Here is a 62,231-nt window from a genome sequence, read left to right on the forward strand (position 1 = left end):
CTGTTAACCCTGCAAGCGCCTCTCAGCAATTCTAAAATGTGTGCTAAACTTAAATGTAGTGTACTATATATAAATTCTTATACATAATTTTTCTTGTCAAGAATGTAGAAATAAAGCTAACTACATCATTTTGAGAGAAAACGTACTTTTTTTACAGAATTTATTATATGACATTAAAAAATACATAATATAAACGTATATACATAATAATAAAATATAATATACAAAAATCTAAATTGTAGGAATTTAGTTGTTAATACAAAAATATATAGTGTTGAGATTCGGAAAGAAAAGTTGTAATAATTTTTAAATGTACATAGAACAGTGCAAAGTGACAAATATTTACCTGTTTCCAGTTGTTAAGCATCACATTGAAATAAGCATAATAAAAATGGACTCATGAGTTTGAATGTGTTTTTCTCTTTTTATGATGGTTTAACAATTTATAAGTCAGTTTTAAAATTTCAAATTAACAAAATAAAAAAATACAACACTACTTCTACTTTAGACACAGCAAAATCAGTCACGTCAGATTCCGTTAGAATGTCACGAATATCACTTGATCTACAAGGATTACTCATTCTAAAGCATTATAATCAACCATGTACAACAAAAACTCAAAATAACTTCTAAACAAGATCAAAATTATTTGTTTTGATGCAACAATCTACTGTGCATAAATTAACAACAAAATCACATATGAAAAAACTGTACAGATTGCCAACTGGAAACAGGATTTAAAAAAATTAAAGACCACTACACATTAAAAAGAACTCGTAGATTGATGTATAATTTAAGGGTCTGATAACTTTCAGTGTTAATTGCACTTTGGCAGTTACCGAATTAACACCAAATGGTTTGTTGACGTTTCCAGGGTTAACATGTGCAGTCATTGTTGCATCAACCGCAGTCAATGTGTTATAGTTTTAGATTCTCTTTATCATCTGACATGTTTTATTGGCTGATTGTTTGAACTGTTAAGTTTAGTCTAGTTTTTACAAAGAAGAAATGTGTGTTGTAGGCTATCTGAAGACTTACTTTTTAGTGCAATATAATTTATTGTTTGTAATTAAGAATCAGAAAATCTTCTTAACACTTTAAGCCCTGTTAATCTCAGTATAGGCCTATTATACAGTGGTGACTATTTTTAGCTGTTTTTAAACATTTATAACTATTAATTAATAGTAAAAATATGTTACTTACTTTGTTTAATCAGCTGAAATTCTTTATAATGGTAAAAGACACAATCACACTATGGAAAAATGTTATTTTACATCTACATTTAGTATAAAAAAAGTCTAAAACTAGTGTTTTTTTTATGAATTAAACTATTTTCATGATTACTTTAAAGATGGGTACATGTTCTAACTTAGACTATTTTTTGTGTTAAACATTTTTTAAACAAGAATAATTACATAATGGAACTTTACAGGCACTAAGTTACTTGTGTGATGAAAAAACTCATTGGTTTCACAATCACCACTAATAGTGCTGTGAAAAAGTTATACTTTAATAGATTTGAAATATGTCTCACAGCGTATATAACAATGCTAAAACTACAATATCAACTATTAACACGGTTCACAATCCATTACAGCTTCGTCACTCTATCAAAAGACGGTATTCACACTCCCGTATTAAATTAAGTGTTAATTTAATACTCTATTGAATTTCAAGCATCACCCTCAATGTCCTACTTTAAAGAAACCACTTTTGTTTGTTGTAACACAATAGTGTACTATCACATATATATCTGCACACTTTACGTCACAACCTCTGTTTTTTGTATTCACAGGTCTATAATAGGTGGGTCAAAATTTTAAATATTACAATAGTACAGTTAATTGATACCAAGATTCATTGATATTTTGAGTATACTTATTTGACCTATTTAGGTACAAATAAACCAATTAGCTAAAGAATAGAAATAGTCTTATTAGATTAAAAACAACAAATTTAACACCAAACAAATATTTATTTAAGGGGCTCAAGCAGTTACTGTGGTAGATTGTAAGGTTGTTGTAATTGGTTGGTTGTATCTTTTTTGTAATATATGCACAAATAAAATTATGATAGTAACCCAGCATAGAGATATGTTGATAGCTGTTCTTAGACTTTAAATTTACTAACATAATAAGAAGTAATTCATATAAATCCTTTAAAATATTGAACCGTAATAAAGATAATTAATTATCAGTATACACCCTCGGATGTTATGTCATACTGCAATATTTAAAATATTATATTTTCTTATAAACACAACTACTTTTGCTGTTCTTCCTTGATAATAATTTGACAGGTCTTTGGAATTCTGTAAGAATTGCGTATCCAGTTTTGTAGATGATAACAGCAACAGAACTGTTGTACCTAGCATTAATTTACAACCTTTATAATGTTACATTTATTTGGTTAGTTTGATATAAAAAATCTCAGCTTTGCAGTTGGGAATTAATTTCTTCACATGACCTGCTCCACATTGAGTCTTTGGACTTTGTACATCATAGGCAAAAAATGTGTTATAATTCAAAACCATGTAAAAAATTTGCTTCTACATAACAAATACAGCTTTGACTTGTAGTTAAGCATAAACACAATACATCCTGGAAGGAAACATGTATGAAAGAAATGTATTAATTCAGTTGTAATTCTCACAATTAATTAACAATGGTACTTCTCAACAGTTGAAGTGCATGCCATGAAAGTATTGGTTACAACCTAAAAGCACAAAGATTTCAATAATGTACAATAGGTAAGTGGCTCTACTCATGAGTTAAGGATGTTTGGAAATTTATTTATGCAAGATCTGCCCAGGAATGATGGTGCATGTTGTAGGTGTCTTAGCCTGTAAAGACATACTGGGGGCAAAAGTGCAGGTGCTGTAGCCAACACATGTTCAGAGAACCTTAATGAAGCTAAGTCATGTGTCAAATCTGTGTATAACAGTAACGCTCTGTAAAAAAAGTACTACAGGGATCACCCTGTAAATATTCAAAAAAAATTGCAACTTTTTTTTCAAGAATTATTTATTAATCTATATCAATTTTGTGCTCTTCAAAGTAATGCCCATTAGATATTATACTCTTGCGCCAACGTTTATTCCAATCTAAGAAGCACTTCAAAAAGTTGTTTCTTGTGATCTCATTCAGCTTCTCCTTCGATACTGTCTTTATCATGTCAATCGTAGCATAACATCTTTCATGGGCCTCTTCAGTTTCGGAAACAAGAAAAAGTCACATGGGGCTGGATCTGGGAAATACAGTGGCTGCAACATCATTAGTGTGTTTGTTTTGGCTAAAAAATCATGCATAAGTAACAATGTGTGAGCAGAGGTGTTATCGTGGTGTAAAAGCCAATTTTTGTTCTTCCACAAATCTGGGTGTTTCTGGTGGATTGCTTCCTGCAAATTTCACATAACATGCAGATAATATTCCTTATTAACAGTTCTACCCTATGGCAAGAACTCATGACACACCACGCTCCTGCAATCAAAAATAATTGTAAGCAAAAATTTAACATTCATTCGAATTTGGCACGTTTTTTTCAGTTTTGGCTTGTGCAGCAGGTTCCATTGAAATTATTGAGCTTTGGTTTCTACGTCATAACCATAAACCTATGATTCATCACCGGTTATGACCCTCTGGAGTAAATGTCGGTCATCACAGACAGAGTCCAACAGCTCATTATCAATGGTAATATGCTGCTGTTTTTTGGTCGAAATTGAGCAATTTATAGTACGAATTTCACTGCGACCTGTCTCATGTCCAAATCATTAGTAAAATCGAATGGCACATATGTTCAGATCCTCAGAAACTTTTCTAATGGTATTTTGATGATTGGCCAATACTATTTTCTTCACTTCATCAATGTTTTTGTCTGTGATGTGCAGGGCCGCATTTACAAATTCGGCGCCCCTAGGCCTACAGACCAAAGAGCGCCCCCCCCCCCCCAGGGGACTCTGATTACACTGACGTAGAAATCCAGTAAATTTCTTAATTATGTAATTTTTGATGAACGATAATTACAATAGTATATATATATATATATATATATATATATATATATATGCATATATATATATATATAGGAGTGTTTTGAATAAATAAAAGCAATGAACCTATGAATGAGTCAACGTCGCACCCCGGACCTAGTTGACCTTGGCCACCCGCCCCGCCGAGCGCCAACACCACCCGCCGCCGCAACTTTTTTCTTTTGTGTACTTTAAAATTTATGCGCCCCCTAAAATTTTGCGCCCTAGGCCTGGGGCCTAGTGGGCCTATAGGGAAATGCGCGGCACTGGTGATGTGCTCGGCATCCCGCATGCTGTTCGTCATTAACATCTTCTCGGCCCTCAGAGAACGTTTGTACTACCAATAAATGTTGCTTTGGTCCAAGGTAGCTTTCCCAACAGCTACACATTCAGAATTTGTCTGCGAACCTACTTTCGTTTTCAACACAAAATTTGATACAGATTCTTTAATCCATTTTTTTGAATAGGCAAAAATCAAAGACGGGCCTTGACACGTGCAAGCAAATCAGCTGTCAACAATTAACTGAAAATTCAAAATGGTCGAGCTTGTTGGCATACGTCAGAGACATGTATACCAACATAATACCACACAAAAATTTAAAAACGAATATTACATAACCCACAGAAATTAAGGTCGTGAAATTTATTGAACAGCTCTCATAGACCTCTAGAAACAACAAATGTAATCTTTTCTCAAAAGAAGGGAGAAGTCTTCTTGACCTTGGTAGAGGGGTGGCAACTGGATACATTTTTTTTTTTTTTTTAACAAATGAGATTGTAAGGCTCACTGTAGTTACACAGCAGAATTTACAACTTTTGAGTTAAACATCCTTTAGGGCCGCAATAACATCACTTGAAAAAGTTTAAATAGGAACTTGCCCATCTGGTGGCATCTCAAGTTGAAGTGTTTTATGAGACAAAATCAACAATATCAAAAATTTCCAAAGCTTTCTTTCAATTTTGCAAGAAACTATTAATGAATAGGGAATACTTCAAAATCTACAAAAGGATAATATCTCAGATCAAGTTTTGTGATACAAAAGTAAAAGTACCTGAGAAACCTATATTTTGACTGTCATATTAAAAAAGTTAAATTTTAAGTTACTTAAATTAGTTATTTTGCTAATAGTAGTAATTTTAAACATGTATTTACGTTAACAATTTTGATGATGTCTATTGCATTTACTGTTAAACATTTAACAAAAAATAAAAAAATCTAGAATCTTGCATTGGTTGTGTTGAAATTGTCCACTGACTACGCAGCCAAACAGCAATTTGCTTTATTTTTTCTGGGAATAAGGAATGCCCTAAATGGAATTATAACTCCTCAGGTACAAATTGTCTATTTGATAACACTTTTCCTATCAAAATAGTGTTTAGGTAGGAATCTTATAAGTCCTACATAACTTCATTAGATTTTAATTCCCTCCAGTGTGACAGCCTTTTCGGTCTGCCTTACCATATTGGCATAGTTTCATATTCGTTTGAAATTGCAAATGAGTTGAAGAAGGAAGTTAAACTTGTATAGTCAGCTGGAAAAAAGTGAAGTTATGTAACCAGAAGTGTGTAGAAATTGACATTCTGATGTAGAACCAGCCAGAGTCCAACAGTGAACTTCTAAGTTGTCCAAGTAATAATTAACATCATCATCTATCACTGTCAATTTTGGTATCTGATACCTGAAAATTTTTTGTGCTTTGTTCTACTATTTTTTCTAAATTAATGTTTTTTAGTCTAAAAATAGAAGGATCACCTAAACATATTTGAAAGTCTTTAAAAGATCGGATTTTGTCAGCAATACCAACTATTTAGTGTTAATGTAAAGTGCACTGACATTTTTAAAATTATAAATGTGTTAAGTGTTGTGATATATACTAAATTTATGTATGTCCGTTTTTTATATTTGAATCTTTATTGTTAAGTATATGATTTTTTGGACTTTAAAGTTTAATTACTTATTAAGTCTTAAGTTGATGTAAGCTATTTGCAATTTCAACAGGTTTTCACTGTGACTCATTTATCCCTCCACTTGCAAACACCAAATATATGTGTAATTTTAAAAACAGCAACATGGTAAACCGTATAGAATGTTGGTCTAAAGATTGTGTCATATTAGAATTGTTAATCTGTACACAGACAAGTTATATTTACTTTGATACTGAAAATATGTTGGGTTGTATTCAAAAACTAACAACAACCGTATATAACTTACACTTTTCAGTGCTTAGAGCCATGTCAACTTCAGTAGCTAGATGGTATTTTGAACATGGCATGTTGAAGTAATGAGTAATATCTGTAGTAAAGTAGCAAAAGTCACTTGACTGCGTAACAATAGACTCTTGGTCTAGTTGTCAAAATATCTTAATGGGCAGGAATTAATTTGTGTTGTGATCAGTTTTATGTACAAGAAGCTTCTATTATGCATAATCCTATTATTCATTTTTTAAGGACTAAGGAATTTGAAGTAAAGTATATTCATTGATGAATGTAATCAAAAGAAACTAATGTTTTAAAACTTTTGTCGCATTAATTCAACATGAGAACTATTATAGTTTTATGTGTATTTTTATGGTTTATTTTAAAAACCTATGGACTCAAATATTTACCGTACTAGGTTAAAAAGTGAAGTATGAAAAATTGTAGTAGAGGAGCAGTTGAATCCATATAGATAAGAGCCAGCCATCTTGATTTTAACCCCATAAGAACAATGTTAAACTTTAAACACTTTTATGGTGTTAGTTTTCTTCAAAATATTTATTGGTTATTTTCTAAAATTTGTTAATATTAAGAATTTACAAGGAAAACTGAGAAGCGTTTGGATGCCTATTATTCTTATGTTTGCAATAAGACATTTTCCATGAAACTGTGGTGAAAAAATGGTGTTAAAAGTGTTCAAAGTATAATATTATTCTTGTGGGGTAGAACTCAAGGGCATTTCAGTACGTCTGTTCCCCCTGTACGACTGCTTTAGGCTGACATCTCATTTTGGTCCTTACTATTCTTCAACTGAGTGTCTGAAATGTAAATTTTTAAGCATCAGCTTCTTGTAAGTAATCATATAAGAATTATATTACACAACATTGTATATTTTAATACATAACAGTGTTTGAAATCATGATGAACCACTCCAAAAATTATTTTGGATCTGTAGATGGCAGTGGACTAGACACTGATAATTTTAAATTGATAGTAAGGTACCTCCCAATTTATTTCCTTGATGTTTTCCTTGATGTGTTGATATTTCATTAATTTTACAATATCGTGATTCCTCACACTCTGCTTCTAATACCCCCACTTTTATTGCAATATCTCCCTGTAATATTCTGGTCTCCTCCATAGTCTCATATTTCCTCTTGGCATTCCAATATCTCCCCTTGTACCCCAATATCTTCCCCCTGTCCCAGTACCTCCTCTTTATTCAGATGTTTTACAAACTACCCATTGAGACATTTGTAACTCTTTATCTGGAGAGATTTGTACAGGATTACATTAAATATTATTTACTTATTATCTATTTAAATCACTCCAGACCAGAATGATTGTGTAATTATGATAGACACAATAATACATTTGGCCTGGTATTGGAAGATGCAAATGTACACTTTACTATCAATGATGTTGACATGTTATTGTTCATTGTAAAGTGGCTGATATTGATTGTGAAGAACAATTGATCGTATTTTCAGATTTGTGAAACTAATTCTAAATAGAATCTCCTTTTAAATATAATCACGTATTTTAAAATACTTATTAGTATAAAGTGGTCTTTATGTTGGCAACACTGATTTTAATAACATTTCTATGTAGTAAATTTATTTATTTATTTAGTGTTAAAACATATAAAATAAAAAATATTTTTTAAATGTGTTTTTCTTTCCCTTGCTGTTTTAAGTAATTGTGCTTGTAAGTAATTATATTAAGCTCTACAAGAAATGGACACAACCACTAAATAAACGTACCCATTTCATGTCAACTTAAAACCAACCAAGGGAGTATCTCTGTGTTAAATTCATAGAGGTAATTATTATAAACCTGTAATACTGCAGTCCACTCAGTGGACCATCCATGCAAAACGTTTCTCTTGATATTCAATAGACAATACAAGGTTGATAACTGCATGTTACTTTTCAAAGTCTGCAATATTTCTACAGTTATGCTAGGAGAGTATTTTCCACTCCTTGGAATACAGTAGAATCGTTCAAAGAATTCAACAAAAATAGTTAGGATTCAGTGCCAAATAAAAAATTACCAAGCATCAAAATGTGGGGTGAAGCCTTTCACAGTTAAGATATCACAATACCTGTGTAATCAATGTTAATTTCAAACTTGTCCTGATCTTAGTTTTGATCAGACACATATGATATTCGTATTATGGCAATCATTAAAGCAGTGTCTAGAAAATCCTGTGATTATTTTCCGTTCAAAATAACTAAAAAATTATCAACTGCAATATTAAAATAAATGTTTATAGGATATTTGGTAGGTATAATAATTGGTCATAAAGTATATTTCATACCTCTAGGTGGGTTGCACTCCACTTAACGGCTTAACCCATTCTTATGAAATTTTCTGTGTATATTTGGTAGGAATGAGAATAGATTGTAAAGTACTCGTATATTTCATACTACTAGGTGATTAGGTGTTCCTAAAAGCTTGCTTGTAACCATTGCCACTGTGGCGTTATGTTGAAAAACTCCAGCTAAAAAAAAGTGTGTCCAAATGTTCAAGATCCAACCGCTGTCTCGAAACAATTGTTAGATATCAGCAATGGAATAATTGCTTTCCACAAAATACTGACGGCATAAATCGCCCACCAATTTCTGCACAATCGTTCAACTTATTGACCACATATTGCCCAATGTACTCACACAGTATCATACGGTCAGCAGAAAGAACCATTTTTACAGTAAAAAAGGTGGTTGTCAATGATTTAAATTTCATGATACAGCAGTCGTTGCCAGGTGACTTGGTATTATACAAATCAATCAATACAGTTTATGAAGCCAACTCAGCTAAATGATCCAACTGAGTTTTTGAACTCACTGTATTTGCCAGGCCATACCCTCTATGACTGAAAGTTTGATCTCCAGTTATTTTACTTTGGAATTTGAACCCAGCACAGCTGTGAATTAGCTTGCGATTGGTCATTAAAGAATTGAGAAAAAACATTGACGCCACCATTTTGAATGGCCAATTCCAAAGTGAAAACATTTTGCTGCCACGCATTCCAATGATTCCCACAGATGTACCAACTGAATTAAGTGTGCTCAATTTCTTATTAGATCGGCATTCATAATGACAATCTATATGTCGCAAGGCCAAATTATGTCTGGATGTGGCTTAGATTTTGGCACTCCATGTTTTATAAAATGGACAATTAATTATATGTGGCATGTTCTCGTGTGGGCAAACCATCACTTATTTTTGTTGGCTAAAGATGGACCTAAAAATACTGTATGTGCTATTAGGAGGAACATCATGGCCCCTCTACATATCATGACAACATAGCATAGAGAAAAAATATTAAAAGTGCCGTTATTGAAACAAAAGAACAAATAGATTTAATAATAAGTTAGTACATTGGAGTTATATAATTGCCAGTAGCCCTGAATGTGAGACGAATACATAACATTACTAGATTAATCAATAGGTCCTACCCAAAGGGGATGCAAACTTATAATATTTTTATTGCTCTATAAGTATATACTAATGAATTTGTCAACATTTGGTTATTAAAATCTATGTTTTCTTCAAGTTCATTAAAAAAAATCATGCATTAAAATTCAAACTCCATTCTTATTGTTGTGTTTGTGAAGAAATGTTTTTGCTAAACTCACAGTAGAAATTACAGCCCGCTTACAGTAGGAAATTATATTAATCACTCTTTTGTTGAACTCCAGCCAATCATGTTATTATTTTTCCCTCTTGACCCACTGTGGATGTTTTATTTATAGTCCTGTTAGTTTGGTTTAAGAACTGTTGATTAAAAAAGGTTTTCAGTAAGGTCTAAATTTATCAAGATTATTGTTCGAAATAAAATTGTGTTATCAATTCCCACAAAGAAAACTGCTTCAAATCACGAAATTACATTCAGCTTTATGGACTGTGCATTAATCACTGTGTGGTAACATTAACTCCTACAATTCATAGTATTGCCCTCATCACTCAACTGTGCATGTACGTTACTAAACCTGTCAGTTTGACTAAATATGTATTGACTAAAGATGGCTCCCCAGCCAGTGTTTCTTAGATTTGAGCCATGGAAACAGCTTTAGATTCGAACACATTCACTAAAAGCACTATGAATGTCATACCAGTCATTGATTAGCTAAGCTCCAGCATGTCACAGTTCTAAATAATTGTGAGGTAGTATTAAATGTCACATTACTCAGTGATTAATTTAACTCTGGCCATTTATAATATTGCTTGCTCTTCTTCTTTCACCTTTCAATACATGATAATATATTACTGTAGTATGAGACATATCGGTGCAAGCCTGGGTTGTGGTGAGATATATCAATGCAAGCCTGGGTTGTGGCAAAACATATCGATGCAAGCCTGGGTTGTGGCGAGATATATCGATGCAAGCCTGCCTGGGTTGTGCGAAACATATCGATGCAAGACTGGGTTGTGGTGGAATGTTGCCAGCTATAAAGGAAGAATAACTAGTAATGGGATAATCAAATGTTCAGTTGTTATTACTCATCCGTATTCCTGAGTCTTTTACTTCACAATGTAAATTACCGCATTAAATCACAATACAGAGGTGAGTTGTTTGACCTAGGAAGAGGCCTTCGTTTATATATATATATATATATATATATATATATATATATATATATATATATATATATAATCAAGGTGGACAGGAGTTAAAACATTTCTAACCTAGTGAAGTGAGACAGACTTTACCATTTTATATTTGTTTTTATTATGCAGTGACAAAAGTTAGATTTTCTTTTATATCTCATTGGCAAAATAAAATTCTTAGAACTATATTGAAGGACATGTTCCACACTTAGAAATACTATAGATAAGCTTTTGCTGGCATGGTTACATTGCACAGTTGATGATGCCGTTAACATGTAAAAAATGAAAATGTTACCATCCATTACAACAGTTAAAAGCTTACATTTACAAATTCTTGGCCGTTTATTATTGTTTAGGGGTCAAATGTTATTAGTTTTTAACATTATTAAGCTTTAAAACTTCAAAAGCCCGACAGTAGTATACTTTGGCCGTTGCTGGGACAAAGCACCCGAGACCGGTTCTGGGACAAACCGTGTGAGACCGAATCTGGGACAGAATTTTTTAGAGAGCGACTAAGAGTGTGAGTACGGGTAGTCAGAACCGCGCCGCGCGAATCACCACGCATGTCATCGCTGTCCCGCCACCGCGCAGACACCACGCGTTGTTACTGTAAGTATGCAAGCAATCGGCACGCGCCTCGTCAGCACCGCGCCGCGCGACTGCTGAACCGTCACCCCCAAGCAATTGGCACGCGCCTCGTCATCACCGCGCCGCGCGACTGCTGAACCGTCACCACCACCGCGCCGTGTGAGACACCGCGTGTTGTTTCTATAAGTATACAAACAATCGGTACGCGCCTCGTCACTGTCCAGTCACCGCCGCGCCGCGCGAGACACCGCACCTTATAAATTACTAGTTTGGTATAATGTAAGTGTATTGTGGATAGTATCAGGAATTAATGAAGCAGAAAAGTCGGAAAGAAATCCTGCTTCGAGCATTAGAGGTTCATAAACCTGTGGTTAAGCGATTCCCTAAGAGAAAAATTGTAACTTTGGGTATTGATGATTTGTGGGCTGCAGACCTTGTTGTAATGATTAGGTTTTCAAAGGAAAATGATGGATTCAGATACATACTTAATGTAATTGATACGTTTTCAAAATATGCGTGGTCAGAACCATTAAAAACTAAAAGCTCACAAGAGGTTACTAAATCGTTTGGTAAAATATTAAGAAGAGCGAAATTGGTTGGTCACAAACCCCCGAACCTTCTTCACACGGATAAAGGACGAGAATTTGTTAATAAGGAATTTAGAGAGTTTTGACACAAAAATCAAATAAAGTTATACCATACTGAAAATGAGGAAAAAAGTGCCATTATAGAGCGTTTCCATAGAACTCTCAATGAAAAAATGAAAGTGCACTTTGAAATTCAAAACTCTTTTAGATGGGTGTCACATTTACAGAAGCTTCTACGTCAATATAACAGTAAATTTCATAGCACTATAAAGATGAGCCCATCAGAAGTGAATTCAAGCAATGAACAAACTTTAAGAAACATGTACGCAAACACTGGACGATGTCTAGTATTCAGACCCAGACTTTCGGTTGGAGACCGTGTAAGAATTACTATAAAGAAAGATTTATTTGGAAATAAATACCGCAGAAATTGGACAAGAGAAATTTTTCGGATTGTGGCTGTCAACAAAACTTGCCCTGTTACCCACAAAATCGCAGACCAGTCTGGTGAGGAAATAATAGGATCGTTTTATGAAAAAGAGTTACAAAAAACTATGTTCTAGTTTAGAGTCAAATGTATTAATAATGCTCTCATCCTTCCTTCCACTCATCCCACACACCCACCCTCTTCCTACTCATCTTCCTATTCTCATCCATCCATACCTCATCCTTTTCCATCGTCAATCGCCCATACAATAAGAGAGCCAGCTCTATAATAATGGTGTTTTCTCCTGCTAGCAAGCAAACAGCATTACTCAATGCTACGGATGGTCTTCGAAGATCATCAGTCAAGAAATGTCCGAATTGTGGAGAAGAGGTTACTGCATCTAACCTATCCCGCCACCAAAAAACAAAGAAGTGCATCCATACCTCATCCTTTTCCATCGTCAATCGCCCATACAGTAAGAGAGTAGCCAGCTCTATAATAATGGCGTTTTCTCCTGCTAGCAAGCAAACAGCATTTCTCAATGCTACGGACGGTCTTCGAAGATCATCAGTCAAGAAATGTCCGAATTGTGGAGCTGAGGTTACTGCATCTAACCTATCCCGCCACCAAAAAACAAAGAAGTGTATGTCAGCGTCAAATCCACCAGCTTATGCTTCTTCCAACGGATTCAATGAAAAACCTCCTTCGATGAAACAAGTATGTTCAAGGTGTGGTGCTGAAGTCAGGAACTCCTCCATGTCCCGCCATAAAAAAACAAAGAAATGCATGTCCACGTTAGACAGACAAACTCCGGATTTTGATATGTCTATGTTGGAAAACTACGCTGATGCTGTGAGTGACAATCAATTCCAGAACGTGATTGCTGATTTTGATATGTCTATGTTGCCAGAGTCCTATTCAAATCTCAGACCTGAAGAACAAGACGCGATTGCTGATTTTGATATGTCTATGTTGCCAGAGTCCTATTCAAATCTCAGACCTGAAGAACAAGACGCGATTGCTGATTTTGATTTGTCTATGTTAGACACTCCAGATTTCTATTCCAAAATTAGAGCTATAATTGGTCCATCTACAGCTGACGCTCCAAAGTTTGAACCACCAGTAAAAAGGATACACCCCGATTCATCGAAAATTATATCAATACTTGGTCCACCACCATTTGAAGTTCCGGATAAGTCAGACTATTCACTGCATATACCATATAGTCCTGTATACCATTCACCACTACATATCCCAGAGAGTCCAACATACAACGTGCTTAGTCCGACCGATGTACGTGCTCAAATAAAACCCCAGAAGAAACCATGTCCAAAATGCAGTAAGGAAATAACGGTTTCCAACATGGCTCGGCACCAAAAATCTCAGAAATGTGCCAACTACCAGCATGGTATGACATATAACGAACGTCTGAAAAAGATGGAAATCAAACCAGCTCCTAAAAGTAAAATGTGTTGGATTTGTGAAACACCAATAGAGTCATCCAACTGGAACCGTCACAAACAATCGAAACGCCATATCCGTTTGTCAGCACTTCATGAAGGTCCTCGATACAGGAGTGAAATATTACCCATTACGAGACTGACACCACGACTGCCGGCACCCACTCCAGACATTAACATGCTGGTAAAGAAATACCCAAAACGACCAAGGGAAGTCAAACAAGTACCGAAGGTCAATACAAACGATATAGCTCTTGAAGCGATGATCCGAAAACCGACTAGACCACAAAAGATTCCTACAGGTGTGAAAAAGATTATTAGTGAGACACCGACTAGTACAATTAATAGTGAGAATTCGATTAGCCCTACCATGGAAGAGAGACAGCTTCTGTCTGAAACAGAATCACCTTCAATACCTCATCTGGTTCCGGTACGTACTCCAGAGGAGTCACAGACAATACTTGATGAAATATCAGAAGTCCAGTCGGCATTCACGGGAAGATTGAAAACGTATGTGATTATGAACAAACGTGGGATCAAAGATCCAAAAATGTTTCTTGAGATATGCAAACCACTCGTTGTTGAAAAACTTCAGGAAGCTGTAAACGAAAAAAATCTTAAGGTAAACATGGTTTATCATGCTGAATTCAAGAAAATAATAAACGATGTGGAGGTGACTCAAGTCATGAACTTTAAAACAAAAAATGAAATTCTTTACTCGACAACGTCTCTGTCTGACTATTATAACTCAGCAAAACTTAAGATGTTGGTTGAGATGGAGGAGTTTGAGGCAAACGGTTCTCAATGGTCACTAAAAAGTGTGAAAGACTTGGAGATCAGAGTCAACCGATACGTTCCTTTTCACGGATCCAGCTATGTGGTTCTACCAAAACGGATTCAATCCAAAAAGGCTGTTATTAATGTAAAAAACGAAGATCAGAAATGTTTTATGTGGTCTATTCTGGCAGCTTTACATCCAGTTAAGGTTCATCCAGAAAGAATCAGCAATTACGAACCTTTCAAACGAGAGCTGCTTCATGCACTAGCAACTTGCGAATGCCCCATGAAACTTGATGATATAGCAAAGTTTGAAAGACGTAGTGGAATTTCTGTTAATGTCTATGCTTATGATGACAAGTTCGATATATTCCCGCTGAGAATAACTGATAACGAGATGGAAAAACATGTTAATCTACTGTTTATCAGAGAAAAAACAAACACTCACTACTACTGGATCAAAGATATGTCCCGTTTGGTTAGTTCACAGATCTCACGAAATGGACATAAGATGTGGATATGCAATAGGTGTTTACAACACTTTACGAGAGAGGATTTACTCATCAACCATAGAGAAGACTGTAACACACACGATGCTGTGAAATTGGAACTACCAGAGCCAGGAACTGTAATTAGATTTAAAGATTTCAATTGCTCAATGAGAGTGCCCTTTGTGTATTACGCAGACTTTGAATGCTGTCTAGCACCTATTTCAACATGTCAACCGTGTAAAGTGGATTGTAATGGTAATCATCAGTCGTTCACTATTAAATATCAGAAACATAATGCCATTTCCTTCTGTATGTATGGGGTGTCAGAGGACGGCTTTTCCAAACCACCGATTAAATACTTTGGAGACGATGCTGCACATGTATTTGTAAAATCATTGATTGAGGAGTCGATAAGGATTAATGAACTTTACAAGAGTGAAGCAATAGTCCCCATGCAGTTGATGACAAAAGAGCAACAGGAAATGTTTGAATCTACAACTACGTGTCATATCTGTGGAAATTACCTTGGTGATGATCGTGTTAGAGACCATAACCATTTGACGGGTTTGTTTAGAGGAGCAGCTCACAACAAGTGTAACATCAATTTCAAAAAACCTAGGTTCATTCCTGTTTTCATTCATAATTTAGCAGGTTACGACACTCACCTATTCATTAAAGAGTTTGGTAAGTTCGAAAATCGCATATCATTGATACCCAACAACGAGGAGCTGTACATTTCCTTTACGGTCAGTGTGGAAGGTGGAATTGAACTACGATTCATCGATTCATTCAAGTTCATGTCACAAAGTCTCGATAGGTTGGCAAAGAATCTGACCAGATCTCAATTCAAACACATCTCAACATATTACAATGGTAAGGACCTCAATTTATTGCTACGAAAAGGAGTGTACCCTTACGACTACATGGACAGTATAGAAAAATATAGTGAAACATCACTACCTAGTCAAGAAGAATTTTACAATAGACTGAATAAACAACACATAACAAATGAAGATTACAAACATGCGTGCGATGTATGGACCGCCTTTAACATTCAGAACATGAAAGAATATACAATGCTATATAACGAAACCGATGTCTTGCTGCTTGCAGATGTTATGGAGAACTTCAGGGATGTATGTCTCAATACATACAAATTAGATCCTGCATGGTATTTCACAGCACCTGGGTTGGCTTGGAACGCAATGCTAAAAATTACAAAAGTCGAACTGTCCCTATTGACTGACATCGATATGGTACTCATGGTTGAAAAGGGTATTCGTGGTGGTATTTCACAGTGTTCTCATCGATATGCGAAGGCAAACAATCCCTACATGAAAGACTACGACAAATCGAAACCAAACAACTACCTCATGTACTTGGATGCAAACAACCTGTATGGGTGGGCAATGTCTGTAAAACTACCATATGCAAACTTTCAGTGGAGCAGTACAGACATCGATGTAATGAAAGTTAGTGACAATTCACCCACAGGCTACATATTAGAAGTTGATTTGGAATATCCTGAAGAACTACACGACGTACACTCTGATCTACCTCTCGCTCCAGAACGTAGAGTCCCACCAGGATCGAAAATGGCAAAGCTTCTGACAACTCTCTACAGCAAAGAAAAGTATGTCGTACACTACAAAAATTTAAAGCTTTATTTGAGTCTGGGTATGAAACTAAAATATGTTCATAGAGTTCTTAGTTTCAGTCAAAGCAATTGGTTGCAGCCGTACATTAATCTGAATACCATGGAGCGTACAAAGGCGAAAAATGATTTTGAGAAAGACTTTTTCAAACTTATGAACAACTCAGTTTTTGGAAAAACTATGGAAAATATGAGAAATCGTGTGGACATTCGTTTGGGTACTAAGTCCAAATTAGTGGAAAGATGGGTTAGCAAACCGAACTTTAAGAGTCGAACCATTTTTACAGAAAACCTAGTTGCTGTACATTTTAGTAAGAAAAAACTTTTGTTAAATAAACCTATTTACGTAGGTATGAGTATTCTAGACATATCAAAGACACTGATGTATGATTTCCACTACAATGTAATGAAAGAGAAGTATGGATCTAATATAAAAATGGTGTACACCGATACCGATTCCCTGATATATGACATCAAAACTAAAAATTTCTACGAAGACATGAAACATATAATTGGATTATTTGATACAAGTGACTACCCCAACCCCAACCAATATGGGCTCCCCCACGTAAACAAAAAAGTTCTGGGTAAAATGAAAGATGAACTTAATGGTCGAATCGTGCGAGAATTTGTAGGACTACGATCCAAGATGTATGCGAGCAATATAGAAGACAACCATTACATAAAGAGGTCTAAGGGCGTGAAAAAAGCTGTAGTTGAAAATGAAATTACCTTTAGCAACTATAAAGACTGTTTGTTTAGTAACATCGAGCACTACAAAACAATGAATACAATTCGGAGTCAAGCACACAATCTCTACAGCGTAGAACACCATAAAGTGGTACTTTCATCAAAGGACGACAAGCGTTTCGTACTCGAAGACAATATCCGAACCCTAGCATGGGGTCATCATAGAATATGCGAAAACTGTTAAATTTTAAATGTACGTAAGAGAACATACTATGGAAATTCAAGTGTATTGCAGAGAGAATTTTTACCTAGACCGTTACGGTGTCTTATTGTAGGACCGTCTGGGTGTGGTAAAACGAACTTGTTATTGAATTTCATTTACAACAAAGATGGAGTTCCGTTCAAGAATCTATACGTGTTTAGTCGTTCAATAGAACAACCTGCATATGTAGATCTGCGTGAACAATACAGTAGATTAGAAAAAAACCTTAGAAGACACATTGCGTTTTTCTATTCTTCTTGTCAAGATCTCATTTCTATCGATGACTGCAAACCAAACTCACTTGTGGTATTCGATGACTGCCTCCTAGAAGAGCAAACTAAAATCAAAGACTATTTCATTAGAGGACGTCATAAAGGGATTTCTTGTGTCTACCTGAGTCAGAGCTATGGTCGGGTTGATATGCAGGTCATACGAAACAATGTTAATCTGTTGTGTCTGTTTACAATGAACAAGTACTATACAAAGAGAGTGTTCCAGGACTTTGTAGGTTCTGACATGACTTTCAACCAATTTGAGGCTCTCTGTTTTAAGTGTTGGAAAACACCTCATGGATTCCACTACAACACCATTAATACTACATCTATTAATACTATATCTATTAATAATACAGCTAAACCACAAGAAAGGAAATATATGTGCAATTTAAAAAGGAAACTAAGTGTTGAATAATACTTCGTTGTAAAACGTACCAGTATAAACGTAATTTGACGTTTAAGTATAAACGTAATTTGACGTTTAAGTATAAACGTAATTCGACGTTTAAGTATAAACGTAATTTGACGTTCATAAACGTAATTTGACGTTTAAGTATAAACGTAATTTGACGTTTAAGTATTAAGTATAAACGTAATTTGACGTTTAAATATAAACGTAATTTGACGTTTAAGTATAAACGTAATTTGACGTTTAAGTATAAACGTAATTTGACGTTTAAATATAAACGTAATTTGACGTTTAAGTATAAACGTAATTTGACGTTTAAGTATAAACGTAATGTAACGTTCATAAACGTAATTTGACGTTTAAGTATAAACGTAATTTGACGTTCAAGTATAAACGTAATTTGACGTTCAAGTATAAACGTAATTTGACGTTTAAGTATAAACGTAATTTAACGTTCATAAACGTAATTTGACGTTTAAGTATAAACGTAATTTGACGTTTAAGTATAAACGTAATTTGACGTTTAAGTATAAACGTAATTTAACGTTCATAAACGTAATTTGACGTTTAAGTATAAACGTAATTTGACGTTTAAGTATAAACGTAATTTGACGTTTAAGTATAAACGTAATTTGACTTTTAAGTATAAACGTAATTTGACGTTTAAGTATGAACGTAATTTGACGTTTAAGTATATACGTAATTTGACGTTTAAGTATAAACGTAATTTAACGTTCATAAACGTAATTTGACGTTTAAGTATAAACGTAATTTGACGTTCATAAACGTAATTTGACGTTTAAGTATAAACGTAATTTGACGTTTAAGTATAAACGTAATTTGACGTTTAAGTATAAACTAATTTGACGTTTAAGTATAAACGTAATTTAACGTTCATAAACGTAATTTGACGTTTAAGTATAAACGTAATTTGACGTTTAAGTATAAACGTAATTTAACGTTCATAAACGTAATTTGACGTTTAAGTATAAACGTAATTTGACGTTCATAAACGTGACTTGAAAGATTTGAAGAATAACTCTGTGTCTATTACTATAAGTATACAACATGGCGAATAAACTAGACGCAAAAGAAGCAAGGCGACTTGAAAAAATTCAGAGTGTCTTGGCTGCAAAGTTCAAACGTGCTGAACAGGATGAATTAAAAAACTTCTCAAACAAAAATACTATATCATCAAATGCTAATGAGACGTCTGCCAATCGTAACATATCAATAACACATGATCGACCGCTCACTGTTTCTAAAGCTAGAAAGTTGGATGAGTTAAACCGGAAATTACAAAGTGAGTTTGCTCAGACCCATTTCAAAGAGTTAGAAGATGTTCGTGAAAATGAGAAAAAGTACGAACCAATCACCAGAGCCATTAGGGCACAACAACATAGAGAATTGGAAACACAAAAGATACGTAGTCAAAACCGTATGAAACAGTTGGTAAGATTTCAACCTCAAGCATCAGATCGTCGAACGTTTGAGGATGTAGATTACGATGATGAGCCAGAAGTACAACCTCAAGAGCAATCGATGAAACAGTTGATGGATTCTAAAGTAGTAACACTTGGTTCTCTAGGAGCCCGATACCTTCCAAAATCCAACGACAAACAGTTTGGTATTTGGTACGATGAAAATCTAGAGCAGCCGATGATCGGTTCCGAACCGATTACATTTGATTATGATGACATTATATTAGTCAGCTCTCAAAAGAAATACAAAGGGACTGAGGGTCTTTGGAGATTGTTGACGAAAAACAATATAGTAGAGAAGGATCTGTACACCGATGAAGACTGGAACTCTTACAAGGACATATTGGTGAGGACAAACTCGCTTTTCCAAAGAAACAATCCCAAAAGTGGTCGTCCCAAATCAAGTCAAGGACTAAAGTGGAAACATATGATAAAACCTATTTGGGATGAGTTGGTGAATGGAAAAGTGGCAACAATTGGTTCAGGGTTAAAGGTTTACAATGAAAGTCCGGTCGAATATAGGTACATAAAGAACTTCAAAGACCTCATTGACAGGTTACACTACATTCAAGCTCAGGAAGAAGCTGGGAACAACAACTTTCATAATGAAAAACTGTCTGTGGTTGATTTCCTTCACGATGAAATGGAAGACCTAATTGCTACACCTAAAGGGTTGAAGTACCTAGTCAGATGTTTGTCTGATGTTATAGAAGGTAAAGGGCTTTTGAACGACATCATTAACAAGTTACCATTCGAGTTACATGCGCCCAAGAACTGGAATCTTGATACGTACAACTACTGTGGGCCCGGCACCCAGCTTGACAAGAGACTTGCTAGGGGAGATAAGGGAATTAACCCCCTCGATGAAGCTTGTAAGAAGCATGATATATGGTATAGGGATCATAAAAACACAGAAGACAGGTGGGAGGCGGACAAAATATTACAAAAGAAAGCTTGGGAGAGGGTTACCTCAGATGATGCTGACTTGAATGAGCGTTTGGTCGGCCTAGCAACAACAGGAGGAATGTGGTTGAAACGTAAACTCGGTATGGGGTTAGGAACTTCAGGATGTATCTACCCATCAGATATATAAAGCAATGAGAGCAAATGTTTTTTACCCTATATATAAGAGAGGATATATTAGAACAGTGATCAGTGGTAAAACCAGTGATGGAGAAACTGTATATTGAATTTTCGAGCGGTATAGCAAGAAGTGAGTATAGAACTGCAATGCCAGTTTCAGAGCTCAACTTCAATGCACCCAACAACAATACAACATTCAAACTGGATCATGGAGACGCATTTTATGATTCACGCATAATGTACCACATTCAAGGTGTTTTCATGCGACAGTTACTTCCAGACAAACCTACAAATATTGAACGTGGTATTGTAAATCTTGGTGACCTTTCATCTGGTGGTACTCACTGGACGTGTTATGTGAAACGTGGTGAAAAGAAATTCTATTTTGATTCATATGGCGATGTCAATCCTCCAATAGAAGGAGGTATTTGGGGTCAAAAGGGTTGGTTTATAACTCAGAGCGTATTCAGGGGTTTGATGATCCTCCTATCTGTGGACATCTGTGCCTGGAGGTTCTACGACGAGATTCAGCTGGTGATGACTGGGAACATATTCTTCGTAATATAAGAAACAATAAAAATGCATGGAAACCGTGGTTTTATTTTCAACAGATTTGGAGACGAAATTGAAATTGGGTCAATACCAACTCAACCCAATTCAGACCCTTCTCCTGACGAGATAATTGAGCTTGCAAGTGATGTATCAAAAGTCTCACAAGATTTATCCTAAGTCAAGAAATTATTGGAATCGCATTTGGTAAAATCGGAAAAAATAATAAATGCGATCGAGATTTGTCCCCACTAGTACCGTAAATGGTAAAAAGATATGGGGCAGCTTCCTACTGAAAAACCACCAGAGAATTGGTCAAGTGAGCAAAGCAGTGGAGCCATATGATGTGGTTGTCAAAGTTCAATTGAGTGAATTAGAAGGCAAGATATACATCATGCAGAAAAAATTCAACAACGAAATAAAAAATATATGGAAAGAGGTTTTGAAGACTTCCATGATGGTAGTAACTTCATCTAAAACTTGTATAGAATTATAAGTATATAAAAAACTGCAACCATGCCATTACTCAAACTAACTGGAACTGAGTCTGTACTGACTCTCCATCTAGAACACCCCATTCACTTGGATCCAAACGCAGAGTATTATATGGCTCTTGTTGGATTTTACTCTGAGAACAACATATACAACTTGTTGCAACATGCAAAAGTCTATTTTTGGGAAATACATTTCATTCCGAAACCACTGATACTTCAATGTGGTTACTGGACCATTGAAAAACTTGAAAAGAGTTTCAGAGATTACATACAATCGTTGAATCTTAGTATAAATTCTGACGATTTCAAGATCTTTAAAGATGGTGACAAAATATCAATTAATTCTCCAATTAAATTCTACTTGGATAAAACCGTTAGTGATCTCTTAGGTTTTGAAAAATCTGATGCAACAAACTTACAAAAAGAATCGACTTACTTCAACTCAAATGAAAATGTAATTGCATCGAATCCACCGAATCTCAGAGCCGTTGATGTCATCGAGATACACTGCAATATTGTCAACAACAGTCTTGTCAATCATGATGTTCACTCTCACAAACATTTGGAGACAGCAATCCTCTACTCCTTTTCCCCTAATGTACCACACGGCTACAAAATATCTCAATCACCTCAAGAAAAACACTACATACCTCTTCGGAGCGGTTTACGAAAGATTCAACAGATCACAATCACACTTGTAGACCAAAACAACCAACTGCTCCAGAACAACCATGTAAACAACATCGTCTATTTAGATCTAATCAGTAAATCACAAACACATACATACTCACAATTGTGGTAAATAACAACGCGTGGTGTCTGCGCGGTGGCGGGACAGCGATGACATGCGTGGTGATTCGCGCGGCGCGGTTCTGACTACCCGTACTCACACTCTTAGTCGCTCTCTAAAAAATTCTGTCCCAGGTTCGGTCTCACACGGTTTGTCCCAGAACCGGTCTCGAGTGCGTTGTCCCAGGAACGGCCAAAGTATACTACTCCCGACATCTTGAAATATATCGAGGGTCTCATAGAATAGGGGCGTATGAGCCATTTTTTCCGATTTTGAGATTTTTGCATATTTTTACTTCTTACATCAAGGCGCATATTCTGTCAAGTTTTTGTATGTTTATCTTTTGTAGTTTATTTTTTATACCTAAAAAACAAGGGGCGTATTAACCAGATTTGTCATTTGGCATCATGGAAAAGAGGCGTATGTGCTTACACCTTCTGATTTCAGATAGCAGAATCATGGAACAAAGGCGTATGAACCAATTCATGTTACTATTTTCCAAAATAACTAAAAAAAGTTGTCTGCCTTGTAGTTTGAAGCTATCATAATAACTGAGTAAAAAGACAACACTTTTAAAATTACACATAGCATTTTCATTTCCCATTTTTTACTCTGTGAAATAGCTGTAATTGGCAAACAATCAGCTGTTAATCCAGCACAGCTGAGGATTCCAGATTGTGTCATTATAAAAAGGATGTTGTCAGTGACAATTAACATTGTTTAAACTGGTGTAATTTTATTTACTAAACCAATAATAATTAAATATGGAATCTGAAATTGGCTGGGTTCCACTAAACATATATAAAAGTTCCACGAAATATAAATGTTCCACTACTGGTATATTGAAAGATGAGGGAAGGGGGAAATCTTCTCCTCCCACTAAATACTCTGAAGGATCATTGAATCTTATGTTACAACACATAAACTCCTTCCCAAGGGTATCTCCTCACTGGTGTAGAAAAGACACAAAGAAGGAGTACCTCGAAAGTATTTTGAATAAAGAAAGAATGTACGCTCTGTACATAGAATATTGTAAAGATAAAAATGCCAAACCTGTGTGCAAAACAACGTACAAAGAAGCTCTAATTAAACTAAATATAGGTGTTCATGTCCCGAAGAAAGACCAATGCTGGTGTTATGATTTTGAGATATGGTCCCCGTCTGAAAAAGATCCCCGGCAGGCAGAATACGATCTGCACATAAAGAGAAAAAAAGCCGCAAATGAGGAAAAAGACGAAGACGCTAGAGAAGCTGTCTTAAACCCTACACACTTGTCAGCAAATTTTGATTTGGAAGCTGTATTGTACTGTCCCCTCAAATTTGATAAACCAGTTTTTTACAAAAGGAAACTAGCATGTTATAATTTTACAGTGTACACTGTAGGACCTAAGGAAGGGTTTTGTTTTTTGTGGGATGAGACAACAGGTAATAGAGAGTCAATAGAAGTAGCTTCCTGTTTGTTCAAATACATAGCAAGAATGAACCTCCTGTTAAAGAGTTGTTTTTTTCAGACTACTGTCCCGGCCAGAATCGTAATTCGATTGTTGTCGCAATGCTCAGATATGCGTTGAGCATTCATCCTTGCCTTAAAGTTATTAATCTCAAGTTTTTGGAGCCAGGACACACCCACATGGAGTGGGACTCCATGCATGCCACGATTGAAGCAGCAAGCCAGTTGGCAACTGTCTATTGCCCAAGAGAATGGCAGAATGTTATCAGACTTGCAAAAAAAATGGTAAACCTTATGAGGTCAAAGTCATCTTGAGGACTTTTTGGACTTTAAAGGATTGAAGATCCATGATTTTATTAACACAACAGTTGCAACTGATGGTTCAAAATTGAATTGGGGTAGTGTAAAATTTATCCATATAGAGAAAGAAAAACCAGACACGCTTTATTTCGAAAACGAGTTTTGGGAAACTGATTTTAAAGAATTAAATATTACAGAGAAACCTGAAATAACATCAGGAGATGGAAAAAACCTGCGGAAAAAATTAAAAGGAGTGAAAAGAACCAACCATTTAAATTGAGTCCAGCCTACACTAGAAAACTACCACTTACTGATGCAAAAATTAAAGACTTAAATGAGATGTGCAGATCAGGGGTGATTCCTATAACCTACCATACCTTCTATCAAGAATTACTCTCAATTAGTGATAGCCATCCTAACGGCAAAGAAAGAAAATCATCTAAGTCAAGAAAAGAAAATGAATCAAAAAGTGATGAAGAAGATGAACTTTCTTTGGCAGATATCAAGAGAAAATTTGTAAAGAAAAGGAAGGCAAAGAAGCAATAAAAGGCCTGGTTTTCATTCTAACGAATTAATTTCAGATAGTTTTCATTAAATTTCTATTAACTATAGCATTTAAAATGTTTATTACTATAATAAAGGAATTTTGTTGTGGAATTGGAAGTACTTTATTACACCATACGTTTCCATAAAGGCTAATTTATCATTCAAAGGCCCCTAACTTTTCATCATGGAAAAGGGGCGTATGAGCCACACTTTTTTTTAAATCAATAAAAAAATTTTGTTGTCTAGGTAATGTTAGTTTGAAATAAGGTTTGTATTCAGGAATATCTAAACTTAAAAAATAAATTTTTTCAAATTTAAATTCTTATTTTTTGACGTGTTTCTAAGTTACTAAAACGTTTTTTGTCATTGTTGTAAAATTTCAGAAATGGCTCATACGCCCCTATTCCATGAGACCCTCGATATGATAATATATTAATTTTTCTCATGATTAGAGACTGCAATTAAAATAGTATCAAATTTCAGTTTTATATCAGTACTGGTTTCTAATATAAAAACTGAGAAACACATAGACAGACAGATGGTTAATGGAAAGAGATAGACCATTGGCTGCATTTTATTTTTTGCTTCATTTTACCCAAGGAACAATTTTCTAGCTTCCATAGATTTTTGTATATTTAAAAATATTTAATAACCTTTACATTGGACTGCCATATCCAGTAATACTGGCCTAGAGAGCATAAAGGGTTAATTATTACTCAACAGAGATTATATTTCCATAAAAAGTGTTAAGAATAGTCTTTCACACTATTATTTAGACAAAACATGAACTTTCAATTTATTGAAATATAATGCACCTTAGTTAACTTCAAACTTTAATAGCCAACTACTTTCCTTACAAAATCAAACCTGTTTTACAGTTATTACCTGCTGCAGGGCAGGCCTCCCTTATCTTATCAATTTTAAGGTAGTCCAGTATTGTTCAGTTTCTGGTTGGAATTAACAAAGTTAAGACTCATTTTGTGATATTTTACATTGAAATGGAGTGTTTATGTAAACAAGAGCATATTATGATACTGATGATGCGAGGCTACAGAGACTGAATGAGATCTTATAATGAAGCAAGGAATTTATTTAATAACACTTATCCCAATCAAAAATCTGTATCTAAATCAGGAATTCGAAAAACAATCCAACATTTCCAAGAAACAGGTAGTGTTAAAGACCGCCCCAAACCTGGCCAACTAAAATCAGCTACATAAAGCATTATCATTTTACAGGTTCATGAGCTAAGTATTTGATCGTAAAGTAGAATTTTGTGAAATAATGATACAGAACATTGATAATAATACAATTATATTAAACATTGCTTTTTCAGATGAAACAACTTTCATGTTAAACAGTGACGTTAAGACACAATGCTTGTTATTGGGCTGGTGTTAAACCTCATTGGATGAGAGAATAACATACCCAGCACCATGAAAAATTAAACATTTGACTTGGCATTTTAAGGGATCAGTTTTTGGGGCCCTTTTTTAATTGATGGAAACCTTGATGCCGAAGTATAACAGGAAATGTTACAAAATCAGGTTTATTCAGCTAAGCAGCAACCAACAACAGTAATGAAGTTTGGTTCCAGCAGGATGGAGCACTTCCACACTATGGCCTGCATGTTCGCAAGTATTTACAGTAGAACCCCTCATATCCGGCCACCACGGGACCGAGCCCCTGGCCGGATAACGATTCGGCCGGATAAACCAACCTACAGTACACAGCACTTGACGAAACAAAACAATTGTACTGTACTATACTAACCGCACTGGAAATAATCAACGAACTGTTTACAGGTTAAACCTATTAGCTCAACTGAGGACAACACAGGAAAATGTAAACAAATAGATACACCAAAACAACGCAAGAGTCGTGGGAGACTAGTGCGTGCAACTGCGCGTCTGCAAGCCGTGGTAAATAAATTTCGATATTGGCTTCCGAGAAGTGGCCGGATAAACCGAGGTGCGGTAAAACCGAGGCCGGATATGAGGGGTTCTACTGTAAACGATATCTTTCCAAATTGCTGGATAAGCAGAAAAGGAAGTATCGAGTGGTCACGATCACCAAATCTATCTCCACTTGAATACTTTGTATCGGGTCACATTAAAAAAATGTCTATAAAATAAAACCCCTATGCATTAATCACCTTAGGAACAGAATAGTAGCAGAAATTTTTACAAAAACCTGTGTACCATTTCAAGTTTTTATAACAGACTTTTGACATTGTCAAACTGTCCTGGGAGAGCAATTTGAACATCTGATATAAAAATCATAGGTTGTCAAGTTTTAGCCATTATATTGATTAACGTAATTGTAATTAGTAGTACTACTATAACTTTACATTTAACAATTTTAAACTGCCTCACAAACAAAAGGCTCATTTTGGGGAATTGATTCGCTTTTATTTTCTAGAGGGGTGCCCTGAGTTTCATTTTTTTATCTTTGTCCATTGAAAGTTGTGCAGGATCCATCCATGCTTTTAACTTAATTAATTTTAACGAGCTGCAATTTTGTACTGGGTTGAGATAGAAAACTCTAGTTTCCACTGTTCTTCTTTTATCAAGACTTTTCAATAAGGTGTCACTAAAAAATCCTAATTTGGAGAAATGGGCAAAGTTGTAAATAGTGACTAACAAATTCACTTCTACTTCCTGGAAAGGTGTCCAGCGTTCCATCTCCCCGTCAAAAACTAAACTTTTAACTCACACTGTATAATTGCAATGAAAGAAATTTAATTAAAACATAAAATAATTCATCCTTAAATATGACCAATTCAACAATTTGTACATATATTCAAAGTAGTATTCCACACACCAGGCTTCACTGAGGATACATTCAAAGTTTCAAGTTTATTTCATTTTTGAGATGTCCTGTCGGGTGCATGTGCTGAGTGTGTGTCTGCATATATTCACAAGATGTGTGAAGTGGTGTTTTAAACCAATAAATCAGTGATTTAAATGCTTATAAAAGAAGATAGTGAGCGATTTATTTTCCTAGCTAGTGAAATCAATTATTGTAAATTTAAGTGAGTATAGTGATACAATCTAAGTTACTTAAAAAAAGTAATATTGCAACAGTTGAAGAGGAACAGGTGAGTCATAAATACATAGTATAAAAGTGTATCACACTACATAGACATTGAACATCATCATATGGCTCAAACTAAGTGGAGTACTGTTCAAATTTGACCAACACACACCAAATCTTAATCACTAATGACATTCAACTTCTGAGCATCATCATTATGACAAACAAGTGTGGCTAATAAAATTAACACAGAATCCACATATGATCAACCTCAGTTGCCATCATGGTTACTAATAAGATAAATGTAAAAATATTTGCTAATACTCAACCAAATCCCGCAAAATGACATGCAAAATTTCAAGTTTATAGGTAAGTTTTGATTTCAAGATATCGTGCGGACAGACAGAAATTAAATGCATTTTTTTCAGCCTACTTTGCTTACACTCAGCCAATAATATCTTGAAAAACACTGTGGTTAACTGTTCTGCATTGAAAACTGAAATAACAAATTTAGAGTGTAAAAATTTATGGCAGCCACCATTTCCTAAAACTAAAAAACAAAGTTACAAGATTGGGAAAACAAAATAAAAATTAATTTTAATAAATAATCTTCAATAATAATATATTTTCAAATCGCTGTTTACAATAATTAAATTAATAAACTATAATTATATTAGTATACGGTTAAGTAAAATAAGGAAAGGTATAAAAAACAATCAGTCATTCGAAAACGAGAATTATCGGTTTATTTATTTAAAGATCTTCCCCTGGTTGAACTCTCGACCATCTTTGTCTTTTCCTGTCCATGAGAAGTATTGCTGAACAAGTGCCTTAGTCTCCGCAGAGTCAGGGTCAAGTTTCTTCCAGTCGTACGACTCATAGTCAACTTGCCAGTCTGGGCTTAGCTGGGGACAAATTTCATTGCTTACAACTGAGTAATTCTTTTATGACTATACATCAACTTTTTCAACTATATCCGTGTTTGAAACATACACTAACAACACTGCTAAATCAAATTATTAATAATTACATGGTGACATTTTTTATTTGGTAAACACAAAATCCAGAAGACATAGTCTCCTAATCAGATTAATTTCATCGTTTATTTTATCAGAATATTTTATTCACGATATTGGAGCTTGGTTTAAGTAAACATAACATGTGAGAACATTTTTATTAAAATACTTTAATACTCTTGTACAACCACTAATGATACATCAGTAGTTTGTTTTAGGTTATGAAAAATTATCACTTTCATTCAAACAAATTTCGACTGCAACACTGTTAATTAGGTCCAAGACATCCTGGTCTCTCACTTCCTGTAATGATTGACATCCGATAGCCATCTGCCTAATGTTATTTAGAGTTATGAAATTGAATGTTATCATTTATGTTGAATGTTATCATTTATGAAATTGTATTATTTATTATGTATGAAGATAGGTGGAAGAGAGAAATTCTTGGCAACTTTTGGTAAAAATGTTTATATGTTGGATTAATAATATTGCCTCCAGACTATACCACTTGGGTGTATATTTGAATTTGCTGATGCAATTTTGTAAGATGGCAATAAACATATATTTATTTATTTAGTTAGTTTGCCATGGTTAAGTGTCATTGGCTGCTTATCTCCGTTAACTTATCTCAGCTGTAGTTATTTCAGGAAAAAGCTTATGTTACTCACTTTCTTTGATTGGAAAGACCTACCACATCTACAATTGCCAAAATGATCAAAACTCTTATATACAGCTTAGAAGAGAGGAAATTCACTATTGAAATATTGACTTTAGTAAGACCTTGATTGCCTCAATAAAGCAAAGCCAAGAGAATCCATGGAAAAAAAAATAAAAGTAAATTAAGTATCGCCAAATACAAATAAATTTCAACAGGTTAAGAATTAGATTCACAAAAGAATTTAAACGAATTTAAACCAAATAATCATAAAAAATTTAATATAATTCATTGAAATACAACAATATACATATAACAAATACAATATTGACGTGACAGATGTAATCTTATCGTAAAAAGGCAATTATACACATACACATAAAAAAATATTTTATTATTACAAACTTATCATTTGTATTTGTAAATATATAAAAATTAAATATCGAAGCAGTGTAGCAAATGTTCTAGCCAGTATGAATGAGGTTTAAGTAGTACTATTAGCTACAGTTGGGTCTCAGCAAGTCAGATTTGTCCTGCAGTGCCAGCACGAATAATGTAGTTCCTAGGAATTTATTTAAAAGTTCCTCTGTATGTAGTAAGAAATAACTAAAACCCCTTCCCTAGACATGGAAATATGTTGTGAATTTAATTATGTTAATCAGCAGTACAGTGTACTTTTAACAAAGATGTTAAAATGTACTTTGTTGAAGGGAACCTTTGGACCTGACTCATTTTAGTCATACATCAATAACACATCCTCTTTAAGAAACACTGTGCATTCACTGTGTAATAAAAACACTCTGAAGAGGTGTCAGAAAATAATGATTTTTATCATTATAAGCATTAATATATTTGGACCTACTATAAAATATCATTAAGTAGCTGTCAATAAACATCTAGTCATACATCAATGATACATCCTCTTAAAACTCACCGAAAACGCCAGACTTTGACCCCTCCACACCCAAATGCCTGAAATTGTGCTGTCATCATCTTTACCAAATAGGCACACAGAAGCAAAGGCTTGCTTCCTCATTTTGTCTAATCTCTGGAACATACCTGAAACAAAATTTAGTTATCATCTTTTTATGATCAGAGAATGCTCATATTTTGATCTTGAATGCAACAATTATGATAAAATGTTGGCTGATATATACATTGATACAATAGCAACAATGATAAGAATCCGCCAAATACTTTACCTCTTTGAGTTACGAAAAATATAATGAAAATATCTCTCGCCTTTGAAAGAGGATTCTTTTAAACCAGAAAGACATGGAAATACAAGTGAAAGTGTGAAAAACTAGGGAGGAATATTACGAATGGGTAAGAGATGCTATTGGAGGCTGCTAAATTATTGGAGTCAATGTGAAAGACAAAATTTTATCAGCTTCTTATGGAAAAATCAAAATTTGTATAAGGTATTGCTAAAGAAATTATTTAAAAACTGAATAAATAATAATATTTAAATATATCAACTGGATACACAAATTAAACTACTACTGTGGTCTCCAGTGAAAGAATACTCTTTTTTTATTTTGAACATAACAATTATGATAAAATGTAGGCTGATATATACATTGATACATTAGTAACAATGACAAGAATCCACCAAATACTTTACCTCTTTGAGTTACGAAAGATATCATGAAAATATCTCTCGCCTTTGAAAGAGGATTCTTTTAAACCAGAAAGACATGGAAATACCAATAAAGTGTGAAAAGCTAGAGAGGGATATTAGGAATAGATAAGAAATAGTTATTTAATGTCCTTTAACAAAACATTTACGTGCTGTGTAAACCATTACAAATTCTCGGTTATACAGCTTGCCAATCCTAATTGGTAGTTTAGGTAAAAATCCATATTCACCTCTTTAAATCCCATTTCTAATTAACTCAATAAGTTCAACAGCCATTTATGATCATTTTCATCATTGTACAAACATACAAAAGAGGTTAAAATGATAATAAACACTATTACTTCATTACATTGCATTACAATGGCCATTAATATCTTTGAACTAACTATAAAATAACAAATGAAATTCATCATTAAAAATATTAATTTTTAACTAACTTTACAACATCATTAACCCATTGCGGATCAACGACGTGAGGGTGACGCGGAGCGAGGCATGGACCAAAAGCACAATGACGTGACCCTCACGCGGATGACGTGGTACGGATGACTCATTTGTTTTGAACGCTTATCGGTGTTATAAGCCTCGGAGATATTTATAGTCTGTTTTCCTGGACTGGCTTTTTTATCATATCTCTGGTACTCGTCCACAAATACTCCCCTCGTTATCGGTCAATAACGTTATTATTTGCGACAAATAGTTTGTCTGAGGCGTACAGTCGTGGCGTTCGATTTTCCTTTGCCTCGTGTGCGTGTACGTAAATAAAATGGGTGACAATTTACGATCATCTGAATTAGATAGACTATTATTAGAAATTGGAAGTGATAAAATTGATGTCGATAGTGTTATTGAGGATGGAGACGGTTCTATCACGCGTATTTGTCCACGTTTACGCGGATACTAATGTTGACAGTGACGAGCGGGCTATCACACTAAAATCCACTACTAAGACAAAAGTCTCAATACAGTGTAAATATTTTGTAAATATTAGATTAGTTGTTTCTTGAAGTGACAGTTTTATTACAACATTTTTTTATTGTGTAAAACATTTGATCCGTCCTACATCAAGCAGCTACAACACGCAAAAAACGTTAGTAAAAATGTTACGTACCTGTATTTTTACATTTTTTCTAGTATAATATACTTGTCTAATATGATCTGTATAATGTTTATATAACATAAATAACAACATAAACAAACAAAACATGTATAATTAGCGAGCGCGCTAAGCAGGCAGGTAGGCGTGCAAACACTGCGGGTGCTGCGTTGTAATACGGATTAATTCGTACTCTAAGGCACGCGCGCGCGCGCCGTTTTCACGATCGGCAATGGGTTAATTAACTACCAAAAAACATTTTTAGCATCTCTTTGAATTTGTGATTAAAAATTGTAATATATACATAGAGAACAGATCACATTCAGAATTAGCATGGCAATAACTATCACTGTGTAAAAACACTCACAAGAGGTGTCAGAAAGTGACGATTTTCATCATTATGAGCGTTAATACCATTGAGCCTACGATACAATATCGATAAAAGTAGCTGCAAAAAACATTATTAACATTACTAATTTATGACTGAAAGTTACAAGAAAAACCCTTATTAACATCACTCTATTAAATGACTGAAAATTACAATATTAACATATAGGATAGCTCACATTCAGAATTAGCATGGCAATAACTATCACTGTGTAAAAACACTCAGAAGAGGTGTCAGAAAGTGATGATTTTCATCATTATGAGCATTAGTATCTTTGGGCCTACTATACAACATTAATAAGTAGCTATAAAAAACATTATAACCATCACTTTGTATGTATGACTGAAAGTTATAATATTAACATATAGAATAGCTCACATTCAGAATTAGCATGGCAATAACTATCACCGTGTAAAAACACTCAGAAGAGGTGTCAGAAAATGATGATTTTCATCATTATGAGCATTAGTATCTTTGGGGCTACTATACAATATCAATAAGTAGCTATAAAAAACATTATATCAATTACTATGAATTTATGACAAAGTTATAAAAAATCTAATATCACTTTGAATTTATGACTGAAATTTATAATATTAACCCTTTGCACTCGAGAGTAAAATTTTTGGTCACTACCAAAAACTCGGGCCTCTATTGAAAAAGCACTGGCGAAAACCTCGGAGCCCTTTTTATCAATTTTGTAAAGGTTTTGTTAAAAAAGTTGTAACTTTTTTATTTTAGCAGATAGAGTTATAATTTTGGTTTTGTTTTATTTCTCATAAAATTCTATATTGTTAAAAGTATATATTTGTAGTTACCTTATTTTTAATACCTTTTTTCACTTATAAAAAATAAAACTTTTGCAAAAACTTTTACAAAAGTTAACTTTTAGCTGTTATAACTTAAAAAAATTGCATTGGCATTATATAAACTATTATTATTTCTAGGTTCCTTACATAATTGTAAATATGCACATAAAATTTCATGAACGTACCTCTATAAACAAAAATGTTGTAGGCAGTTTTGTAATTTCCGACAATTTCCCCAAATAGTGAGTTATTTGTCAAATGATTGAATATTTACTTTTTTATACCTTTTTATGCCCGTAATACCGGTACTTTAGGATTATACCGACCACACCAGTATGAAGAACAGAAAAATATAAATTTATAGAAACAAACATGATAGAACGAAAAAATAACTCTTTAATTACAAACTTACAACAATTATCAATGGGGTCAGATTCCGTTATATGCCCCCAACGCTTAAACCTTTTTCAATGAACTTAGAACGTTATAAAACGATGTAGTTGAGTAACAGAACTAACATTCCATCAATCAACAAGCATTTCCAGGTACTGTGATCGGTATTGTTGTTGCTGTTATCTTATCTTTCTCGAGAATCCCGATTACGGCAGGCCGTGCGGCATCACATGATTATTTAAGTTTTTTGCACGGTACATAATTGCCTTTCCATTACAATTCAATTTATATTTCTGATCAGCCACTCTAGAATTTGATATTTTACTGATAGGCACTATCTCGACGGATGTTTTTCTTTCGTTGCCATCGCGCGGGCTTCGGCAGTACACTCGCATTTTGGGTGGCGGAGTGTGATCAAGAATAAAAACAAGTTTTGTGTGTTTTTTTCAATAAAGAGTTTAGTTTATGATTGGTAATGTTTGTTTTTGTTGAATTTTTGTGTTTGGAGAAATGTAGGGGTAAAACACGGAAGTACAACAAAGCGACGCACCAGCTGAACGGGCGGCGAGACTGCAATCACGTTATCTACTAGACCGCTCGACTTTGACCTCTGTCTGAGGATGGGGAGGGGTTTGCGATAAGACAATTCCTGTTTTATATTGACGAAATATTGTTCTACGCTAATCTAGTAATCAGTAGAAGCAAAGTGTCAAATAACGATTTCATGTCTGGGTGTGGTTGGTATAATACCAAAATACCGTAATACCTCCCTCACTTTCACTTTTGGCATCTTCAGATGATTCCGAATCTGATATGTTACTGACAAAAATATCACTCAGATCGTCAACATAACCTTATTGACTGAAATAAATTATCAGACTAAAAAAAACAATGAAGGGATCAGCTGTTGAAGTTGGGATCAAATCAGCTGACGAAAATGGTGAAGTTGACAAACCTCTACAACACAATGTAAAACTGCAAAATCACCGCCATAGTGTATAAAGGTTTACTACGTTTTTACATCCAACAACTATTCAGCTTGCGTATATCGCAAATTTACCGCATTTGGATAATTTATAGAGCCAGTATAAAGGATTTACCAAACGTCCGACATTTAGGACGTCCGAGGTTTTAGCCTAAACAGCAAACGTCCGAAATGTCGGACGTCCGAAGTTTTGGCCAAAACAACGATGTCCGATATTTTGGACGTCAGAGTGCAAAGGGTTAACATATAGAATAGCTCACATTCAGAATTAGCATGGCAATAACTATCACTGTGTAAAAACACTCAGAAGAGGTGTCAGAAAGTGATGATTTTCATCATTATGAGCATTAGTATCTTTGGCCTACTATACAACATTGATAAGTAGCTATAAAAAACATTATTAACATCACTTTGAATTTATGACTGAAAGTTATAATATTAACATATATAACAGCTCACATTCAGTATTAGCATGGTAATAACTATCACTGTGTAAAACACTCAGAAGAGGTGTCAGAAAGTGATGATTTTCATCATTATGAGCATTAGTATCTTTGGCCTACTACACAACATTGATAAGTAGCTCTAAAAAACCTTATTAACATCACTTTGAATTTATGACTGAAAGTTATAATATAAACATATAAAATAGCTCACATTCAGTATTAGCATGGTAATAACTATCACTGTGTAAAAACACTCAGAAGAGGTGTCAGAAAGTGATGATTTTCATCATTATGAGCATTAGTATCTTTGGGGCTACTATACAATATCGATAAGTAGCTATAAAAAACATTATATTACATTACTTTGAATTTATGACTGAAAGTTATAAAAAAAACCTTATTAACATCACTTTGAATTTATGACTGAAAGTTATAATATTAACATATAGAACAGCTCACATTCAGTATTAGCATGGTAGTAACTATCACAGTGTAAAAACACTCAGAAGAGGTGTCAGAAAGTGATGATTTTCATCATTATGAGCATTAGTATCTTTGGGGCTACTATACAATATCGATAAGTAGCTATAAAAAACATTATTAACATTACTTTGAATTTATGACTGAAAGTTATAAAAAATCTTATTAACATCACTTTGAATTTATGACTGAAAGTTATAATATTAACATATAGAATAGCTCACATTCAGTATTAGCATGGCAATAACTATCACTGTGTAAAAACACTCAGAAGAGGTGTCAGAAAGTGATGATTTTCATCATTATGAGCATTATTACCTTTGAGCCTACTATACAATATCGATAAGTAGCTATAAAAAACATTATTAACATTACTATGAATTTATGACTGAAAGTTATAAAAAAACCTTATTAACATCACTTTGAATTTATGACTGAAAGTTATAATACTAACATATAGTAGAATAGCTCACATTCAGAATTAGCATGGCAATAACTATCACTGTGTAAAACACTCAGAAGAGGTGTCAGAAAGTGATGATTTTCATCATTATGAGCATTAGTATCTTTGGCCTACTACACAACATTGATAAGTAGCTACTATAAAAACATTATATCAATTACTTTGAATTTATGACAAAAGTTATAAAAAATCTAATTAACATCACTTTGAATTTATGACTGAAAGTTATAATATTAACATATAGAATAGCTCACATTCAGAATTAGCATGGTAATAACTATCACTGTGTAAAAACACTCAAAAGAGGTGTCAGAAATTGATGATTTTCATCATTATGAGCATTAGTATCTTTGAGCCTACTATACAATATCGATAAGTAGCTATAAAAAACATTATTAACATTACCATGAATTTATGACTGAAAGTTATAAAAAAAACCTTATTAACATCACTTTGAATTTATGACTGAAAGTTATAATACTAACATATAGTAGAATAGCTCACATTCAGAATTAGCATGGCAATAACTATCACTGTGTAAAAACACTCAGAAGAGGTGTCAGAAAGTGATGATTTTCATCATTATGAGCATTAGTACCTTTGAGCCTACTATACAATATCGATAAGTAGCTATAAAAAACATTATTAACATTACCATGAATTTATGACTGAAAGTTATAAAAAAACCCTTATTAACATCACTTTGAATTTATGACTGAAAGTTATAATACTAACATATAGTAGAATAGCTCACATTCAGAATTAGCATGGCAATAACTATCACTGTGTAAAACACTCAGAAGAGGTGTCAGAAAGTGATGATTTTCATCATTATGAGCATTAGTATCTTTGGCCTACTATACAATATCGATAAGTAGCTATAAAAAACATTATTAACATTACTTTGAATTTATGACTGAAAGTTATAAAAAAACCTTATTAACATCACTTTGAATTTATGACTGAAAGTTTAATATAAACATATAAAATAGCTTACATTCAGAATTAGCATGGTCACTGTGTAAAAATACTCAAAAGAGGTGTCAGAAAGTGATAATTTTTATCATTATGAGCATTAATACCTTTGAGCCTACTATACAATATCGATAAGTAGCTATAAAAAACATTATTAACATTACTATGAATTTATGACTGAAAGTTATAAAAAAACCTTATTAACATCACTTTGAATTTATGACTGAAAGTTATAATACTAACATATAGTAGAATAGCTCACATTCAGAATTAGCATGGCAATAACTATCACTGTGTAAAAACACTCAGAAGAGGTGTCAGAAAGTGATGATTTTCATCATTATGAGCATTAGTATATTTGGGCCTACTGTACAACATTAATAAGTAGCTATAAAAATATTATTAACATCATTTTGAATTTATGGTTCAAATAAATTATTTTGTTTTGTTTTTAACATTACTGATTTTCTGAACACTAATTTTGCGTTAAGCGACAGTGCTTTAACTAATTTAATTATACATTACATGTTCTTAATAGTTAATACATTCTTAATTTTATTGTCCTCAAATTGGGTATGCATTTTTGAAATAGCTTTAACTTGTTGGCATTAAATGAACATCTACACTTCAACAAGTAAAAAACCAGTAACTGGAGACTAGCCAAGGTGTAAACTCAAATTATTTTTAATCATATACTGAGATCAGCTTTTAAAAGGCAACTAAACTAGAGAAATGAACAAAATTATCCCTAATTTAAACCTCAGTAACTTTATTTTGTTAATACATACCTGTGATGAGGTTACAACTCATGTATACTTTTTTTAATTCTTCCTTGAATTTATACTCTCCCAGCCAGATAGAGTAATTTTCTTTGTCGAATTTCTTCCAAAAGTAGGGAATTGACTTTGCTTCGTCTTCATTAGAGTAACACCTCTTGAAGTCGTCCATATTGAAGGTACTATGCATACAAAAAAAATTATTGATTTTAATCAGGAAAACATGGCAAATTCTACTATGGCACTGAAAATATGATAGGCCGGAATTCAATGTTTACTGATAGTAGTTTTCGAAATATACACATTCTCACACACCTGTACACATTTATATAATATATAAAAGCAAACTCAACTGTGGCACCGTAAATACAACATTAGACTACTGGTAAATTTAAACGACCAGAAGTATACTTCTTAAATTCTTAGGACACTCTTTGACCTAAGTAGACTTCTCAGTCCTATGTCAATATTTCCTTTATCGGAACAAGGTAACAACTATGACACTGGAAATATATTAGAAAGTGTTTTTTTTTCCTTCCAAAGTAAGTTTTTGAGACCTTTGTATACTGAGCTGAGCCATTGGAAATGTAATTAATTTAAACTAAATTAATTCAAATTAAAAATTTTGCCTGTATATATAAAATTAATACACGCAAAACGTTAGTCTCTCTAACTCTGATTGTTTAATCATGAACACTGACATAATATGTACCTGATTATATGTGTACTTAAGATTTTTTAAATTGCGCATGAAACTGCAAGTAACAGCTTAGTATTAATATATATTTTAGTTGGGTTCAAATAATCTCTAATTTTATAAAAGAACGTCAATTTTCAGCTAGTATTTCACATTATCTCACTTACCCTTTGGGGAGCTCGTCAAAGGGGTCCTTAGACTTGGGTTCAGCGGCCAAAGCTGCTTCTGCTGGATCTAACTCCTCTGCAGGCTCAGGTTCTTTTTCCTTCTTTTCTGGTTGGGGTTTTTTCTCCTTCTTTTCTTTTTTCCCACTTTCCTTGGGAGCACCACCCTTAGTGGCAGCTAATTTTAACAAACCAGAACAATACTTTTTAAATTATAATAATATGCATTTATATATTGATAATTTGCTATCACATAATTGGTCATATATACAAAACACATTTTATTGTGCTGTTTAACATAATTGCTGTGGCAAAGCTGGATAATGATATAGATTACCAAATAACCTACAAAATTCAATCTAGTAAATTTTATTATATATATCCTTTTAGTTCAATATAACTAAAAATAATAACTTTAGATGAAAAAAGGGTATCTATGCACACGCAATTGTAACTGTGACGTCCAGACAATATTTTAGAAAATGGTTTTAAAGAAATAACTTAAAAACACTATTTCAATATACAAAATTCTCAGTATTAACAGTTTAAACAAACAGAACATTAAACTGTAAGACAATAATAAATTACTCTTAGACTGCCCAGAAGCAACCCACACCAGAGTTGGCATGAGCCTGAACTGAAGGTAATACACTTCATATAGAACCAGTTTCAGACGTATGCCACTACATCCCAACATGTACTAGAACTAAATACAAAACATTATATTCTGCGTAATTAGCCACAGCAACCGTGTTAACAAAGTACAAAATCTTTATATTTTATTAGCACTCCTTAACAGAAGAGCAAGGAAGAGAGTCTCACTCAGAAAATCCTTTAGCACCATCACCACCATTAGTAAAAAAGCAAGTCAGTTCAGATTTTCATCATAGTGAAATAATAGAGTACACTATAAATACATGCAGTTACACACACATTTAGGGTACACATGCCAGAAATAAAAACCACAGAACCCACAACTACTGAGTGGAAAGGTTGTGTGAAACATACAGTTATATTGCAATAAACGATTTTAAAGGTTGTTTAACTTGCATATCAATGGTATTATGTTGATTTCTCAAGAAAATAATATTTGTGTGTGTCAAGAGAGAATGTTGTGTGATACAATAAAATCATTTATGTATTTTTGGGAAAAAAAATTTGTTTTAAGCATCCAAATTTATTTGTGCAACAAATTTGTTTTATGTGTTGGGCCATGCTGAGGTTTTGTTATCCAGATTATACAATCATACAATGTTACATAAATTAATAAAAAATAAATAAAAACTAGTTCTACCCAATGAGATTGATACAGCGTCTGTGGTAGCTTACTACCAGTACAACGCTATCATGAAAAGTTTAACTTATGAAATGTCCGGCTAGTAATGCGGTATTTACAAATTTTGTACCAGTGAGTCTTGGCGAGAGATGAGAAGTGTGAAGTCACTATTGCATGCCCTAGGTCTATTACTGCTTCAAAATTTACAGATGCAATTACCTATTCAACATAACCTATCCCATTTTCATTTTTGTAATTAATGGTGAAAATTAACTCCAAATGAATTAATGTGTTTTTTGTTCAAGGTAATATTAACCAATTTTTTAATAATGTGGACATTCTTTTTCATATTTGTATCTCCATTGTTTGTACTTTGTGGAAAACTTGGCTTAAAGAGCTGGTGTCATTTTAAGTTTTCTGATAACACAATTAAAATCTTGAAATATGCTGATTTTGCAGTGGAGAGGCATCATGTATATCTACAGGTGAATAAAGAAGGTAGAGCTTTAATAATGATTGGCTGAAGCTTTCTCAATCACAAATCAAACTGATCAATATTTTTTAAGAGATCATCAATAAATATGGTTCCTACATCACAGAATTCCAAGCTTTAGATAATCTAATACTATTTTCTTTGTTATTTGTTTTTTAAATGCTTAAAAGAAATCTAAGTCGCTAGACTCTCATAAACGTTTATTTAATTGACTACACTACTTGGAAAACTGACCTGTCAATTTCCAAAAACATTACTGTTTTGTAATTTTGTTTATATTGATAGGAAGTAAAATTCATTTATTCACTATTTTCTTAATTATTTCTAAAGTTTCTCATATTCATTGGTTTTGTTTTTATGATGATGTATTATGTTGACCATTCTGTATAGGAATGACAATAAAGATACTGGTTAAAAAATTCATAATAGTATGAAATTTTTCAGGTTTTGTCAAATTCTGTTCCACGTTTGGTTTTCTATCTATGTTCTGCTAAGGCTGATTTTTCCGTATCCTGATGTTTTGTGCATATTGGTTGAGTTCAAATTTTTAATACAAATTTATAATAGATGGAAAACTTGAAAAGAACAGATTTGGACTTTGGATTACTTAACAGGTCAATCAGGCATCCATCGAGTATCATTTGTGATATAGTGGGTGTGCAAGTGAACATTGTTTGTTAACTGTGCAGCGTTCTTCATTCTCACACTTTGTGGATTGAATATTTAATACTATTTAAACAAGTTAATGATAAGCCTAAGCTACCATTGAATCATCTTGATTTTTATTTAATTGTTAGGCTAGTTTCTAGTTACATCAACAATACATCTGTTAATTTATGAATGTATATTGTGCAATAACAATAACTTGCGACTTAATTGTTAATGGTCTTTTTTGCCTTAATAATAAAATAACAATATATTACTATTTACTTCTAGATGGATTATGTTACTATTAGTTTGGTCCAGAGAGAAAATACAGAATAAAACACAAAAGAAGTATATTTAAGGGTTATTAGACAACATTTATACCTAGATAGAGATAAGCTGATTGTTTACTAGATGGTAGCCTACTTGAATGGTCCTGAGACTTCGCTAAAGAAAACAATCAGATTAGTAAATAAACCATTTACATTAGTAGAAAAACACTAAAAGCACAACAGATTAAGCTGCATAAACTAAAAATATTATGAGCTCATATCAGATTAGCATGGCAAGTAATCATTGCCATAACAATCTCATAAATTTTACTGAATGCTTTCATCACAGTAGAGCTCTACACCATCATAATATAGGCTTTTATTAATTTCATTTACCCTAATATGATTAATATAACATTAAAAAAGGTTGTTTAAACATTTAAAAATAATTTGGTTTAATTATTTAACCATAATCAAAGAAAACATAATACTGAACCCTTTCTTGTTTGTTAGAATTGGAGTATTAATCATACTATATAACAAGTTCATTCTCATTATTAACTTTATCTGCTTCCAAGAGCTTTTAACCTAGATCTTGCTTCAGCTAGTCTTGTTTAGACTATGTTCAGTCATATTAAAATAATTTTCTAAGAATAACCCAAAATGTTGGAATCAAATATATGAAATATTTACTGACACTATTAGTAAATTAAGTATGGGTTGTTTCTTTTGTATAAAATTGCAGTATTTTTTTAATCTTGGACTACCACTTTGAACATTCATTAAGACACCAGATTTAGGGTTAAACAAAAAATAACTGCCATTATAGGTAAAAGATTTTCAGATCAGTAATAATTGAAAGATCTTGATTTCACCCTAATATTACACATGTTAAGGGTGATATATATATATATATATATATATATATATATATATATATATATATATATATATATATATATAGGTAGAAATATAGAAAAAAGAAAGTAACAATCAAATTGCTGGTATTCTTTCAGTGAATAAAAAGAGTGAGTCCATAGCCATTCTTGCAGTGCTGACTCAAGTGTTTTTCCTGTCTTTGGCTGGAGCTCTGGTGAGAAGTGGTTGTAGATTTTTTTTATCTGTTTTATGCTGATTTCTTTCATACAGTTGATGATGGTGATTTGGAAGGATGTAGAGGGCAGCATGTCTTGTATGATGTTGATAAATATCTCTTTCTGGGAAACTCTACGCCATCTACATCCAATACAACCTTCTGGACGTAAATTGCTACAACTCAAGTCCAGCCAGAACCCTTATGGCCTTTTTTGCTGGGTAAATACTCTGTGAGAAATTGTTGCTGTCCCACCCCAAAAAATTAATACATATCTCATGTGAACTTCAAACAAGGATAAATATGCTGCTCTTAATGTTTCAGTACTACTGAGTGATTTAACATAATATTATGTACTTGTACTTAGATTTTTGGAGAAACTGTAAAGGAATGTGGATTTTTTTTTACATTTCTATGCCGTGAATAACTGGATAACCTATCAGCTGCTCTCTTCTCCCATATGCCAATTGGCTAGTTTTTGGTAGATTGACCACAAGGTTATTCCCAGAGCAGTATTCATATGCTATGTTGAGAGCAACGTACAAGCTCACTGCAAGCCGGTTTGCTGACCTCTCATGGAGCAGGAGGGCGGTATCAAATCCTACATGATGAGAGGACTACAGGGGTATATCATTTATAAATATAACTGGTTCCAGAACAGGCAGTAAATTGCCTTCTTCTATGCTGTCAATAATAGCTTTAACCAGGGTAATCACAGCTGTAGAAGTTGGTTTTCCCTTTATGAAACCAGCAGTTGTTGGTGAGCAGATTGTTCTTTGTACAATGATTCAAGAGCCTTATAAGCACTATATAATAGAAATAAGGTCAGAAATTTCCAATTATGAGTTCTCCTATCTAGAATTTAGGATAAACCTTAGTAATTTTACACCTGATGGGAAAATGTGTTCTTTTAACCCATTGCGGATCAATGACGTGAGGGTGACGCGGAGCGAGGCGTGGACCAAAAGCACAATGACGTGACCCTCACGCGGATGACGTGGTACGGATGACTCATTTGTTTTGAACGCTTATCGCTGTTATAAGCCTCGGAGATATTTATAGTCAGTTTTCCTGGACTGGCTTCCTATCTTATCTCTGATACTCGTCCACAAATACTCCCCTCGTTATCGGTCAATAACGTTATTATTTGCGACAAATTGTTTGTCTGAGGCGTACAGTCGTGGCGTTCTATTTTCCTTTGCCTCGTGTGCGTGTACGTAAATAAAATGGGTGACAATTTACGATCATTTGAATTAGATAGACTATTATTAGAAAGTGGAAGTGATGAAAGTGATATCGATAGTGTTATTGAGGATGGAGACGGTTCTATCACGCGTATTTGTCCACGTTTTCATAATTACGCGGATACTAATGTTGACAGTGACGAGCGGGCTAGTGACCATGATTCAGATGTTCAGACTATTTCAGACATTGTTCCTGGGACACCACCGGATGTGGAAACTCTATTTCAACATCATTTCAATATCAATAAAAACGCTCAAAGTAGTGCTTCCGAGGATATTTATGAATATACTTCTAGTATAATATACTTGTCTAATATGATCTGTATAATGTTTATATAACATAAATAACAACATAAACAAACAAAACATGTATAATTAGCGAGCGCGCTAAGCAGGCAGGTAGGCGTGCAAACACTGCGGGTGCTGCGTTGCAATACGGATTAATTTGTACTCTAAGGCCCGCGCGCGCGCGCCGTTTTCACGATCCGCAATGGGTTAATGATTTGTTAAAAACGCCCTATAAGAGGTCAAACTAATTCTGCACAAAATTTCAACATTTTGGAAGATATTTTGTAGCTGCAGAATTTTTGAATTTTAGGTAATAATTGCCTTCATTTATGTGAGTGCCAGACTTTTCTTTCATTGTCAGGGATTTGTTCTAGTTTGTCTTCGGCTATGTTTAAAAAAATACAAGTAGAGATGATGGACTAATTCCTGCGGGTTGTTTTTATTAATTGACCATTTATTTTCAGTTTTAAGCTCTGTAGGCCCAGTATTTTTATTTGCATTGTTAATCACTTTCTATACAGCCTTGAACTTATTGTCAGCTAGCTCACTCTTGCTCTCTTGCTCGCTCTCTCTCTCTCTCTCTGGAAAATGAGATGCTAGCTGCCAGATAATTTTTTACTGTATATCATAGAATCATTTTCTCTGGATTGCTTAACTTTATCGTCATTTTGATTTCCTGTCGTGACAGTGGGCCTGTGTGTTGCCAGATGTCTACCTGCAATATCAGCAAACTGCCGGTGAACACTCTCAGTCTGTGCAACACACTTGCACTCTGGCAGCAGGTGTTGTTGAGCACTGCTGTGTTTTAAATCTTGCATTACTAACTATGAGTTTGAGGTTGCAGCGTAATGTCAAAAAAGTGCCTGTATATCCTTTTAGTTTATTATATTGGTTACTGTAAACATTTCTTGATTCCTTTGTTGTTTTTCTTTACTAATATGAAAGGTGTATATTTCAGTGTCTTATTCTTGAAATAACATGAGAAAATAGATTTAGCTGTGTGAGTTCTTGATTCGGCACTTAAGTCTTGCTTATTTTTATAATTAAATTACACTTACAGTTGATTGGTGTGATAATAGTAAGTAGTTAGTATTGTTGCTTTACACACTAAAAACTATACAATATGTAGGAGCAATTTCACTGTTGACAGTGTCCAACATCTTGATTTAGTTGGTGGACATTCTCATGAGACTCCAATGAGAATGAAGAATGAAACCACCATGTCATCTGACATACACAACAAGAACATGATCATGTTATAATGACATGTATGTAATATTCTCATTGTATACAGTATCATATTATGTTTATAATTCAGCAATCTACTTGTTAGTCAAATTATTACTGAGCACCAAGCAAATAAGTTAGTCTGCATGTGATATATTAAACAAAGAAAACATTCATTCAACTAAGCAATACGTAAGTAAAATTAATTTATCCGATTTACAGTACCTTGAACTTCAGCAAATTTCTTAGGGTCAAATTCTGCCATTTTTTCACACAGTTTAAAATTACCGATGACAGACTTGACTTGAGGTTGGTTGACAATGGTGGTAAACCAGCGGTTGACATTCTGGTAGGGTTTCCTATAGTAAGTAACAAATGTAATTAGATATAATGCAATTACTAAAAATGAAACTTTACATTGAATAGTTATTTCCAAATTATAGTTGACTGATGATTTATTTCTTCACTGTAAAACAATCAATACATTTCATTCTTATAAAATAAATTTCTTTACTGCAAACAATATGGTGGAGGTACGTTTTTTATTGTAAGATATATTACAGTGTAACGTTAATAATTAAAAGCTCAAGAAATATGAAAATTATCTACAAATTTGAATTACGCATTTTACAAATTTTTTACAGCATTTGAAAAACCACCTTAATGTTAGTTAGGAACATAGATGAATATTCTTTACACTCCATATTTGATATATTAATACAGTATATCGTAATGTTATTAATGACTTGTTCACAATCCACTTTACTAAAACTATTAATTTACGATTGTCAGTTTCCAAATCTGAAAGTGGAAAGTGTAAAATATTTTTTTAAGATAACATGAGGTCTCCTTTAGTATTAAGGATTCGACAAAAGTAAATCTCTCTCCCTCCCCCTCCTTTATAATGTGTTTATTTTTTCAGGTTGATTGATTGGATGGTGAGCTCTTGAACTGCTGTTTGCACAAGGTTAAGATTCATGATTTTAGGTGGGCTGCATTTATATATATATATATATATATATATATATATATATATATATAATTGTAGCAAAATATAAATGTCTGTAATTCAATTTTTTTTTAACATTTATCAATATTGCATTTGTATGACGCATGAACCTAAAATGATATTCAAATCTGTGTCATGACCAGGGGAAGATTGTGTCACCCTACAGTTACATGCTCAACAAATGACGAGTCTAAACTTTAATTTCTAACATCTCTCATTAGTTACATACACAATTTAAAGTATATAGAGACAGTTTCACATGTGGGGGTTGCCATCTGGTAATTGAGTTGGTGTGCATCCCTCTCTCCCAGTGGGGCTACCCCTAGACTTTTTGCTACTTTTTACTAAAATGTAGGTTTTAGTTAGTTAAAACGATCCCCTAATTTTTATTTAAATTTTTCAAACCGTCGTGGCCACCAACTTTTGGATGATCCTGTATACAGTGATATGCTATGTAAACTATTTACTCTAATTTTGAGTGAGAAATAAGCTTGGAGTCAATAACTACACTGACTTTGCTTTTACAATGTTTAAAATCAATTAAATTTATATAATTTAGAGAACTAAATTAACTTTGCCTATTCAATGTAAAATTGTCAATCACAATAAAATTCTAGATAATAAGAACACAACAAATGAAATACGGTAGTCATCTACCTGAAGCTTGGGTCGAGAACATACTGGTAAAGATGTAACAGTGTACAACAGACACAAACATCGGCAAGAGTGATCCGTTCTCCAACTAGGTATGTCTTTGTCAGCAGATGAGTGTTGAGTACTTGGAGAGATGCTTTCACATCTTCCTTGGCACGTTCTGTGGCCTGAATGGATCAAACCCCATTAATAAAATAAAATAATACCTAATAAACTTACATATCCACATTATAATTATACACCAATCAGAGTTTAAAATAAAACTGTGATACAAAATTTGTAAAAAAGCTATCCAGAAACTAACATTAATCTTTTGACAATTGCTTGACACTTGGGTGGTGAGTGATTCCTGTATTTGGTGAATAGAAAATTCAAAGTCGAGAAAACCTGTCATCAATTTTAGTTTTAAAAAGACAACAGAAATGTTCACAATAGCAAATTGAAAATGTGTGATCTTGCTCGGACTGATTTCCTCACAGAAAATCAGTGGAAATGGGCACAAAAAACTTTTTGAAGGTACAGATTCTCACAAATCTATGTTGAACTATGTATAAGTGTTGTCCAGAAGGGGGTAAAAGATTTTACAAGAGGCTACAAGAAAAATCACTGCTACTCTCTGAAGCCTGACGAAGATTTCAGTCGCTACTTAACTGCAGCAGATCATACGTGGTATAAACATTTAAATTGTGAAGTAAAAAGAAAATATGGTATCAATTTACAAAATCGTGACCATGGAAAGGTATGTTAATTTTTTTTTCCTGAAAACTACAATTTTTCCTGAAAACAATAATGAAGAAAAAATTCGTCGGCAACGAAAATCAAAGGAGTTACGATTTTTTGAAATCCTCTGAAAAACTCTGTTTTTGACAGTACCTCTGGCAATTTTACTGAAATGATGACGTTAATCCTGTCAACGATGCCTGCCCGCTGCGCAGTGCTGCGCACTGCTTGCTCTTTTAGAAAAAAAATTAACTCGAGCTTGCAAAAGTCGAATCCCAGATCATGTTATGCCCCTGATCCTTAACCCTCCAAGTGTTGTTCGACAAAATTTTGTCGGTTATTTTCCATTCTTAATGCAATAATGGCCGAAAGGCATCAATATAATACAATGATATACTTTCCCCCCAGTTTATATGCACCTGTGATAATAATACTTGGCTATAAATGCCCAACCCATGAAAAAAAGTCCATTTTTCATGGTCACGGTATTGTAAATAAATACCGAAAATATATTCATTAACTCTCAAAGTTATGACTTTTTTTTGGTTCCGATGCTGTTTTTCTACAATGTAATTGAGCAAGTTGTATATATTTTTATATTTAATAAATTTTTCTTAACTTTATATATTTTGGACTTTTTTTGACTGAGTTTAGCTAAATACTACGCTGTGCTAAATGTGAAAAAAATAAACAAAAAATGTGTTTCTCTACAACCAGATAATATCTTTTTAACATGTAATGGTAAATAATTGCAATCGTTATTTTATTATTTTGCGGACAAAAGATATATAATATGTTACATTTTGTTAAATTTTATATACTTATAGTTTACTTTCAACAAATTCTTGTAAAAATCCTAAAAACGTGTAGCACTACAGATGAATACAGACAGCAGTTGAGAGTTAATGACCAATACTTCTTCCAGGAAACCAAGGAAGTGAGAAATGTACATTGGCATATCTCAAGCTGCAAAACTATCAAAAGTGATAAAACTTAAAATGCTGGTGTATGCTATAAATGTGTTTTATTGGTATTACATCCATTATTTTTTGGATAGCTATTCTATTTAAATTAATTATAGTACAATAGGTTACCTGTTTGTTGAACTGCATGATACCGAGGGTAGGGAACACCCAGGTGCAAGAGGCTGGCAAGATCTCACTATCAGCAAAACTCAACCATTGCAAAATTTGTGCTTTCTCGAGTTCATCAGCACCCCTAAGTTGTGCATTAGCGACTGAAAAAGATTTAATATTCCAATAAATGACTTAAATTAATATATTATGTATTTAATTATTTTCACTTTCAGTATTACAATTTTAATATTCAATTATAATAGGCAACAACCATGTTGCCTTCATGTCTCTGACGTCACTGCACATCACCACCTATTGCGTGTGACTACTACCATCTAGTTCTAGTTACCAAGTTTTAGATATACTACATGCTATAGAATGTACCAATATTGATGTTACCTCAACTTCTCATGGTCTTTACCCTCAGATACAGAAATCATTTTACAATGGAAATTGTTGTGTGACTATAAAAATAAAATATTAAATATATAGAAAATATTAAATAACTATAGAATATTTTAAAATGATATTTTATATATTCTAACTAAAAATAAAATTACATGAATTATTAGCTTGCCTTTGCCACTCCCCAAGTTTGAAGGTTAGGCCTTGTCACACAATTGTCTTAAATTTCTTCCGTGCCAACTTTCAATTGAAAATTCGACATCAAAGTTACTAACACTCACTTTATTATTACTTTCATTTAGTATTTTCTCCACAAAGTTACTAAAACTCTCTAAAAATAACAATGTCATTTTACCACAATGTAATTTTAGATGGCAACTAATCAAAACAATTAACCCTCCAGCTGGCAACGTCGTAAAATACGACTCATTTTTTCCTGCCGTGAACTGGCAGAGTCATAATATACGACTCATTAAACATCGTCTACTAATTACGTCATAATTCCGATAATTACCGCTCGAATCGCATAAAAGTTATATCACTTTAATCACAAGATCCCAAACCTTCTAATAATATATTCACTTTTATATATATATGAATATTTGTTCTTTTACTGGCCGCTAAAAGCTCCCGACTACTTCCGCGTGACGCGACTCAGCAACTGTTAGTGCTTGTATATCGTCTTGCTTTTTTCAATTGTAATTTTATTTGTAAATAAAAGTGTTTATAACTATGTATTTTCTTTTTGTGCATAAGTAAGTGAACATTATGCATATTTTAGATTTTTAAATAAAATTAATTTTGAGTTTTTTTTTTAATGGCCTAATATAAAAAAGTGTTTTTTTGAAAAAAAAAGTTTTGAGTTCTGACCATCAAACATCCACCATTATTCACGTAAGTCAAATTATAATTATGTTTATATTGTACAACATATTCTGCAGAGTAATTTGATGTATAACAATTTTGTGTTTTCTCCAATAATTAATTGTAAAGGATAAAAAAATTAAAACTCTGCACGAAGCTTCAAAACAGAGTGCCAGTCAAGGCTCAAATGTGCGCCAGCCGGAGGGTTAAAAGACGAAACAGTGAACAACAATCGATTTCGAGAGTTGACCAGCTTCAAAATTGAACATGTTAACACTTAGAGTGCTAATCCCGTAATTTTATGGAACAGCGAAACTTCCGAAGAATGCTAATCCCGTAGTTTTACGTGGTTGTCATTTCAATTGGTATTATATTACATTGTCCGTATTTAAACGGGTTTTGCCTACTCTACTATGTTATTTGGGTTTTTAGTAACACAATTAACCGCTAGAAAGCGTCAGATGTATTGAATGAGCTTAATGACAAAGCGACTTAGGTCGCTTTGTTTACGTGCCGCTGACGTAATGTTCGTTGCAGCCGGCAGTCAATGTCGCATCATGGCTTCTCGCAGCTTGAACGACGGTTGTGATCAGTGATGTATTATATGAAGATAGTTTTATCGGTGTTGATAGTATTTTTGACGATTCTGACATCGGATCCTGATTTCATGGAAGAAGATGAGACACATATTTCAGATAAGAATAAGTCTATTTATCACATAAACATCAGTCTAAAAGTTTGGTTATGTTATTGTTTTCGTGAATCAAACTATAATTTGTATTATAATAAATTAACTTTATTCAACTAATATTCTATTCATATGAATAAAATGAAAATATACTCATATTTTACACAGTATATTATTATGTTACAGATGCTGAAAACAGTACTGATGGCGAAAGTAATGCAGACGCATCAACATGTCGGCACTGTTTTTTTGTCAAAAAACTACAAAACATAAAAACATGATTTGTATTATTCAAAAGATAGTTTATATTTGTAAATGGGTCATTGTAAATAATTGTATATATGCTTGCTTAGTTTAGTTTGTTAGATAAAAAAGTGTCTCAAAAAAAAATATATTTTTTTTATATATGTTTTTCAAAAAAAGTTTTATGTGTAGTTTTTGAAAAAAACACTAACAATCTCACGTTAAAAGAAAGACGAAAGTATGCTGAATTAAGGCATGTAAGTATTTTTCTTATACCTTAAATACTTTTTTTTAAATAAATTTGTGAAAACTACCAAAACGCCCAGCATTCTACAGAGTTGCATGTTATTTAGGGCCAGCACTCAAAAGTGTTAATAGACCATAAATATAACTGTATAGACAAATGTCAAAATAATCAATTTCAGAAATATTTTTCAAATCCAAAATTACAAACTTTACATGATGGGCAATGTCCGCAGTAATTATCCAATGCTAAGTGATGATGGGCAATATACGTCATTGGTAGCCAATGGGTTAATGCAGCAAGTTTATAAACTTTGTTTAACATTTGTTAAAGACGATGGTTGATAAAACAGTGTAACATGCTCATCTATTACAAGAATATAACACTAAGTTTTTTGGATTGGAACCTATCCTCTTCTTTACATGCAAAAAATATTTAATATATAGGGAAACCAACAAAAATCAATACACAGTGATAAACTTGCAAAAATTAACAAATATAACCACAGAACAAGTTTAATGTCTGAAAAATTCAAGCATGTACCTGAGGTAGATAGCTGTAAGAATAATCCCATAAAACTTCCACCAGATAAATTGAGGGGCAGGTGTCTATAATTTTATCCAAGCCTTAATAATATTTCTTTTGGTATTAATATTTCATCGATAGTAAGAGATTGAGAAAGATAAGAGAGCTTTGCATTTCTTTTTCCAAAGAAAAAAAAAATTGACAGCCAATTATTACAGTCTAAGGTATAAGACTTTTGGTTAGGAACAGTGGAGGTATAATTGTATCAAGACATCCTTATTATTAAGAAGATTCACACTAACGCCAGAGAATCCAGAGAGAGAACACAAATTGTAAGCCTTTCGGACTCTGGTCCGCTGAGTGGTAAAATACACATGCACTGGCGCGCGCTCACACACACACACGCGCACGCACGCACGCACGCACACACACACACACACACACACACACATTGCCTTTTACCTGCGCCGTAATCATGAGAACTCAACCCAAAGGAAATTTCTAAAATTTAATTCTAAAATAATAATGTTGTATTTAACAGTTATTTAAACCTACTAAAGGAAAAAACAACAACTAATTACACAATTACAAGTTACTTACCAAAATATGCAATTGCATTGCTTTCTGTGATACACTTCCCATCAGAAGATTCAAATGCAGGAACCTGAAACATATTGTATGTCCATGAATTCTTCAATAAATGACTGAATAAAGGTCACACAAATTTGTTATGAACTAAAAGTAAAAAACGAGAAACTTTTCAACCAAAGTTATTCATTGTGGAAACTCTTATCAGAAATCTTAATTCATATAAAAACAAACATCCAATAATACAAAATTTATTTTTGTGAGGCCTTTCATTTCAAAGGAAACATCATCACACTGTTCCCAGTTTTAAATATAAAGAAAATTTGTAACCCGTGTCAATGGTCCTTTCATGACAAAGTGCTGTCTTAGGTCTTTTCTTCATACAAAAAATAAAACATTTTGAAGTGAGTTTTAAGTTTATTAGAAACGAATAGTAAATTTATTTAAATATGAAATAAAACTTGTGCAAAACTCAAACATAAACAGGAGAAATCAAAATGTGATTAAATAATAAAAAGGCCTAAATACTCTAAGATAGGGCTTGTTTTGGCAGCCCTTTCATGTGGTCACCCTGTAGATCCCCTCCTACTGTAACAGTTAGCCCCACCAAGAAGCCTGATTCGCATCTGATCACTACTCTAGTCAATTCAAGTTAACAAAGTTTTAGTTTCAATTTGGATTTAATATTAGATTCCTGGTAGGCTAATGCAGTTTACACAGTCAAGAATATTTATTAAAAGACGGGTTTAAATTGTTTTAGTAGATGTCCCAAAACTCACCTGTTTACCAAGCTTTTAAATGCCTTCAACGAATTTAATTCACTGTTTCAAGCATATTAAATGTTATAGGGAGAAACATCATTTTCATTATTTCGGTTAAGGTCAAATGAAAATAAATGTGATTGAGAAGATTGAAGTAAAATGGCTTTTTACATTTAAAAATAAATGTTATGTTTTAGCATCTACTGTGTTTAATGTTTTTAAATTTGAATAATTACGTAGTGTTTATTAGGTGCAAGTGATTAATAAAGTAACAAAACTGTTTGATAGGTAATAAAAATGGAAAATGGTTTAATTTAGCCACTTTAAATTTTTTTTAGGAAAATGCTTAAAAATTACATTTACATTATTGCATTAAAAATACAAAGAGCACAATTAATTTTGGGAAAGCCCAAAATATTTTGCAAAATCTCGTAAAAGGAACTACCAGTTGAAAAAGTTGACAGCCTAGGCCTTACCTGGTGCTGGCTGCCCCTCATGATGGTGATGAACAAAATACATCCGTCAATAGAGAACTGATTAGTAAAATATAAAATTCCAAAAGGGAGCTATAAATATTACAAACTCACCAAACTATGTTATTCTATGTATCAGAAAAATGGCCGCCAATGGTCACTACACAATGGAAGTACACAACATATCTACACTTCCATAGCGAAATGAAGGAAAACAACACAATTTCTTTTCTGTATATTTTGACACAATAATAGCAGTCTACTATAAAGTTATGTATTGAATACATATAAAAATTTCATCACTGACACTGTAACTAGCAAGACCATCCATTTGTTTAATTCAAATATGCAACTAAATATAACCAATAAGGCAATGCAACACAGAGATGCTCAAAGATTCTATGCAATAATAAACACAACACACTGAAATAACAAAGAAATACAATTAATAAACTTCACTATGGTGATAAAATTTAATCACACAAAAAAAAAACCGAAAAAAATTACCGAAACTTTATATTACCATCAAACGCAGTTGATAGAGACCTATTCTCACCACTGACACTCCCTGCTTTTTTGTGTTATTCCCTCCTCAGTTAGTTATCCTCCCTCACCTAGTAACCCTGATATCTCCTAGTCCCCTAGATCGATGGACTAATTGAGATATAACCTGATTTTCAAAAACAATTTAATAACTTTTGTATAATGTAGTTTGTAGCACTTACCCTCCCTCACTTATTAACCCTGATATCTCCTAGTCCCCTAGATCAATGGACTAATTGAGATATAACCTGATTTTCAAAAACAATTTAATAACTTTTGTATAATGTAGTTTGTACCACTTACCCTCCCTCACTTATTAAACCCTGATATATCCCAGTCCCCTAGATCTATGGAACAATTGAGATATAACCTGATTTTCAAGCAATTTAATCATTTTTGTGTAATGAAGTTTGTAGCGCTTACAAATTCATTCTGGAAATTAGAGTACACATTTTAGAATACTATAGATGTGGTTTTCCAGTGAAGAATCAACTTCATTTCAAAGAAGTGGTTGCTCACTGCTAATCCAGGAAAGCTGTGAACAATGTACAAGTTTTTTTACATTTAGGTCTAGGTCAAAGTTTGTTATTATTAATGCAATTATTAAATTTATTTAATAACAAATTGTATTGTAATATTCTTGTTGTTAATGAAACATTAAAATTCTTGTAGCATACAATTATTACGAAGGTCATTCAATAATTAGAGACAAACAGGTCTAAGAGGAAACAATTTATTTTTACAAAACACTTTTACTACTTTTAAACATAATCTCCCCTTGAACATTTATCCATTTATCCAAAGGACCACAAGCTTTTTATACCAGCTGCAAAGAACTCTTTATCTTGGTATTTGAGCCAATTCCACACAAATTTGTTGACGTCCTCGTTATCCTGGAACCTCTTTCAAAAAGTAATCCCTCCTTTAGTGGACCAAACAAGTAGAAATCACTTTGTGCTAAATCAGGACTGTAAGGGTAATGAGGAAGTACTTCCAGCCCATTTTGTTAATGGTTTCTCAGGTAGTTGAGCAGTATGAGGACGTGCATTGACTTGGAGAATCACACCTCTCCTCTGAGATCCACAACGTTTCTCTCTCATGACTGGCTTCACTTTGTTCAAAAGCATATTCAAGTAGTTTTTGCTGCTCTTCCAAGATAATCACAAAATACCAGACCTTCAGCATCCCAAAACACTGACAACATGACTTTTCATGCTGATGCTTCGATTTTGAATTTTTTCCTGACAGATGATCTGGTGTGCTTCCACTCTGTGCTTTGCCTGTGATTTTGGCTCATAATAGTGAACTCAAGTTTCATCACATGGTTAAGTTTGGTTGAGGAAGTGCTCATCTTCTCTTTTGTAACGTTCCTGACAATGAATACTTTAATTTTGTTGCCAGCAATGTAGGCTTTAACTAGAAATAGTCAAAAGTGGCAAACTTGAACTCTTCAGCTGGTACCTGAGCGAAGGGGTTATAACAAACAACAGAAATGTAGTGGTGATTCCATTATTATTTCATTGCCAGAATTCTACTTACAAATCGACAACAGCAGCTTGTTTATAGGTTTTATAAAGCCCTAGAGTAATTTATACAACATAAATTATTCAGTTTCACTATGTTCATGTATGTTCTACTATAGTTGTGAGCAATATTTAAACTTATGCAATTAAGAAACTGAATCTAGGTTTTATTTCTTACCAATTTACCATTTAATTATTCTAATACTGCAAAATAAAGTTTTAATTTGTAGGCCTATAATTATGTGTTAACGATAAAATTATATAAATAATAAATCAGTCTTAGGAAACCACAGTAAAGAATTATTAATTTTTTGAAATAGTGTATTGGTCTAATAAAAATTGTTATTAAAATTTTAATCTACAATAAATTACCAGTATGTTATTCATAGAGAAATTGAATGTATAATGTGAGATTAATTCTCAAAAGTTTGTTCTTAAGAATTTTCATAACCAAAGGTTTGTCTGATTTAGCGAAAACGAATATTTATCGCCAAAGTAGAAATGTAAAATTTTGCTTATTTAAATTTTAAGCATTGAAGGTCATAAAAATTATATTAATTTGATATATTCTGGAAGAGGATTAACTTTAGTACCCACTTTGTTCTTACTTTATTGTCTTACCGTCTTATTTACCATAAAAACATAGTTCTTAATGGCCCCTCGTAAGCAAAAATGTATAAAGTTAGGAATATTTACTTTGTATTATGCCTTATAAATATATTCATTATAAATTTCAACTGGAGCTTTTCCCTTCACAACGAGGTAGCGAATGACACCGCAAATTTCGCACATGGCAGGAGATACGATTGACATTTTTCGTGAGAGATGCTACTGCAACAAGAGTTTTGAACACACTAACCTCGGATTGGTCTCGTTTTGAAGGGGAGGAATCAGGCTACGTGGCAGTGCTGCCAACATGTCGAAAAATTATTCCCTACAGCTGTGAGAGTACCAGTACACTTACTTTCTAGACGCGCCTCGTAGTCTAAAAGAAGCTTAACTGTAAGTGTATGTATAACCCTTTCAGTGATTTTCTTTAGAAAGCTAAGTCAATAATGCCAAAGATATTCTTGCAAGTGTTATCAAAAACGGCCGTGCCATTTTTAGCATTTTGCATACGGTTATTGTTAAAATATCATAACTTAAGGAATGAAAAAGTATTCTCTACAGCTGTGAGAGCAGCAAAACACTTACTTTCTGGATGTGCCTCGTACAAAATCTTACTCAGCCCAACTCTTTGATAAAGAAGGAAGAAAGAAAGCTTGTGGTCCATTGGAACAGTGCATAAATGTTCAAGGGAAGATTATGTTTAAAAGTACTAAAAGTGTTGTTTTGTAAAAATAAATTGTTTCCTCTTGGACCTGTTTGTCTCTAATTATTGAATGACATTTGTAATAATTGTATGCTACAAGAATTTTAATGTTTCATTAACAACAAGAATATTACAATACAATTTGTTATGGGTACGGTCCAATAAGCGGACCCGGTTTTTTATATCGAAGAATATAATCATCGATACCTAATATTCGCATATCGAATCATAGACTATCAATCGATATAAAAAAGTAATAACAATCATATGTTTAAATTCAAATGTGAATTTAATGATAACAAATAATAAATGAACATAACCAAAATCAGGGAAACTCATAACTTTAACTAAATGAAACAGAACGAAAACGTTTTTACTAAAGTTGTGTCCACCATTACCTTCTTTTTTTGCATCTGAAGACGACCATGTTAGCTCCTCTGACAGTTACATTTGTTACCTTTCCACAAATATCACATAATGGATTCTTAGGTACTAACCCAACATCCTGAAGCCATAAAAAACATATTTTATCGTCTTTTAAAGCAATTTCGTGAAGCTTCCTAAGATTGACGGCCATTTTAATACACAATGTTACGTGAAATTTAAAATATTACCTTAATTGTATTATTTGAAAGTGTTTACAGCTGTTCATATAGATTATTTAAGTTGTTAAAAATAATTCATCAGTATCGATTGATTATATTGATGGTTATGATTAAGTAATATCGTTTGCCAATTTCGATATAAAAAAAACCGGGTCCGCTTATTGGACCCTACCCTTTGTTATTAATTAAATTTAACAATTACTTTGACCTAGACCTAAATGTCAAAAAAACTTGTACATTGTTCACAGCTTTCCTGGATAGCAGTGAGCAACCACTTCTTTGAAATGAAGTTGATTCTTCACAGGATACCCACTTCTACAATATTCTAAAATGTATACTGAAATATGCCTTTATTTAAGAGGCGGAGTTAGGGCTATTTAGCCCTCTCTACCACTCGACCTCAACTCAACTGTGTATACTCTAATTTCCAGAAAGAATTTGTAGGCGCTACAAACTTCATTACACAAAAATGATTAAATTGTTTGAAAATCAGGTTATATCTCAATTATTCCATCGATCTAGGGGACTGGGATATATCATAGTTAGTGCTACAAACTACATTACACAAAAGTTATGAAATTGTTTTTGAAAATCAGGTTATATCTCAATTGTTCCATCAATCTAGGGGACAGGGAGATATCATGGTTAGTAAATGAGGGAGGGTAAGTACTACAAACTACATTACACAAAAATTATTAAGTTAAATTGTTTTTGAAAATCAGGTTTTATATCAATTGGTGAGAATAGGTCTATATCAACTGCGTTTGATGGTAATATAAAGTTTAGGTACTTTTTTTCTGGTTTTTTGTGCGATTAAATTTTATCACCATAGTGAAGTTTATTCTAAATTTCAATGAATATTTGTGTACATAATTGTGTTATAATGTTTAAATAAATTTATTTTAATTATTAGGTCAGTCTACTGACTTTATATTAGCTTCGAAGGCAAAATTATAACCTCAATAACATTGTGATTAGATTCGTCAATTTCTGTACTACAACATTAATTACAGACATGAATTTATAATATTCTGCATTAACTGACCTTTCCGAGAGGAAATTTCTTCAAAAAGGTCTCAGACTTGTTTGTTTCACCAAAAACGAATCCAGGAGCAATTTTCACGTTTCCTCCAGCATATTGAGCAGCAATGAGAGCTTTGAAAGCTCTGAAATTTTCTGGATACGTATACAATGTCTGAAACAGCGAAAGGCAAGTTGCAGTAAATGTATGTAAGCATACCTCTAAACAACTTCAATAGCTTGTAATTTGCCCGATTGACAAAATTCAGGTGGATAAACTTTTGGTATAATTTACTTACACCAGACGCCATGGTGAAGGTGGCCGGAAGAGAGAGCCCGGCTTGCTAAAACCAAGACAGACCACTCCAGCAAGAACAGCACCGGATATCCCAGGATTGCAGGAAGGATAATAATAGCTACAAAATACCAACATAGCTATTCTAATTATAATACACAAGAGAAGTATATACAATTAAGTAAAAATAAATACAGCAATAAGTTTACTTTGATCATGGAAAACATTTAATTATATAATATTTTATTACTTTTCTATTGTTATGTGTTAAAATGACTGATCCCTTTAATTAATATCACACAGTGGCATCATTAAAATATTGTTATTATCTATTATTATTATTATTATAAAAGACATTGCCATTGAAAAAAACTATCCCTTATAAAAATCTCTCACAAAATTCCTCGATGAGCTGGAAAATTTAATTTTTACGGTTATTTATTTCAGTATAATTTTGATTGTACCTTATTTTGGACAAAACAATATTTTTATGAACGTTTATAGCAGGTTCCTGTATTGCTTATTATAATTTAATACATCTAAATTGTTCTTATATTACAATTAATAAATATTATATGCTAAATCAGTTCATTATTTATTGAAACGTAAATCTATTTTACCTTTAATAGTAAAATGTACGTTTTCTCTTATGGTTGAAAAATCTATATCTATCATAAACTAAAATGAGGTAATAAAGTTTACTCTTATAATAAAAATACTTTTGAGACAACAGAGCAAAGCAAATACTTGTGAAAGAAAATTTCGCTTTAAATTAAACCTCACAAGATATTTCTCTTTAAACTCTATCTATACTATCCACAAAGGGTTGTGTGAAATAAGGCTCACAACTCGTTTATACATTTGTACGTTTCAGATTCAATCATAAATTATTTGATTCGTAACCCCAAAAACGTTTTCTTTGCTCAAAAACCCGTTTATCAGACATGTTGGCACATTTGTACAATCTAGATCAGTAAATATGTTATGACCATATGAGTAGTCCAGTTTCAAAACTCGTCCAAAAATTAAAAAAATGAGTTATGGGTACCATTTTGTTAAGTAATTTAAGAGGAACACTATAATACATTCAGGTGGTTGCAAAACCCGTTAAACAATTTAAAATAAATAAAGAAATATTATAAACTGCTGCAAAATTCGTTTTGTCCCTATCTCAAACTGCAACAAAACTTGTTATGTCCATTCTTAAAAACAACTTCAAAACTCGTCATGTCCGCCTTAAATTTAGTTGTTATGAAAGGCAACTGTACCAAAACTCGTTTAGTCCCATATTGGTCAAACTTTTAGTTTTTAACTTTATTATAATATCATAATTTTGTAGCTGGCTAAACAATTTATTTGCTTTTACTATGTTGGTAATACTACCTGCCTGAACCCTCCAATACAGATGACTCATACAATCTCACTTCTTTCCTGTCTGAGAAAGTAACATCATCTTTTAGTGTGGTTATTTTGATTATTATTATATTATTTAGTAATAATTGTGAAAATAATGAACCCACTAACTGTTCAACCAGTTCCTCCAGGATGTGGAAGAAAAAAAAGGAGAAACATAGAAAACTGGAAAAGAACTATAGCTAAAAAAGCAAGGTAAGACCTATGTTTATAAGTTAGGTTAGGTTAAGTTGTACTTATGTTATTTGATAATATAATATATAAACTATATTATATAATAACATGGTTTAGTATATAATATAATTTTTTAATGTACTAAGTATGTTGTACTTTTCTGTTTTAGGTACAGTTCTCCTGGTTTTCCACCACCACCAGCATGTGAACATCGCTCATCAGAGGCACACCAGTGTGCGAACATTCAATTTCAAGATGTCAGACGCTTCCACCAGAAGTTTTATTCAACACCTAATAGAGTCGACCAAAATAACTTTATACTTCACTACATCACAGTGGAAACTCCAAAGCGTAAGCGCCCTCGTGTACAGGATAATGTCGCTCACAAGAAGGTAGTAACTACTAAATATTTCATGCCTAAACTTGAAAATAGCGCTGATGGCACATATATCACTACTAATGTTCCTGTTTGTAAAAATTTATTCATAAACACACTTTGCATATCTAGAGATAGGGTTCAGCTTCTAGCTAGAAAATACTTGGTCTGGATATACTCCTCCAGAAGTTAGAGGGGGTAACAGGAAAGCTGAATTATACACTGAAAAAAGAACAAGTGTAAAAAGTTTCATTGAATCTCTCCCAGTGCATGAGTCACACTATTGTAGAGGAAGGCAAGTCAATAGGCAGTACTTATCCAGTGAACTTGGCATTAAGGTACTGTGGGAGAAGTATGAAGAAACATGTGAACCTCACAATAATGTAAAATACGAGTTTTTCCGGTCTGTGTTTGTAACAGATTACAACATTGGATTCGGATCTCCATCTACAGACTGCTGCTCTACATGTCTATCTCTAAAAGAGGAGATAAAAATTACTAGGGATCCAGATAAAAAATCTAATTTAAAAGTAGACCTTGCTCTCCATAAGCGTAAAGCTAATGCATTTTTTGATGAACTGAGAATATCTCGTGAAGGTGAGCTCACATTAACATTTGATTGTCAAAAAATCAAATTGTTCCAAAAATACCAGATTAAGATGCGTATTATTTACGCCAAATGTACATCTATAACTTTACAATGTGCCAAGGCACTTCACATGACCAATTAACTAAAGACAAGGTGTTTTCATACGTCTGGCTAGAGAACGAATTCAAGAAGGGGTCGAATCAAATAGCCTCTGCCATCTTTCAGAGGTTAAAAAATACAGACCTGACTGGAATCCGCACCGTCAAGCTTGTTTCTGATGGTTGCGGAGGACAGAATAAGAATACGATGATTATTGGTATGATATCTAAATTTTTGATGCACGATGCTCCGCCTTCTCTAAAGATTATCAAAATTATATATACGATTGTCGGGCATTCTTTTATACCCCCTGACAGGATCTTTGC

The 62,231-nt window shown here is 33.3% G+C and overlaps 1 protein-coding gene across 2 annotated transcripts; it reads right to left on the minus strand.

Moving 5' to 3' along the window:
- Positions 1-28,909: 28,909 nt before the first annotated feature.
- LOC124357222 (elongation factor 1-gamma) lies at positions 28,910-59,375 on the minus strand. Of its 2 annotated transcripts, XM_046808771.1 has the most exons (11): positions 59,259-59,375; positions 58,985-59,134; positions 52,735-52,798; positions 49,184-49,326; positions 47,373-47,536; positions 45,932-46,065; positions 41,967-42,029; positions 39,172-39,346; positions 38,320-38,489; positions 30,792-30,916; positions 28,910-29,091 (listed from the first exon to the last, which is right to left on the minus strand). In XM_046808771.1, the coding sequence occupies exons 1-11, from the start codon at positions 59,268-59,270 to the stop codon at positions 28,936-28,938; spliced, it is 1,356 nt and encodes a 451-aa protein (XP_046664727.1). In that variant the 5' UTR covers positions 59,271-59,375; the 3' UTR covers positions 28,910-28,935. The 2 variants fall into 2 exon arrangements, with proteins under 2 accessions (XP_046664727.1, XP_046664728.1); XM_046808772.1 differs by lacking the exon at positions 41,967-42,029 and having other exon boundaries at positions 59,259-59,285.
- Between the last annotated feature and the right edge of the window lie 2,856 nt (positions 59,376-62,231).

The sequence above is a fragment of the Homalodisca vitripennis genome, chromosome 3, assembly GCF_021130785.1.
Source record: "Homalodisca vitripennis isolate AUS2020 chromosome 3, UT_GWSS_2.1, whole genome shotgun sequence".
In the NCBI taxonomy this organism is placed as follows: domain Eukaryota; kingdom Metazoa; phylum Arthropoda; class Insecta; order Hemiptera; family Cicadellidae; genus Homalodisca; species Homalodisca vitripennis.

Bases quoted from the DNA above. Each gene is read 5' to 3' on its own strand.
- LOC124357222 (XM_046808771.1), bottom strand. The intron at 46,066-47,372 runs GTAGATGACTAC...TACTTACTATAG, and splicing joins GTTCTCGACCCAAGCTTCAG to GAAACCCTACCAGAATGTCA. The intron at 38,490-39,171 runs GTAAGTGAGATA...TTGTATGCATAG, and splicing joins TTTGACGAGCTCCCCAAAGG to TACCTTCAATATGGACGACT.